Raw genomic sequence first — 60948 nt, forward strand, 5'->3', positions numbered from 1 at the left:
GGTGCTGGTCCCTCTTCCTGCATGGTGGGTCCAGCCAAGAGAGCTCTCCTGGAGCATCAGCAGAGCTCAGCACTTCCCTGCCAGCGCCTGCCACAGGCTGGGTGCCCCCAGGGTCCCGTCACGCAGCAGGGATGGTGGCCAGCAGGTATGTGCTTAGTTGACACCCCTCTGACTTTCAGTGCGACTGCAGCTGGTTCCTCTTCCTCTTCTGCGTCTTCCTCTTCACGCTGGTGTGGCTCTACTTCGCCATCGTCATCCTCAATGATTTCCACAACTTCAATGAGTGAGTAGCACCCCGGGTCCAGCCCTGCTCCCCCGCATCTCCTCTGCCCTGCTGACCATCCCCTTGGCTTTCTGCAGGTTCATCTTCAAGCAGAGGAAGCTGTGGCTCGACTGGTCCCTGCTCCTGCTCGTAGCCACGGCAGTGCTGATCACCTACTCGGCCGTGCTGCTGGTGAGCACAGGCTGGATGGGCACTGTCCTACACAGAGACAGTGTTCAACCTGCTGGAGCTCTGCCAGCTGGGCCAGAGGGTGGCCTGGGATCTCTCCTGTGGCAGGACGGGATGCAGACCCTCAGGCTGAGGTGTGGGGTGAAGCCCAGCTCTGACGTCCCGTTCTTCCTGCAGGTCCTTGCTTTGTGCTTGCAGCTCTGCGGGCAGCCCTTGAAGCTGCACTGGGTGCACAAGGTGAGAGGCTGGGAGTGCAGGGAGGTGCTGCCTGCCCTGCTTGTAGGTTTTAGGTCTCGGGGTTGCAGGGAGTACAGGAGGGAGGATTTGGGGGATGAGGCTCTGCCTGCCCCGCCAAGGAGAGCTGCAGTCAGTGCCCAGCTGGCCTGTATGCTGCCCCTGCGTCCCCCTAACTGCCTTGTGCCCCACAGAGCCTGCTGATTGTCACAGCGCTGGTGGTGGCTGCAGCCTTCACAGGCCTGGGAATAAAGTGGGCGGAGGAGTGGAGAAGCGCCCGCATCTCCTTGCAGGTGAGTCACCTCCATAGCAGAGCCTCCCGCGCCGCAGCCAGCGCCTGGCCTCTGGGGACAAGATGTGGGCTGGTGAGTGGGACCCTGGCGCAGCCGTGTGCTGTTGGGAGCTCACTCCTCACTGCAGCTGGGACCGGCCTCTGCCTGGCTGGGCAAGGTGCCCCTCTGACCCTGCTGCAGCTGGGGTGACAAACAGTGACTGGAGTGGAGTGGGGAGCCTCTTATCCCCTCCTGGGATCCAGTCCTTTTTGCCTGGTTCTGTGGCCTTTCTGCTGGCTCCTTAGCCGTGAGGCACCTGGATACTGGGGACGGGGTTGAGCTGACGCTGCCTTTGCCTCCCCAGGCCACGGGTCCCTTCCTGCACATCGGCATCGTGGGGGGAATGACGCTGCTGGCCTGGCCGCTGGCCAGCTTCACCTACCGCAGCCGCAGCGCAGGTACCTGCCACGTCCCCACCTCCCCTGCGCTGGGCACCCGGGCTCGTGCCACCCTGCCAGCACCGCGGTGTGCAGAGGGAACAGGGCCTGGGGCTCACAGCCTGGCAGCCGTGTCATCACACCTGCTCTTACTTGGTATTTCTCATGCCCAGCCCTTACTGTAGCTTCAGCCCTGGCTGCTTTGCAGCTGAAGGAGGTGTACAAATGGCAGACTGAGTCCTGCTGAAGCCCTGGGGTGGGTGCAAGGATACGGTGGGCCAAGAAGGAATCTGTGGTGCTTTTGATGCTGGGGATGCCCCCTGGTTAATGCCAAGGGAAGCAGCCCTGGCTTATTCTTAAGGGCTTGCATAATGCTTTCCCTGTGTGTCACCCCATCTCGTTTCTCCGTGTCTGCCCCCAGCTCTCAAAGTGTTCCTGCTGCTCATGTACAGCACGGTGATGGTTGCCCTGTACCTGTCTCCCCTCGTGATTACCTCCCCCTGCATCATGGAGGAGAACCAGCTGCCCCCCAAGCCAGCCCTGGTGGGCCACCGCGGGGCCCCCATGGTGAGTTGAGCAGCACCTGGTGCCTCGTGCTGCCATGGAGCAGCCTGGAGCAGCCAGGGCATCCGTCAGACCCTGCTGGTGCAGGCTGGAGGGCGCGTGGCCGAGGAGGGGGTGCAGCAGCCCTCAGGGTGGAGGGTCTTGCCAAGCTCTGCCCAACTCAGAGCGTGCAGTTCTCTGCAGAAAGCCTGGCTGCACCATGGGGGCTGGAAAACACGGGCTGCACAGCGGGGCTGTGTGCGGCAGCCCTGCCAACCCTCCCGGATCCCGCACGGCACCAGGGTCAGCCTAGTCTGGGGTGTTGTTGGTGTTGGGTGCTGTGTGCGGCTTGGCAGCATTAGCGCCTGCCTCCTGCCCCTTCCAGCCTGTGCCCTCTGTGCTGACACTGCTCTTTTTACAGCTGGCACCTGAGAACACCCTCATGTCCCTGCACAAGGCGGTGGGCTGCGATGTGCAGGTCTTCGAGACGGATGTCATGGTGAGGTAAGGGGGCAGCAGGGACCGGGGGGAAGCGGTGCCTGTATCCAAGGACATCACTACTCATGGGGTGCACCGGAACAAATCTGACAAACTAAGAGCCTGCATTTGGAGATAGCCCTGCTCACAGGGCTTTTCTATTCCCCCCTTTCCCCATAGGGCCTGGCTTCAGTCTGGTGCCCCAGTGACCTGTGGTAGGAGCTGGGTTTCTCCCCTCTCCACTGATGTGTTACATTCCAGTGCATCAGAAGAGAGGCATTGGGAGGGGAAAGACACTGCTGGGAGAGCAGACCCCGGGCTCTAACTCATTTCTTGCAATCTCACAACTGTTGCAGTGTGTGAGGAACTGCTTGGTTCATGGCTTAGCCCCCTCAGTGCTTTGTGCTTTGCAGACACTCAAATCCTTGCACAAAGGCCCAACAGGAGGCCAGGGGGGAGCGGCCTCCTCAAGATATTAGGACCTGGGGCAGGTTTAGGGAACAAGCAGCCTGCAACACGAGTGATCTGCTCCTCTGCTAGTGCCGATGGGGTCCCGTTCCTCATGCATGACGAGAAGCTCACCCGGACCACCAACGTGCAGGACGTGTTCCCCGAGAGGGCCTCACTCAACAGCACTGCCTTCAACTGGACAGACCTGCAGCAGCTGGATGCTGGCAGCTGGTTCCTGGAGGTCAGGATGCCCCTGGGGTGTCTGGTCAGGGATGGGTGCACTTGTGGGTGAAGTGGGATCCCTGGGGGATGTTCCCTCTGCAGCGCTGGTCCTGGCAAATACCTGGACAAGGTACAGAAACCCTTGCAGAGCTGCATGTGGGTATGGTTACACCCCAAAGCTGGCTGCTGGAGCTGGGATTTGTCCTGGCTCCTCGGCTGAGTTGCAGAAGAGGCAGGTTTGAGGGTGGCTCATGTGCTCGGCCAGGGTTTGCTCCGAGCAGCACAGCCTGCCTGGGCTTGGAGGAGGCTGGAGCAACTCAGCTCATAGAGGTGACTAATGAACTGCTGAGCTGCTCTGAATGCCCACGGGTGCTTGAACAGGGCTGGTAGAGCAGGGGAGATGTGCACTGGTATGCAGGGGAAGGAGCGCCGTGCTGCTTCGTGCTGGAAGGACAGAATAGGAGGTTGGGGACAAGGGTTAGGCACCAGTTTGGGAGCTGGAGGCTTGCAGGCTCTGCCTGTGCTGGCTAACTCTGCCTCACCCTCGCAGCGGAGGCCGTTTTCCACTGTGCAGAGTCTCTCTGCTGGCGACCGCAAGCAGGCGAGTAAGCAGAAGATCCCGTCCCTGGAAGAGGTGCTGGAGGCAGCCAAGCACAGCAACATGTCCATCATGTTTGACCTCCGGCCTGAGAACCACACCGATTACCAGAGCTTTGTCAATGCCACGCTGGACGCGATCCTGCAGTCGGGCATCCCACTGCAACAGGTAACCTGGCCACTGCCCCACCACTGCCGGGCCCTGTCCCAGTGGAGTCCTGCCTGCCAACCCTTCTAAGCATCCTTGGTACCCCAAATTCTGCACTTCTCATATGCTTCCTCATGGGCCTCCCTGGCACACAAGAGATTTTGCAACAGCTAGTTGCTGATCTCAGGCTTTGTAGCTTTGCAGCATCTCCTGTAAGGAGATGGTGGAGATATCTAGCTTAAAAAAAATAAAAATAAAAAAAAATTAAAAAAAAAACTCTATTAAGGGTTAATGCCTGAAGCTTCAAACCCTCCCAGTACTCTGGTTCCCCAGTGCTTGCCACCCCAATGTGTAAACAGTGACTCAATAGGGAGGGTTGCTAGTGAGAGCAGGAAACAAAGCTGGGGTTTCCACGTCTCTGCAGCAGCCGCCCTCCCTCCACCATCCCACACCTGGCCCTGCAGCTCCCTGCCTTTGGCTACGGCCTCCTGCCCTTCCTTGCGCTTCAGCCAAGCTCTGCAGCCAGGAGACTTGCTGCCCCGGGGGGATGAGTTAGCACCCAAAGCACTTTCCCTCTTGGCTCTTTGGAATTCCAGGCAGGAGGGGGTTATTGCCAAGGCTCGTGCCCTAGTGCTGATTCAAGGCGTGTTCTCACTGCAGGACTGGAGCCAAATGGATGCTTTTATAGATCCATGTAAGGACCCTGAAGGGATGTAACAGTCCTCCTGCAGCTTTCTTAGGCTGGGACTGTTTTTGCCCCAGAGTGGCATCTGTTGTGCTTATCTGTTGGCTGGGACAAGTCCTTAGACTGTCCTGGCTGAGATGGTTATGGAAGAGCTGAGCAGACACACGGAGAGGGGGCAGGAAGCAGCTGTCTGAGCAGACTGTGTGTTCCTAGCCTGTAAAGAAACATCTGAGCAACACAAACTTCTCTGAATAGTGTCTTCTCTGGCTCCTGCCTAGATCCTCTGGCTGCCAGATGGGTTCAGGGAGCAGGTCAAGCAGCAAGTCCCAGGCGTCCAGCAGGTTTATGGCCGGAAGAGACTCCAGGATGAGAAGGAGCCACTGCTGCATGTTAACCTGCCCTACCAGGACATGAGCTCCGAGGAGATCAGGTGAGAGCACTGCGTCTAGATCCTGTGAGCACGATCTCAGCTCTGTCCCAGTGTCCAGCAGAGGTGAGCAGCCAAGGCTGAGCACTGGAACAGGGGATACACCCCAGCCTAGTGGACAAGCATGCCTCATCAAGCAGGGCTGGTGTGAGGGATGGAGCTGGCTGCAGTCCTCAGCGCTGCCAGCAAATCTGCCCCGGATCTGGCTCTCCAACCGCTCCACGTGGCTGCAGGGGCTGGCTGGCGTCCCAGGCGGCCAGGCCGCTGCGAGCTGAGCGTGCTGGCACCCCGCTGTCTGCCGCGCTCACCGCCGCCGTCCCTCCGCAGGCAGTACCGCCAGGACAACATCTCCGTCAACCTGTACGTGGTCAATCAGCCCTGGCTCTTCTCGGTGCTGTGGTGTGCTGGGGTGAGCTCCGTCACCACCAACGCCTGCCAGGTGCTGAAGGAGATGAAACACCCCATCTGGCTGCTTGTAAGTGACCCCTGCATCCTTCACAGGCCCTGCTCTGTCACAGTCCTGTGCCCCAGGCTGCTGTGGTCTCCTCCTGCAGTGGCACCTCAGCAGCTGTCTGGAGGGAGGGTGGGTTTAACCCAGCGCTGTGCTGGGAGGGATGAGCCTGGGAAGGGGTGGCCCTGCACAGGACAGGCTGGCAGAGCAGTGCGGGCCGTGCCACCAGAGCTGGCTGGTGCTCATCGCCGCCTTGTTGCCCTGCAGCCCAGCAGCACCTACCTGATGATCTGGATCGTTGCGGACTGCGTCTCCTTCCTTATGATCCTGTGGGCCTTCCTCCTGGTGAAGTAAGTCTGGCCCTTTCGCCTCTCCTGGGGAGGCTGCAGTGTGGCCTGGTGCTTGGGGGGCACCCAGCCCAGCAGTACCAGCTGCTGCTGCCTGTTTCTGGATTCGCATCCTGGGAGTCCTCTCCTGTCTGGCTGTTAAGGGAGACAGAAGTGTATGGAGAGAGCTTTTATCACAAGGCTGCAGCCAGAAATCTGGCCTGGCCCCTCCTCGAGCTGCTGGATGCCTTAGGCTCCACTCACCAGCTTGCTCTGCACTGCAGGACTGGATGTGTTGGGGCGAGGGGGTGTGCTGGGCTGCGACCTGCTCCTTCACCAGTGCCACTAGGTACCGAGAGCAGCGCCCTGGGGGATGAGAGGGTCTGCAGGAGGCCGTGGGAGGGTGCAGTGTGACCCCCTATTCCAGACTGACATGGATCTTATTCTGTCTCCTAGGAAATGCTCCAAGAGAAGACGGGCAGCAGGTGAGGGTGCATGGATGTGAGCTGCCCCCTGCCTGCAGAGCCGGCCCTGGGGCACGGAGCAGCTCTCCAGCAGAACAGGACGGAGCTATTCGGGATGGCTGGGGATGTGGGAAGGGAATCCCAGCCCTGGGAACTCCTGTCCAGCCCCTCCTGTGGGACAGCGCTGGGGAATCCCACATACCCCTAGCCTCCTTGGACCTGCTTTTCAGGCTGCTCTGATGGCCGCTGCGGGAGAGCGGCTGCCTGCACTGACTGTTATCGTTCTCTCTGCTCCCCCCAGAGTCCGAGACGGACGTGCTGCTCACCAAGATCAACAGCCTGATGCAAGAGTGACCCTCCGGCCTGCACCCGCCCTGGGGAGGAGCAGCTGGAGCCGAGCCCAGCTCGAGGGGAAGCTCCTCAGACCAGCTCCAAGGCTCCTTCCCTTTGCAGACTCTCCCCAGTTTCCCCTTCCCTGCAGCTCTCTAGGTTCCTAGTGCACTGCAGAGCTAGCCAGGAGCTGCATTTTCTTGCTCCCTTAAGCGTGGATGGGGCAGGGCCTATGCAGGGATTTCCTGGGGAAGCTCAGGGCAGCTTTTCAGCAGAGCTGGGGCCAAGACCTGAGGCAGGGCTGCTGCTTGGGGGGGATCCTGAGCGCCGTTGTGGGCAGGGGCAGGGCAGTCAGTGCTGCTCAGTAGCAGTGGGGCAGCGGGGTGCAGGGTCTAGGGTGCCCTGGACCCCAGGAAACCTTGTTTTAGGTGCTGCCTGGGGGCCGTAGAAGGGAGCTGTGAGGGAGGGGGCTTTTTAGAAAACAGAGACAGGGCTGGAGAGGGGGCCCTAGGTGCTGCTGGGCCCAGGGGTGCTGCCCTCGTGCTTGTAGGATGAGGACCCCGCAGTGCCCCGGGAGCAGGGGCTGCAGCAGAGCGCGTCCCAGGCACCTCCTGGGCCCCGAGCGGCGTCACTCGCGCTCGGTCCCCTGTCGCGCGGGTCCGTGTCACTTGTCCTCGCTATTTATGTCAATAAAAGAAGGAGCCGCAGCGCCCGGAGCCGCAGCGGGAGCCGCCGCGGGCGGCGGGGCCGGGCGGGGCCGGCGGCGGGGGGCGGCCGCGGGGCGGAGCGGCGCGGAGCGGAGCGGAGCGGGGCGGCCGCGCGGAGCGATGATCCGCAGGGAAGGTAAGAGGCGCCCGCGGCTCCGCGCAACAAGTGGGGCGGCCGCCGTCCCCCCCCCTGCCCGCCTTCCCCGGCGCCCGCCGGGGAGCCCCGTCCGGGAGACCCCACTGGCCGCCCCGGGCACCGGGTGACTTCGCGCCCTGCCCGGGCCACCGGCCGCGTCGCTGCCGGAGCGCGGCGGCCCCGCGCGCGGAGTTTGCAGCGCCCTTGGGTGCTGTGGGGAGGGTGGCCGCGGGTGTGCGGGTGGCTCCTGTCACTGGGACACAGCCCTTCCCGGTGCCCTGGGTGTCCCACGCTCCTTCCCACTGGACAAGAGGGGTGCTGCAGGAAGGGGGCTCCTGTCCCCCTGCTCATGTTGGGAGTACGGCAGTTTCCCGGGTTTGGTGGTGCAGGGCCACCTTCCCCTGCTCACACCCGGTGTCACCCGGTGCCAGGTGGCGCAGGGTCAGCACCCAGCGCACTCCACCCTGCGCTGGGACGTTGTTGATCTCCGTGCACGCGTTGGCGATCTCCGTGTGTGCGTTGTTATCCCTGGGCACCTGGGCCTGGCAGCTCCGTGTCTCCTCCCGCTGCGTTAGCGGCTGCTGCTAAGGTCAGGGCTGACCCGGCGAAGATGACTCAACGCGGCTCGTGGGATGCCAGCGGCGGCTGGAGCCACTGTCTGCTCTTGTGCGAAAGGAAACCCTCTGCACCAGCCTGAGGATGCCCAGAATTCCCATGGAGCGGGTGCTCCGGGAGGTCCCCGCCTTTCCCGAGCTGCCGTGGAGCCCGGTGCCGAGCCGAGCCTGGCTCGGAGCATCCCTGTGTGCTGGGGCCGGTGGCACCTCCCCAGGCGCCTTTCCCTGCCCTGATCAGCGCAGGCCACTGCCACCCGCGGGACCCTTCCCCTTTTGGCCACAGAGGAGCAAGTGCCACCGCGGGGCTGAGCACTGGGACAGCAGGTGACACTCGCCCCGGCCCCAGCGCACACAGGCCCCCTTGTTCGGTGACCTGGATTCCCCGCCGTGAGCCTGGGACGAGCAAGGCCGTCCTTTTTGCATGAGTTCCCGGGGTAGGAGATGAGTCCCCGGCGCGGCCGGGACGCCTCCCCCGCCGCCTCGCACAGACGCCCTTTGTCTGCTGGCAACAAAGGGAAATATTCAGAGATGGGGCCGGGACGGGCCCAAGGTCCTTGGGAGCTCCCCTCCCGCCAGCGCCGGGTCACATCTGGCACTGGTCAAAGTCCACGGGGCTTTGCTCCTGTTTGAGAAATGGGCTGTATCTGGGGCTGCAATCGGCTTTTCCCATCTGCGGAGCTGCCCTGGCAGCTCCAGCCGTTTGCCCGGAGAAGGGTGGAGATCTCCTGGAGTTGCCAGGCCAGCAGTGGTCCCACAGCTACAGCCCTCCCGGCAACATCCCGAGCTTGATCCGAAGCACCGCTTCATCCCAGCTCTGCAGCCCGGCCAGCCTCCCTCCATCCTTCTTCCCGAAGACCTCACATCTCCCATGTTTTCCATAGCTGGAGGTACCCCCCGAGCAGCTCCTGCTGACCCAAGTCCTGCTCACTGCATGGAGCAATTCCCACGCTCCAGCCTATGGAAACGTGGGGTTTGCAAGTTGTGTGGGTTATTTGCAACACTTCGCATTAGGCGCACAGGGCAGGTGTCACCCGCTGCTGTCCCCTTCACTGCAGACCCTCGTGCAAGGGTAACCCTGTGCAATAGGTCCAGCTCCTATAGGGTTTCTGTGCCGGGGAGATGGCCGTTGTGCTCACGCTGCCGGGGGCTGTGGAGGGGGAGAGCTAAGTTAGCATGGGCCTGGCCTCGAGCAAAACCTCCTTCAAGCCCCTGTCCTGCTTTGCAGCAGGGCTGTTCTGCAGCCCATGGTGTGGCTGGCTGGGCTCACCGACGTCCCTGGGGTGCCTGGTAGTTCCCTGGAAGGGAAGACCAGTGTTAAGCTCTTCCAAGCAGGTGCTTTTGTCCCCATTTCTCTTAAAAATCTGGAGCTGGAAGGGAACTTGAGGTCAGCCCAAGGCTGCAGCTCCAAGGCAATGCCCCTAAGCCTGCCCTGGTGACGGGCATCTGGATTTTGGTGTTAACGTCTTGTTCCTCCTGTCTCATCCCCCAGACACCGAGCGGGCAGTGGAAATCCTGACCAGATACCAAAGCACCCTGAGGTCTCCGGAGGAGCAGGAGCTGAAAGCCTCCATCGGGAAGCTCTCGCACATCTTCCAAAGCGAGCTCTTCCAGGCGCTGCTGGGTGAGTCCCTTCCTTTGCTCCCTGCGCCGCCTCAACCTGCCGCTTTCCCCTTTGCTGGGAGCCCATGGAGCCGCCGGCCCCTCTCGCCTGGAGCCGCGAGCGCTCGGGATCGACCCAAGCAGCAGCTTCTCGCCCAGGGCACGGGCTGGCACTGGCCTTGTCTCGGGCTGGGGACCAGCCGAGGCCGTTCCGAGCCCGGTGTAGCCGTCGGTGCGGGAGCGGACAGCGCAGCCGGGGTCTCCCTGGATGGCAGAGCTCCGTGTGAAACACGTGGATGCCTTGCAGCAGGATGTCTTCTGAAAGGGCACCTCCTTTGTGAAGGATTAAAAACAAGCAAACACACAAGCAAAATCTGATGTTTTGGACTCGGAAGTCACTTGGCTCCGTTCCCTGCTGGAACCGGCCAGATCCCGGTCGTGCAGTTTCTCCTAGGGCACGTGTTTGGAAGATAATCCCAGGGAAGGGTTTCAGGATATCCAGCGTGCTGCGATTGCTCGCTGCTCCTCTCCTTAAGTGCTGCTTCCTGGAGCCCCAGGGGGACGGCGAGCGGAGCTCCAGGTCCCTCTTCCCAGATCTAGGAGAGGAAACCGCCGTTTCCTTCCCTCCCCGTGTGCACCCGCGAGGATGCACAACCCGAGGTCTGGGCCTGCACCCGCCTTGGTCCTTAGCACCCATAGAGGTTTTCAGCCCCAGCTCGTCTTGCCGCGAGCAGAGACACCGACCGGCTCCGCAGAGCACGATGCAGCACTCAGGGCCGCGCACTTTGCTGCGGTTGTGGCCCCTTAACCCCCAGGAACTAGCCCAGTGCCCGGCTGCGTTTGCTGCCTGTTCCCTGGGAGCCTCCAAAGGCAGCCGAAGCGCAGGGACGAGCGCGCGGGGACGAGAGCAGCGAGCCGGCCGCCAGCACGGCCGGGGCACCGTTACCAGCGCCCTTTCTTAACTGGTTTAACAGGATATTAATCCCCGCTGCTTTCTCCCCGCGTGTTTACTTAACAAGGAATTTGCATTAATTGCTTCCTCCCCCGCCGCGAGGAGCCTGTGCAAATTCCTCCGTCCCAGCGCGGGGACGCGGGACGCGCCGGCTGTGCCCGCCCGCGTCCGACGCGCGCCGGCTGCTCACGGCTCCGATGGGGACCTTGGCCGTGTGCAGGGAAAACTGGATTTGCTGCCTCCCGCCTGGTCTGATTTGTAGGGAAAGCCTGGGATTTGTAGGGAAACAGCCTGGGAAAGAGATGCTAGGCCAATTTGAATCTCTTTTACCCCGTATAACTCTTGAACTGCTCTTCCTTGTGGTGATTTTACACCATGATCAGGTAGAAATTAGGCTATGTGATATGATGTGCAGCATCAGCTTTTGCTGCCACGACATTCCAGCTGCAAAATTCCAAGGAAACTAAGAAAAAGAGGATATATTTAAATTAAGAGATGCATTTAAATAAACTTAAATTACACATGTGCCTGTGGCCATGTCACTGCAGTGCCCTTTGCTGCCCCTGGCCAGTGCTGCGTGTGGCAACCAGGGCGGAATTGTGCTCCTAAAATCCCGTTTGTGTTTTCCCGGAGTTTGGCGCATTCCGAGCAGAGCCGCGCGTAAGGAGCTCCCGGCATCCTGTTACGCAACGGCTCCTTTTTGTAAGCGGAGGGAGAGATGTTTTCTGCACCGAAACAAAGTCCCGCTTGTCCGGCTGCGTGACGACGGGTTGGGTCTCCGCCGGCTCCCGGCGGCCGCGACGCCGCTCCGGGCTCCTCGTGGCCCTTCCGAGCCGGATCTCGCAGCGCAGGCGGACGAGCGCTCGCTTTGCACCGGCTGCAATTTGATTTCTGCCTGTTTTTCTCATTTGGACACAACTTGGGCTCTTCAGGGGAAATCCGCTTGCTCGCAGCCGCCCCTGTCACCAGCAGCCACTTCCCTCCCTCTGCTCTTTGACATCCCCTGCATGGGCACCATGTGCTTGCGCACGTGTCTTTAAATACGCCATGGTCATGTGTGTCTTAATAAACCCCCAACCTCTGCTGCACCCCTAGACTGCCTCTCCGGCTGCCCACGTGTGCGTGGGCATCGCACCAGCCCCTGCCATTCCCGCAGCCGGGATGGGACGGGATGGGATGGGATGGGACAGAATGGGTCGGGACGGGATGGGATGGGGCGGCTGCCGGGCACCTCCCTGACGCTCTTTTGCAGATATCCACCAGTTCTACGAGCTGACGCTGCGCTCAGCCCCGGCGCAGCCGCCCGGCCCGGACACCGACCCCGACCCCAGCAGGCAGCAGCCCAGCTCCCCGGCCGAGCCCCCCGAGGTGAGTCCTGCTCGCCTTCCGACACGGCGCCCCGGCCCTTTTCCCTTTCCAGGATTTCCCCCCGCAACAGCCCTCCAATTCCCCTGGTTCCCCATCTTTGCATCCCCTTTAATTTAGGGAGCAGCCAAAGGAGCGTTGCCCCCGCGGGGGCTGCAGCTCCTGCAAGGTCCCCATCGATAAAGGCACTTAGCAAACGTGGGGACCAGCGGGGACGCTGCACGGGGCCGGCGGTGGCCGTGGCCACCATCCTGTGCTAGCCACCGCCGCGTCTCCTTGCAGGGCGCCGAGCAGCCGGCCGGGCCGCGGCTGGTGCGGGTGACGGCGCGGAGGACGGAGGCGCCGGCCAGCGTGTGCAACCTGCTGCTGGGCGCCCGCGCGGCGCTGCCCCAGGTGAGGCTCCCCGGCGGTGGCAGCGGTGGCAGCGCGGTCCCCTCCGCTTGGCACTGATCCGCGCATCCCGCCCGGCTGCATCCCCGTGTCGGGCCGCGCCGGGATACGGCGGCTCCCGCGCTCCGCTTGGCTCCGCCGACTCGTTCGCCGCCGTGTCGGGGGCGTCCACGCGGGCTCGGAATGATGTTTATGCTGTGGTCCTCCCTCCAAAAGAGGGGAAAGATCAAAGTTTCCCTGCTGCCGCGCTCTCCTTTTTAAACATTTCCCTTCTTGTTCTGCACTGCAATAAAATGGGCAACGTCTCCTCCATCCCTCTTTTTTCCTTGCTGCTTAATTTCTCCCTTTCTGTTTGCTTCTCTCTGTCTTCTTCCAAACTCTTTCCAAGTCTTTACGGATGATGGAAGGGCAGGATGGGGATTTTAGGGATGCAGTGGAAATATGCAAGCAGCTCATCTCAGCTTGGCCTGGCTGTGGGAGTAAGCAGGGCCGATGTGCTGGGAGAAGCAGAACCAGGCTCCTTATGCCCTTGACGAAAAAATTGCAACAAATTTCCAGTTGGTGGTGGTGAGTTCACAGGGGATGGGCAGGTATCATCCCCACCTGGATGTGCCTGGATTTCCTTTGCGGCAGCTCCCGGTCCACATCCAGGTTTCCCGTAGACGAGCTGAGCAGATCAGCATCTTCGCTCCCTCTGCATGAGGCAGGTCTACCCCAAAACCCTCCTCGTCGCTCTTCCTCCCCACTTGGCTCTTTCCAGCCTCCTTTGGTAGCCACCACGGAGGCTGGTGCCCACCAGGGCACCCATCGCATCCATTGCCGTAACCGGGTTTCCTGTTGTCCTGGCTTTGTCCTGCGGCTCCCGCGATGGCTGTGTCGGAGCTCGAGCCGCTCCGACCCGCGGGAGCCGGGCGGGTGCGTGGGACACCCGTGGGGAGCAGCCGCTCGCGCCTCCCGGAGCGGGAACGCGGTCACACAGACGGATCTCTGGCTGCTGCCCCGGGACACACAGCAACGCCTGCGATAACCCCACCGGGCTGGAGCCGAAAGTGTCCCTGCCCTTCCTGTGCCATGAGGAGACCATGGGCCAGCGCTCTCTGCTTCTCCTCCTCCTCCTCGAGTGCTTTTCCTGTTTCCCAAGTGTTTTTTCCTGATTCCCGATTTGCCCCCAGCCAAAGCAGAGCTGCCCCATCCCCAGGACGCTGCGGCTCGCGGGGTGTCAGCCCTGGCTGCGTCACTCAGCGATGTCACCTCCGAGGACATTTGGCGGCCAAGTCACCTCAGCTGTCCCAGTGGCTCCTGCCATTCCCGTTTATGTGGCCAACTGCAGACTCTGTTCCCAGCTCAACCTGCAGCGAAGGATGGAAAATTTGGTGGAGCCCCTGGGCTGTTAGTCCACATGGCCACCCACGCGTCCAGCATCTGTGGACTTTGTGTCCAAAACCAGTGGCAGAAAGAAGATGCTCGGTGGACTCCAAGGCTCCTTTGGCACTGCTCAGGAAAGCTGGCCCCTCGTCAGGCTGGTGACAAATCTCCTGGATTCAGCCAAACACATGGACTTTCATTCCCGTTTCTTAAAGGCGCGATCCCGGCTGGATGCGGAGCCGGGCAGGCTCCACTCTGAAAGGCAGGAGCCGGGGAAGTCACTGCATCCTAATAGCACCGGGCTGGAGCGCGACCAGGTTCCCGGTGCAGAGGCAGCTGCAGGGTTGGGAGAGCCAGAGCAGCCACAATGTGAAGATTTTGGCGCTTTGGGATCTGAAGGATCAGTCCGGAGCTGTGCTGAGAGCTGCATCACCCCGGGTGCTTGCCCATGGGCTGGGGCATCTCCTGCAGCGAGTGGGACAGGGAATGTGTGCGGCTCCGGGAAATGTCCCTCCCTTTTTATGGGAGCACCCGCTGCTCCTCTTGCTGGGGCTGAACCGGGGCCATTAGGGGTCCCTTTGCCCTCCTTTGTCCCCTTCCCCCTGCGGCCCAGCAGGGCAGAATCCCCTCCATCCCTGTGTCTGTGCAAACGCTCCTGTGCCGCTCCGTGTAGCCTCTCGCCAGTTGCTGTAGGTGTCTTCCTGATTCAGGGAGGATGCAGCTCCCAGGTGGCATTTTCAAGTCTTCCAAATGACTCGCGAGCCCAGGCTTGGTTTTGTTGCTGCCTCCTTATGGGCATGTCTTGAGACATCCCTCCCACTCGTTGTCTGGAGAGCACCCGTAGCTGTCCGCAGCACCTCGCAAGAGCTGCGTGGCGTTCCCAAGGGATTGCTCCGTGGTGTTCCCAAGGGATTGCTCCGAGCACTGAGACTAAAGGGAAGGACTTCTGCGGCCGGTGGCCGCGGTGGCGCGGTGGGCTGGTCCTGTAGCCTGCAGCAGCGCACGGGGCGGACACAGGCTGATCCAGGGGCACCGTTTCACCGCCGCAGCTGGGGCCAACTCAGCGGGCAGCTTCGCGAGCGCGGTGCCGTTCTGCTGTTGTGCTGACAGCTCCTCTCTCCCTTTGCGCGTGGCTGTTTCCCGTGCGTGTAGCGGTGGCGGTCCCAAGCTGAATCCCGTATGGAATTCTTGCAGGGGCATCTGTGCAAGCTTTGGTGTTCTGTTCCTCCAAGGGCTCAGCTACGTTGCACCGGGGCAGCTGTGTGACTGCTGTGGCTTGTGACAGCACAGCGCTCGGCTCCCTTCGGAATGAAACTGAATCCGACCAGGAGCTCCAGCTGCTGCTCCTTAGGGCTGGACCATCATGGTCCAGCTTGGACCTTGGAGCCCGGTTTGCGGCCCGGCAGCACAGCTTCCCACTCACGGCTCGTGCGGGCAGAACCGGCCGCCCGTCGCTGCGGGGACCCGCTGGGATGGAGCCGGGAACGGCGGCCAGGCCAGGCCCCGGGAAGGGGCTGCGGCGCCGCGGGTTTCCGCGCGCGGCGCCTTTAAGGGCGGCGAGGGAGCGGCCTCGCCATTGGCTGCGCGCCGGGGGGGCGCGGCGGGGGCGGGCGCCGCCATTCACAAAAATCCGAGCCGCGCCGTCTCCCTTAAAGGGGCCGCCTCAGGGGTTGGGATGGACGCTGGGGGCGGCCTCCGTCGCCGGGGGTCCCCCGGGCTCTGCTGTGCCCGGCTGTGTCCCCAGGGTCATCCCTCCTGACCATCGCTGGGACTTGGTCACGCATTGTCCTTTGGAGGGTCTTGGCCGCCTTGACTCCTGCTGTTCCCACGGCCACTCATGAGTGGGAGCTGGAGGCTGCCGGAGGCAGCGTGTTATCCTACAGCCCTTGGGCATGGATTAGAGCCTAGCAGGTCAGCATGGGATACCCTCCCTCAGAGCAGAGCATCCCTGACCCACTGGTCGCTGCAAGACCCGTGTGTAGCATCGAAGGGCAGCTTAGCCTGAGCGCTAAGTGATTCTGGGGTCCAGAGAGCTCCCCTTCTGCTCGCCCTGGATGTCTGGAATTGCCCCACAGGCCAAGGCTGCATTGCCCAGGGCAGCCCAGGGCACAGGGGCTCCCGTGGGGCCGGCAAGGAGGGCTGGGGCCTGGCGCTGCCCCCACGGCTCGCGCGGTCCCACGGTGCGTGGGCTCATGTGTGTGCCCGGGGCCAGCTCGGGACTAGGGGGAGATGTGAGGAGACTGGGAGTCGCTTCAGGCACTCTAAGCACAACCATCTGGAGAGCGGGGAACAGCACCAAAAAAAGATATCAACAGATTCTCTTAAAAACACAGGGCTTGAAAATAGCTCGCCTGCTTGCCTCTGAGTCGGGAAGTGGCACCCTGGCCACATTTGCAAACTTTCCCTCTGCTCCACTGGGCTTTCTTCTACAAATGGGCACCGAGGCGCCTGCGAGGAACAGACACCCCCAGCCCTCAAGCCCTCAAGCTGTGGCCGTGCTGCAATGCAGCAGCTGAGTTGTGTCAATGCTTAACCTGGGGTAAGGACCTTCCCTCTGCGCTTTATGAGCTGCTGGCTGGACCCTTCCTGCTTAAACCCCGTGGTTTTGCTCAGACACGTGTGACCCAGCACTGCCCCGCTGGCATGTGCTGCAGTTCCCCAAAAAACACAACCCGGAGCGTCCATCCTCGCAGTCCTGGGGGTTTCACATGGCTTCGGGCACCGGCAAGACCCGTCCAGGGAAAGGCACGTGTGGAAGGAGTGGGGTGACAGCGCTTGGGTCACTCTTCGCCACCTCTGGTCTCTGTCCTGTCCTCCAGCAGCATCTCAAGCTCTCCATCCTCAAACGTTCCTGCCCTGTTCCTAGGGAAGCTGCAACTGCAGGAGAGAGCCGGCGAGACAGCCGGGCTCCTTTGCTTCCCACTGGCCTTGGGAGGCTGCTAAGGACCACGGCCGCACCTCCGGCCTCTTCCTCACGCTTGCCTTCCTCTTCCCGCAGGACTTGGTGGGAGAGACGGCGATGCCGGCACCGCCAGATAAACCCTAGCTCCACGCTGCCCTCGGGCCGTGGGAATAGCTCCTTCTCCTGGGATTTCTTGACGCTTCGCTGAAATTAGCACCTGTAAAATGAGCAGCTGCCAAAGCTGAATTTAAACAGGACGGGCTGGCTGCTGGTAGGACGAGGATGGCAGCGGCGGATGCTTGGTGGCCTTGAAGTGCTCCTGTCTGAAAGCAGCTCGATGCCCAGCTAACCGGGAAGAAGCCCAAGTCTGCTGGAGGCAGCCAGACCTCCATCTGCCCCTCCGGTCCCGGGATGTACCAGCCTGGCCGCTTGCAGCACCGCTCCGCATGGCCGGAGGTGCCGATACCTGCGGGAGAAGCTCTGCCGTGCAGGATGCAGGATGCAGGATGCAGATGCATCATCCCGTCAACGCAGCCGCTCTCCTCCACACTGCGTCCCGAGGCACTCGTGGTGTCAGGGAGCATCACAAACCAGCAGCAACCGGGCTGTTTTCATCCTGACTGGGGCCACCTGCAGCTGACCATAAACACGAAGGAATTAAACGACTCTTGGGGCAGGGCCAGTGCTATAGAGCCAAAACGGGAGATGCAGGTTTTCCAGAAGGGAACTGCAAGCTGGTAGGAAGCTCAGGTGAAATCCGTAAGTGCTGCAGCACTTGAGGACAGGGGCTCTGTTTGCAGGTGCTGGTTAGACACCAACAAGTGCTAGCGGTGGGAGAAGGAGCCGGCGGTTGCAATGGTGGAGCCCTGCCGAGGCCAGGCACTGGCAGGGGTGAGGGCTGCGGTGCTGCACGCGCGGGAGGATGTGCTCCCATCTGCAGTGGGGAAAAAAGATCAAAATGCTTCACCTAAGTGTCCATTCAGCTCCTTATTAAAGCGCTTTTCCCGAACAGGTCTCACCCTTTGCTTTTGCCCAGCCAGGGCTACAAGGGTGGCACGTGCCAAGCGGCCCCTGGACTCACAGCGGGCAGCCAGGCTCTGCTCCGTGCAGTCCCTGCAGCTGGAAAGTGCCATTTTCTAGGGCCAAAACTGCTTTGGGAGGCAGTTTTGCAGCTCGGCCTGAGCAGTCATTAATTATCTGTGTGTTACAGACGTGGGCACCGCTGCTTTTGGGGATGATGAAGTGACTTGGGACTCGCAGCTGGCATGGGGTGGGAGGCGGTGGGCAGCTGAGATGGACTTTGTGTCCCTTGCCTCTCATGGCAGGGACACTGGCCTCCCACCTCTTCGGCAAACCTTGCGCCCTGCTTCGGTGGGGCAGCCGCCCCGGCAGCTCCATGAGTGTCCCCATCTGACTCCTGTCCCTGTGTCCGTCCTCACTGTGACAAGATGCCGCGGATGACATCCCCCACAGGGCCAAAGTGCTTTTGGAGGTGCCTTAAGAAGCCATAAACACATGGACAGGATGCCAGCTGCTTAAAGCTGGAAATATAAACTCCTCCATTAACCTCAATGCTACGAGCTCATCCCTCCCATACGGGACACCCGGTGTTGGGGCTTTGGTCGCGCTGCCCTCGCAGCCGTCCCCGAACGGGACTGTGCCACCTTAGCCTGCGCCTCGAGCAAGGCCACGCGTTTCAGGCCTGCAACTGCCCTGATTTTAAATACTCCATGTCCAGCCCACTGTTGTTCTGCAGATTTATGTGTCTTTTCCCAAGGAATTCTTCCCCCGCCCTAGTGTTTGCTACCTTCAAGCACTAGACGTCCAGGTTAGGCTTCTCCTGACCTGTCACATATGTTTTCTTGCCCGGGCCCCTCATCCCGCCTTGCACGGGCTCGGGTGACTTTCTGCCGTGGCCCCGTTTCCCCAGGGAGGTCTCTGCAGCCCCGGACAGCGGCAGATGGAGGGCCCGGGGGATGCCCCGCAGGCTGCTGCAGCCCCGGTGCCGGGGTGGCCGCGGAGCTGCCGCCGATGCCCTGTGGCCGATACCTCGCAAACTCATTCCGCATCCCGCGGCGGCTCCGCATCCCGCCGAGCTGCCAGGGAAACGGCCACGGGAACGGGCCCCGGGGGCGGCCGCGGGGGCGCGCGCAGGATCCGCGCTCCCGCCGGCGGGGGGCTGCGCAGCGGCGGCGGCGGCGCCCCGGGGCGCGCAGGGTTGCGCGCAGCCGGGGCCGCGCGCGGAGGGCGGCGCGCGGGGCGGTGCGCGGAGGCTGCGCGGGCGCGGATTGGCTTCGCGGAGCGGGGGGAGGCTGAGGCGGGGGATGCTCCGCGCGCCGCCGCGCAGGTGCCGCGCCGGGCAGCGGAGCGGAGCCGGTGGCGGCGGCGCGGGGCGCGGGGCCATGCGGAGGTAACGGCGACGCCGCCGCCCGCGGGGCCGGGCCGGGCGTGCGCGGGGCGGGGGCGGCTCCCGCCCCCCGCGCATCCCTCGCTCCCTCCCTCCCTTCCCTCGGCGCCCGCCTCCCGCCTCGCTGCCGGCTCCATGGTGTGAGGGCCGCGATGCACAAGCACCACCACTGCTGCAAGTGCCCCGAGTGCTACGAGGTGACGCGCATGGCGGCCCTGCGCCGCATGGAGCCCCCGGCGTACGGCGAGTGGCAGCAGCACGAGCAGTTCGGCTACGGCGGCTACGGCTCGCAGACGCTGCCGGCGCCGGGGGGGGCCGCGCCCGCCGCCCGCGGCAAGGCCAAGCTGGGGCCCCCGGCCCGCGACGCCGCCGCGAAGCCGCCGCCGCCGCCGCCGCCGGGGAAGAGCGCGCCCAAGGTGAACGGCAGCGGGCCGGGCTGGTGGCCCGAGTGCACGTGTTCGAGCCGCGACTGGTACGAGCAGGTACGGGCCAGCACCGGGGCGGGGGGAACCGCCGGGTCCCGCGCCGCGGGTGGGCGCGCGGCCGCGCCGGGGGAAGCGCCGTCGAGGCGGCCGCTGCCGCCGCCCGGTTCCGCAGCGCCCCCCCCCCCCCCCGCCCCGGGCCGCCGCTGTCGCCGCCGGGGACCCGCTCCCCTCCGCCGTTACGTAACGCCGGGGTGGGCGCGGGGCTGCGCATCCCGCCGCGCTGCCGCCCGCGCGCGCTCCCTCCATCCGCGCTCTCCCGCGGGAGCGATGCGCGCGCCGGGGCTCCGCGCGGAGGGACCGGCCTCGCCGGGAGCCCACGAGTCAGCTCAGAAAATGGTTGGAGCTGCTTGCAAAGCATTAAAATGGAGGCTAGCCCCTGCCTGGGATGCAATTTGCCCAGCTCGAGGGAGAGGCGTTTCAATTTGCTGCTTCTGCCTCCTCCGTTCATTATCTTCGAGCCTCGCATGATTTCTTATTGATCCTGCTAATTATTATTTCAAGATGCCGTGCGCAGGCAGATGCATGGGAATCAGCTGGAATTCTCCCCTCCTTTCCCCTCGCAAAACACAACCCTCCTCTTCCCTTCCCTGTATTTTTCTTCATTACTGTCTAAATCTGGGGCTCTTGTTGAATTAATCAGATTCCAAGCTGAAACGCTCAGATGATGTTTACAGAAATCACCCAAAAAAACCCAGGTACCTTCCTGTCAACCTGCTCCTGGCTCCTGCCTGTTTCTCTGCTGCTCCTTGCATCCAAATTGCTCTTGTCTCTCGCCTGCTGCCTCCTAGCAAGCGGTTTTCGTCTTTCCTATCTCCTTCCTTCGCTCCAGCCAGTGCATTGGGCTCTGAGTGCTGCATGGGAGCAGAGCCATTGGAGCGGGTCTGTCCCCTCTTGTCCCCTGCTGCTCATATGAAAGGGCGAGCGCGGGGCTCCTGGTAAGAGGCTTGTGAGCGGGATGGAGCGGGGGAAACGCCAACCGTGGTGCTGCCCTGGCAGCCTGGACAGCGGAGCCCTTGCAGCAGCGAAGGGAAATGTCCCTGTCTTTGTGGTGCTGCCTCGTGTTGCTCACGCCCATCTCTGCGCATCCATGGCCTCGCCGGAGGTGGCAAAAATCACCCCCGGCGCAGGCAGCTCCGGCGAGGCCGCCGGCCGCGCGCGGGGCTACGTGAGCGCAGCGGGCTCTGCATGGCGAGCGTGACGTGTGCGCTGCCCGTGCCGGAGCACACGGGCTCCCCGGCGCGCAGCAAACGTGTGCGGCGAGGAGAGCGTCGCAGCAAATGCCTCGGCAGAGCTGCCCTCCTGCTCCCCAGGTGCCAGAGCCTTCAGGCATCCATGTTCTTCACGGTCCCCGTGTGGGCAGAGGGACAAAAGGTGGCGGAACGGGAATGGCCACACGCGGCTGGCAGCTCGCCCCGGCGCTGTGGTGCTGGATGCTGCAGGTGCAAAGCTCGTCTTTCCTGCGGGAGAGGCAGAGGTAGCGCCGGCTCCTCGGCAGCGCTAGGAGGGCGATGAGGCTGCCATGATGCTTGGCTGCCCCTTTAAATGACAAACGTGTCCCTGGAAGAGCTCCCGACAATAGCGGCGCAACCGAATGCGCAGGCAGAGCGGGGAGGAGGAAGAGCAGCCAGGAGGCTTCCCGGAAACCCACGGAGCTGTTCCCCTCTCTGCGAGCTCCGTCTCCCCTCGGCGCCTTTTTCCGCCCTGTTTTGCAGCGAGCAGATGGGAACGTGCCCGGTGCCGGCTGCGCGGGCGCGATGGCGGAGCCCCATGCGCCCGGCCCTGGTGCCCTGCCTGCCCAGCGCCACCCGTCCCCATGGTGCATCCTCCCCTCCTGCATCCTGGCTCTTCTGTCCTCATCCCTCTTCCCTCCTCGAGGACACAAACCATTTTGCTCAGGCAGTGCCAGTAACTGAGACCCCTGAGCTTGGCCGTAGAGAAATGGGGAATTTCTGAGCGCAGGGGTTCTTGGTGCTTTTTGCGTTGCTTTCCCTCTCCCTTGCGCTTTCTCCCTTCCTAGATCACCCAATGCTTCTCTCTGATATCCCTATTTCTTAGCTCATTTCCCATGCGTTCGCTCTCCTCGCTATTCCCTGTGCCCCCGGTGCTCTCCGCGGTGCCCATGGCTGTGCCGGTGGGGCCGGGAGCCCTCCCGTGCCGCGCCGGGGTGCGGAGAGGCCTCCCCGCTCCGGGGGCGGAATGGCAGCGCCTTGCAGGGAAGCATCCCTGATCCGCAGCGGCGAGCGGAGCGGCTGCTGGAAACGCCTCCTCTCGCCTGCGCGGAGACGCCCACGGCTTCCCGGGAGAGCAGCCCGGCCGTTCCACGCAGGGCCGTTCCGGCTGCTCCCCGTGCAGGCCGAGCCGGGGGCAGCGGGTGCTTTGCCCTCCCGCGTCCCTGCGCTGGGGACGGGCACGGCCACGCGGTGACCGCGCCGGGGCTTGGGCGCTGTCCGGGTCGGATCGCGGTTAGGAAATGCCCCCGACCTGGGGCTTGGCCTGAAATGCCCTCGTGGAGCAGCGGCTGCAGCGCCGCTGTCCTCAGCCCCTTCCTCCCCGCGGGACATGGGCTGGGTTAGGGCAGCCTCAGGGTTAACCGGGACAGCTCCGTCGCTGCAAGTGCCCCAGGACCCTTAGGGGCACCCTTAGGGTGACGCTTTCCACGCACAGGAGCTGCTTGGTTTAGTCCCTGCCATGCCCTAGGGAATTACCCGGAGCAGGTGGGCATGGGCCGCATTCCCTGGGGAAACGCCAGCCTTTCCCAGAGCCTGCGGCTGGGCGCAGCAAGGTCGGGATTTGCAGCTCCTCCCGCTTGGGACATCCAGATGGGAAGAGCCTGGGGGGCTGCCCCCAGCCCCCGGAGCCTTTGGAGGATCCAAGGGGACGAGCGCACGGACAGGGGTCCCAAGGCGGGAGGCGAGCGCCAAGGCGGGCCGGGGGTCAGCGCCGGGGAAGGGGCTGCACCCCGGCTGTTCGGGGGGCCGCGCGCGGGCGGCGGGCGCGCGGGGTGCCGGGGACACGGAGGCAGTGGAGGTGGCGAGGTTGGCAGGGTGATGTTGCTATGGCTACTCGCGTGCTATTCATAGAAGAAATTAGCTAAATCTTTGCACTCCGAGGTGGAGGAGGAGAAAGGAGGAAGGCGGCCGCGCTGTTTGGAGGGAAGGAGGGGAGCCAAAACAGGGGGGCGCTCGGTTTTCCGCCGCTGCTCCGCACCTGCGACGCGCGTGGAGCCCTCGGCAAAGCGCCACGAGCAGAGCCCTGCGGGACTTTCCTTTCATTAAGGACATCCCGTTTGCGGGAGGTGTTTTGGGCCATCTCAATGTAGGTGCAGCCACTGCAAAACTCGCCACTTCGCTGCACGCGGTGCCTTTCAGTTCCTGCCACCTTCCTGCCTTGGCGTGGGATGCGCTGCCTTTCCCATGGGCTCCCCTCCATCTCTGGCATCGTCTCCAGTGGGTCCTCCCATCAGCCGGAGTCCCGGGAGGTTCTTCCCGCTTCTCCTTCTCGCGAGGGTTTCGCTGCCTTCCCACGGACCCGCTTGTCACCTCCGCGCTCGTGAGGTGTAAATCCACACGTCTGCTCCCAATGTGTCTCCTTGCATCTGAATTCACCCCTCGCCTCCCTTTTCGGGCACTTCCTGGTGATCCTGCCCTCGTGGGAGAGGAGCTGCAGGGCTCGGCTGGGCTCTGCCCCAGCTGGGTGCTCGGAGCCAAGGTGCCCAGCCCGTGGCATCGCTCCCCTTGGAGGTGACATCCTCGGGGATGGAGCCAGTTTCCTACCTGGCCCCGCAGGATAAACCTACGACCATTGGGAATTGCTGCTGGAAATGCAGCGCCTGCAGCCGCCCGGGTAGGAGACCCTCGCTCGGCTCTGGCCCTTGGCACAACATGGTCAGAGCAGAGGCACTTCCCTCCTCCCTTCCCTGCGGATGCTCCTTTAGACAGAGGAAGTCATTAAGACTCATCAAGCCTTAATGAGCTGCAGCCGCTCGGGGCTGGGTTGCAGCGTGTTCTTCCTCACGCTCCCGATGGTCGGTCGCTCCTCGTGGCTGGCATCCCGGCTAAGAGTGGATTGCTCCATGGATCAGGAAATTGGAGAGAGAAACCCTTAATGCAGCGCTGAGCAAGTTCAAAGCGCCAGTGCTCGAGCCGGGGTCAGTGTTGGGTCCACAGAGATGTGCGTGGTTGTGGTTATTGCTGGTGGACGTGGCCCTTCAGGGCACCCTGGCCCAGACCCCTGCGCTCCTTGTCCCCCTCGTAGCCACTGCAATTTATTCTGGGGCTCTGCTGGTGGATCTCGATTTGCTTTTGCAAAATGTTTCTTAATGACTTGCAGCTAGACGTGCCCTGGAAATTGGAGAGGAGAAGGAAAGAGGGTGTTTGAATCCCAAAGACCAAAGAAACCTTTATTTTAGTGCTGTCCCTATTCACTCTTTCTTTCTCTGTATGTATGTATTTGTCTAAGGGTGGGGGAAGAAAACATGCGAGTCTTTCAGATGATAATAACTCCTCGTGGAAAAAAGGGAATTGAGTCGATTTTGTTTGGCGCTGGCGGGTCAAAAGGAAGCTACTGGAGCCCAGCACCTCTGCAAATTGGGTCACTTATTTTAGTGGCCGGAGCCTGGGACAGGATGTCTAACTTTCAAGTATGAACACACTGGCCTTAATGGCTTCGAAATGGAAACGCAGAGTCCACAGAGCTTCTGTCGGGGAAGCTTTCTTCCTTCCCACTGAGTGAAGGCTTTTTCCACTCCCTATTTAAGCTTATTCTTTTTTTTAAAAAAAGCACCAAAACAAAGCTCCAACCCTCGGAAGCTGCTTGTGCTCTCAGGAGGCTTTGGGCGCTCGAGCAGCTTGGCCAGCGATCCCTGCGCCCGCAGCCCTCTAATTGCCATGAGTTCCAATCCCCCGAGCGGAGCGTGGGGAGGAGGGAGGGATGTGCCCAGAATGGGGAGGTGCCCGGATGGATGGATGGATGGATGGATGGACAGGGATGCCCCATGCAATGCAGGGATGGTGCTGGGGGAACAGGGCACTGCACTTGCAATATATTCCCTCTCCCCCGGCCCACAGGCCCAGCTGGGAGCCAGGCTCCCTTCCAGGAGGGATGTGTCCCATATTGTTCCTTAGTGCCGGCAAAGTGGCCGGAGGCACGTGGGTCCCGGGGGAGGCAATGAGCCCGGCATGGTCCTGGGGGTGCAGAGGGAGCATTTCCAAGAGGAAGATGCTCTGGGTGCTGCTTCAGCGCTTAGAGATGTGGAGGGACCTCCAAGTGGCGTTCGCGTCCCCCGAGAGCCGCAGGGAAGCAGCCAGCGGGATTTCTGCCCTGCCTCAAATTCGGCAGCGGCACCGGCCCCGCTGGGATCCCCGGTGCCATCAAACCCGCTCGGGAAGCGGACGTTTTTGGCAGCTCCGTGTCGGGGCGGCGCAGCCGGTATCCGCGCGGTGGGAAAGCCGCTGTCTGCGGAAGGGCAGGGACACCCGGCACCGCGGAGCCGTGGAGCGGGAGCGCTGCTGCGCGAGGCCCCGCGCGCCCCGGGGACACCGGGTCAGGCAGCGATGCCACCCTGCTCCGCTCGGCAGCGGGACACGGCGGGAAGGTCCCCATGCGCCGACCCCGCTGCTCCGCCGGAGCCGCCGCGCGCTACCTGGGTCCTGCCCCGCAGCAGCTGCTTTGAAAGCTGTAAAAACACCATTTTATCCATGATTTTACACCTTTTCCAAGCAGCTAAACAGGCGGCCTGGCCTGCCCCGATGCCTTCTGCTGAGCATCTCCCTGCTTGGCCGCTACGAGCTTTTATAAGGATGTAAAGGCTGAATTGCTCTTATCTCCAGAGCCATTTCCTTTTGAGCATTGCTGGTTATACCCGAGCTGGCACCACACAAAGGATGGTCAAAGACAGATGAGCTTCTCCCTCTAACCCAGCCTGGGAGCTTGCACAGATAGAGCAGGAGACCTGGAAGAGGTACGCGGGGTCCAACCTCTGCGGGCTGGCTGCTGTCCTGGAGGATCATAGAGGGATCCACGCAGCTTCGGGAGTTCTGTTCCAGAGGGAATATCCTGAAATTCCAGCTCAGGGTTTCCCCTCTTGGTTCCGGGGCTGGCAACCGCCCTTCGTGGCAACGCTGCGGTCAGGGCTCGCTCCCTCTGAAACAAGCCAACCGACCTCTCCGTTTTCATTTAATTGCAGTTTTTCTTTTGGTTGGAAATTTTGAAAAACCTTCGCGTTTTACCATCCTGCCTTTGTCGTGGCAGATGATAAGAGCAGAAATAAAAGGCGAGGGACCATAGGCTGCGAATAGATGGAGCGTGGCGGCTTGCAGGTGACTTGCGTTGTGACCCCGAGCTGCCAAGACCAGTCACTCATTCAAAACAGCCCAAACGGTAGCTGTCTCTCTCAGATGACTGCTCAAAGGTGATATCTGGCTGCATCCCAAGGTGTTTCCGAAGGGGCACGCGTCCCTGTCTCTCCCGCCCCACGCGCAGACCTGCAGCATCCTCCTGGCTTCAGCCTCGTGCCAGCTGCCGTGAGCCTGGCTCCGCGCTCTCCCTCTGCAGGAGCCTTGGGCCTGACCTTCAAACCTCTCCACCTTCAGCCTCCTGCTCCTTTCCGCATCCCTGGCTGCCCAGAGCTTCCCAACAGCTGTTCCCTGCCTCTCCGCCTTCACCCCTTCTTCCCTGGAGCCCACGTCGGGCTCTCTGCATATGTGGAAGGACTCTGCCCTTGCCCAGGGCCCTCCTTGAGCCATATCTTCCCTGTAACCTTCAGCAGGGAGCATGAGGATTTGGGCAGCCCCGTGCACCTCTGCCTGATGTAGGGTGTCCTGGGCACCTCTGTCGCCGCTGCTCTTGGGTGCAGGTTCTGCCACACGAGCACCCCAGCGACAGGGACCTCTTCTTCTTCCAGCCCCCAGCACAGAGCTGGGTAAATAACCACAGTGTGATGAAGCAGTTTAGATGGAAGAGATCTGACAGCCCCCATTGAATGTGACGTGAATGCCCAGCTCTGCTTCCTGCATGCAACAACCCCATGCTCCCGAGGGCAGGAATTACTTACTGTTCCCTATAGGGTTGAGGGCATGCTTAGTTCACCAGCACGTTCCTACTGTCTGCCAAAAAATAATAGTAATGTTCCTGCTCCTCCTCTGGCTGGCAGATGGCTTGGTGTACGTGGTGCCTCGTGGAGGAAGGCAGCAGCTTTGCATTTTCAGGGCCTCAGTTCATCTCCGAATCTTAGCTTGGTCTTGTCTGGCTCCGTGGAAGTAGAGGCAAGGTGCAAACATTGAGATCTTTGCAAGTGGAGGGCAGAGATAATGTCCAAACACCTTTCGTGTAGTAACTGGAATAGCTGGCCACGGGAGGGATTTCCTGCTCTGAATTCCTCCTGCCAACGTGCGACTTTGTTTTAAGCAGCCACTCGCATTCAGCATCTCCTGGGTCCCATCTGGAGCCTGAGTGGGAAATTGTGCTCCTAGCAGTATTTTGAGATGTAAAAATCACTAGTGTGGAATGACTGTGAAGGATGCTCAGTGCACAGTGAGCAGGCTAGACAAAATCTGTCCTTAGGGCTCGCCAGTGCGCGAGCGAGGCGGCGCGATGTGTGATTTGTGGGCTCTTAGTAATTCAGCAAAGCGGCTGCAATGGGGCTCGCAGGAGGACGCGGGCTGGAGCTGCGAGAGCCGCTCTGCCATAATCGTACGTAGCCCTTCTCCCTGGGAGGGATCCAAAGCATCATTTGTGGGGTTGAATTCATGTCATAAATCACGGGGCACGTGACAGGCTGCGCTCGCTTGGACTGCCTCTCCTGCATCCTTCCTGGAAACCCTTCTGATCAGAGCTGGCCTCTGGCATGCCATGGTTCAAACATCCACCATTTGTTAATTGCTGGCAGTAGAAGTGCTGCTTTCTTGCCTTGAAATGTGGAATCCCTTCCTAGAATCGCACTGGGGACTAATAAAAGCCAGTGCCAGGTTTAATATATGCTATCTCACAAATTATCTGGATTAAATACAAGGACTATGTACTGCCAGAGGAGGGATATTCCCAGCTTAAGTCTGCTTCTGGGCCATGGAGATCCCAAGACACCGGACCTGGAGGCTGTGATTCTCTTCCCTGTGTGGGAGGAGTTTGGCAGGAGCACTTGGAAGTGGTCATATTTGCCTGAGCTACAGAATTAATTGCCATAAAAACCATGGCTTTGTAACCAATAGTTACAGCTGCAGGAAAGATCAGGAAGCATCCGAATAAATCAAATTAAATATCTCCAGGTCCGTCCTTATGAGAGCAGGACCTTTCAGAGTAAGACAAAAACCACAGCCTTGTTGACCGCCTTCCACCGAAGATGCTACGAGAGTGAGAAGTCAGCTGAAACGGGGAGGTGGAGCCTGCGGTCTGTGGTGTTTGAGGAGATTCTCCTCTCCAGGGCTCAGGGGAGGGCTACAAACCCGGAGAAGTGAGGGGACAATTTGTTACTGCAAAAGCAGAGCAGTCTAGGAGGCCACCCAGCCACGCAGGGCAACGCTGGCCTTGTTGGACACACGGTGGTTCCTGTTGATGGCTACACATGCCCGTGCCTTTGCTTTGCTCCTGGCTCTGGATGTGATGGTTTCACTGCTCCGAGGCAGCAGATTCACCTCCCCCTGGGGAGCTTCCGCCTCTCAGTGTTCCCTACCCTTCCCCGGTTGCTCTTCTCCGTGCGTTCCTTGGCATCGCGCCGTGAATCCTGCGAAATTGCGGCCGTGTGTCCTGGTGAGAAATCACCTCGTACAAGGCTGGAGTGTCTCAGCTTCTGCCCCTGCTCCCTAACACTCTTGTGTGGAGGAAAAGTGCTCGGGATCCGCGTTCCTGGATTTCCCGGTCCTGGCGGTGCCTTCAGGAGGTTGCGGTGCTGGACAGCTCCAGTGCAGCGTGGCCTTCTCATCTTCCTCCTCCTCCTCCTCTTGGTCCTGCAGCTATAAAACCCTCTTGGCCCTTCAGAAACCCTCTCTTCCCCCGAAAGAGCCTCCCCCTCTCTCTAGGGCCTCCTGCCTGCCCTGTGTTTCTGCTGCTCCCACCCCAAGGCCATCAGCCGCCCCAAGGCCGGGGGTTGCCGTCTTGCTCCGACGGCCGCGGAGGCAGCTCGGCCTCCTTGGCCATCTCGCAGCGTCGGTGCTGACTCGATCAGACACGGGGCTGGAAACAAAGCGGAGCTGCAGGGGGACGGGAGAAGCTGCTGGTCTAAGCGGGGAGCAGCTCCCGGCGCTGAAGGGAGGCTGTAAAACACGCGCCAGGCAGCGCGGATGGGGGATGTGGGAGAAGGGCCTGGAGAGAGATTTATTACGGGGAGCCCTGGGGGAGACGGGGCGGCTCTGAGCAGGCGCGTGCGCGGCGGCCCCGCTCGGATGGCGACGGGCAAGGGGCAGCGGGCGCTGCTCCCCCAGGGCGATGGCTTCGTGCCCACGAGGGGCAGCAGCTGCTGCTCGGAGCGGCAGTGCCAGCTCCTGCCCTCGGCGCTGGGCCGCTGTGGTCTATCCCTCCCGCAGGACCTCCTTCCCCTGCGCTGCGATGGGCTCAGCCCGCATAAGGCGGATTTAAAGGACGTTACAGTGAAGGTGGCCTGAGGCTGGGAGAGCTTCCAGCCTCCCCAGGCTCCCTCCCAGCAGCTGGGGCCACAGGAGGCCAGAGGAGCCCTGTCCGTGCCGTGACAGCGTGCGTGTCCCTGTCCCTGGCCGCAGGGGCCCTTCCTGCCTTGCGCTCCTTGCCCTGCTCCCTGCGCCTGGCCCGGCCGCGCTGCGGAGGGCCGGCTCCGTGGCTCAGCTCCGTGACGTTCCGCTTTTGTCTCCTCACAGGCCAACCCTGCTCCCATAATCGTGAACACAGACTCGCTGGAACAAGGGCTCTCTGTAAGTCTCCTGGTTTTGTTTCCCTACTTTTGAGCTAACGCTTTGCTTCCCCTCCTCGGGGCTGAAGGAAGAGCTCAGGTGGCAGGGGAGCCCGGTCCTTGTCCCCACAGCATCCCCTGCCTGCAAGGGACCACTCGTGTCATGCCGAGTAGAGCCAGGAGCAGGGGGCAAGCGCTGTTGAGGCGGCCGTGCAGGAAGGGCGCAAGGCAGGAGACCCTGGTGCAGTGGGTGCCGAGGCCATTGCGGCGGTGCTTGGTGGCTCCGAGTGGTCACAGGTGCTGGGAGTTTGGCACTTTCGTGGCTTAGCGTAAAGCTAATCCTGCCAGGGCTGTGGCACAGAGGACTTGCGAGCTGCTGCATCCCTCGGCAGAGCGTTTGCAAATCAATTCCTGCAGGCAGCAGGAGGGAGCAGGGCAGGAAGCCGCCGGGCGGCTGCGTGGATTTCTGCAGCGCTGGCTCCGGACTCCGCACGTGCTCCTGCTTGTCCCCCGAAGGGAGCTCGGGTGACAGGTTGTCACCGTTGGGTGGTTTCCACCTGGTCACCTTGTGATGCAGCAGATCACAGGCACCTTCCACATTAATGACGGGGCAGCAGCGCTCGGTCACGGGGGTGACCCGCCGTGGGCCTGCCGGTCGCTTTCGTTGCACCTTGCTGCCGCCGGCTCTCGATGCGCTGCCTTGCAGGCTGCTTTCTGGACCAATTCCCGTCTGTTTGGTGCTCTCCTCCCCTGGGTGGATGTCGCTGGTCCCTCTCCCTGCTTGGCTCTTCCTCTCCGTGCCGTGTCCTCCTGCACGGAGCAAGCGCAGCGCAACCACCTTCATCCCTGCCCTTTCCAGGGCAGCGGGAGACGAGTGTCTGCCCAGGCTGTACCCACTCCGAGCCGGGCACAGCCCTGAAATCTCCTCCAGGGAACCCGGCTCCCGCTTTCCCAGGAAAACCAGTGCTCGAACCCCTCAGATTCGGCACGTTCTGCAGGGCAGAAAAGCAGCGGCAAGAGGGGCTTTATCCAGAAGGGAGCGCCAAAATGGCAACCCTGGAAGCACTTATTTCTTTTTAAAAAAACAAAAGCTGAAGCCTCTCGGTACAGTGTGTATTTGGAAGACTTAGTGTCACTTCTCCTAATCTTTAATTACTTAACTATTCAGTGTTTTACTTAATGATAAACAGATGGATGTAGCCTAGTTCCTTCCTGTTCTAGCTCCATTGAATTTGTTGGACTAGCTGCTGGGCTGAATTTGGCCCCGTCTGTTTACCAAGAAGCCTGCTCCACATCTCCAGCTCTCTGTCCACCCACCACTGTCCCCAACAGCACATGGCACTAGTGGAGTGGGACCCGCTCACCTGCATCCCGGCCCTGTGCCCGGCACCTCATGATATTCCAGCTGCATGGAAAGGATCCCTTGAAGAATAATCCTTGTGTTAGAGGTTTGCATGAGCCCATGTGTAAATGAGGATGCACTTTCTGTGCATCCCTGCTCCCCAGTGTCCTAATCCAAGGATCTGCTGCTCCCTTCCTAGGGAAGGGAGCCCATGGTCCCCTCGCAGAGTGGGATGTGTCCAGGCAGCTACAGTGTCCTTCCCGTGTCCCCACGGGACGTCTTGCTAAACCAGATGTGATGCACAACCCCTGCTAGGACTCTGTCCCCGAGCAGAAGTGTCCTCGCAGGCTGCAGAGGCCCTTGCGCAGGGTTCACCTGGGCTGATGCACCCAGTTACGCTCGTTTATTTTGCACGGCAGGTCCATGGAGGAGCGTGGTCCCCACTGCAGACCGTGGGCTCTGCGTTTGTGAGCCGACTCTCCAAGCCTGAGACTGTCACTTGCTGCCAAGGTGCCCGGAGGCTGCTGCCAAGCGAGCATGGAAGGTCCCTCCGGAGCCCTGTGCTCTTCTCTAGGAGCCGAGGGCTTTGGAGCCTGGTTCCCTGGAGCTCCCGCTCACTGCCCCGCTGCCTCCTCCTTCCCAGCTCCTCCGAAAGCCGGGTCGGAAGCTGGAAAGGCAGGAGGGTGCAATCCGAGCGTCCCCGCCGCGCGTCCCTGCGCGCGCGGCCGGCGTCACGGCGCCGGGGGAGCGGCGGGCAGCTCGGCGCGTGGGCCGCGCGGTGACGGCGACGGCTGTCAGCCGTGATTCACCCTCCTCCTCGGCGCCGCGCGCTCCAAACCGGCGCCCTTTGGCAAAGCCGCTCTGCAAGGAGGGGGGTTCACACACGGCGCCCCTTGACTCCGCGCGCAGCCCCGGGTGCAAAGCGCACGGCGGGCGCTGCTCCTGCTGCCCCTCTCTGCACACCCCTGAGCTGCATGGGCTTTTAAGAGACCCACTTGAAGCTTCTAAATTTGACTCTAAATTTGATTATTTTTTTTTTCCCCGGCCTCCCTAGCCCCGCGCGGCGCGGTCCACGTGCGGCGGCGCGGGGCTGGCCGGCGAGCCTGCAGACAGCTTGCAGCAGCTCTGGAAGGTGCGCGCGCTTCTGTTTATCGCATGAGTGTTAACTCTGCAGCCTTCTGTCGATGATTTAAATGTCACCGTTGCTAACTATTTCCCTGCTGCTGCAAGCACGAAAGAGAGGAGGAGGCCGGAGAGGGGCACCTCTTCCTGCGGCCCCAGGTGGGCTTGCTGTGTGGGCAGGGCTTGGAAAAAACACCGTTTCCTCCCTTTTTTTCCCCCTTCCAACCAGCTGTTGATGAGGCTCGGGAAGAGCTAATTAGCCTCGGTGCAGCCTGCAAATGCAACGCGGGGGAGAGGGGAGGAGGAGGGATGCTCGTGGGTGCCCGGGGGATGCTGGACCCCGCAATGTGTCCCCCTCCCGGAGCCCCGGGGACAGTGGCCGTCCTGGGGCGCAGCGCGGAGCGGCCCTGGCGTCGGACAGCGCCTGCGCTCGGCGCGGGGCGTTCGCTTTGCCGGCCCGTTTCCTTGGTGACGTGGTATATATTAAGTTCTCCATTTGGCTTCCTTATGCAATTAGCCGTCGTCTGTTGCCTGAGTTTTGGAAACGCAATGAAAGCTCCAACGTGGCGTGGGGCTGCTCCGGCGACGCGCGGCCGCTGCGTGCGAAGGGCTGCGGTGCCAAGGGCCGCTCGCATCGACAGTCACCGTCACCGAGAGCGGGGATGTCCCCGCGCTTCCCCGTGTTGCTCCTGTCGGAGATCTCCGTGGGGTTGGCGCCGGGGCCGGCTCCGTGTCCGTGGCAGCGCCGGGAGCTGCTGCTCTTTCGCTGGCTCCTTCCGCAGCTCACAGATTGCCCAAGTTTTCGGCACATCCCCATCCCGTAGGGATGGATGTGCTGTTCCTCTGCGCCCGTGGGTGTGCATATGGCTGCCTGTGTGGCAATAGCGTTTAATGCCAAAGCACAGGGGACAGCGTGTGTAGTAACGGAGGCTGCCAGCATTCCGCGTTGCTGGAAAGCTGTGGAGCAGCAAAGCCGGGAAGCGAGCGGGAGGCTCCCTGCTCCAAGGGCAGGGTGATCCCGGAGCCTGCAGCGAGAGGCCTTGCGAGGTGCCGACTCCCCTCTTCGATCCCGGGATTAGCCGGTGTGGTGGGATATGAGGAGGGAAGGGCCTGTGTCCTGTGGACATCACAGGGATTTCCCGCACCGGAGAGGACACATTTCCAGAGGTCTTGAGCAGGGGCTAACCCCACCATTCCCATGTGGAATCCAGGCATAAGGATTCTGTGCCCCCATATATTCATGGATAGAAGGAGAGATGGAGGGGAGGGCCCTCCCAGGGCTTGTTGGATGTCCTGATGTCTTGATGCCCTCCTAGTGGGGTGGCTTTGCCCAACTCTAGGCCACGTGTGGCTTTTCAAAGCTCTAGAAACCACGGCCACGCTGCCCAGGCCACCTCAGAGGTGTCCGGGTGGTGGGACCCGGTGGCCAGCAGTGCTCAGGGGGCACGAGAAGGACTGGGCACCAACCTGATTTATTCTGCAGCCTCTCTGACAGGTCATTGCCCTCCCTCCCATGGTTGGCGTTTGGCACACGTGCCAGGGGCGACGTATCCCCGGCTGAGATCCTGGGCTGCTGTTCCTCCCGTCGCCCGATTATTCCCACTTATCCATAGGGCTCTGCGGCTGCTTCACCGAGTTTCGTTCCATCGTGTCAGACGCCGTCTTTGGTGTAAATGATGTCCCTGGTGCCAATGACATTTGCTGTGCCCTTAGCCTGGCGGTCGGCGTTCCGGGTTGCGGGAGGCTCGTGCCGCAGCAGAGCTCCTGGTGCTCAGAGGAGCCATTCCCAGGAATCCCGCACAACGGGACGCGTGTCCCCGTGGAGCCGGGGTCTGCACCGCCTGCTGCTGCTGCGTCGTGCCGGCCGCGAGCCATCGATTAGCGACCGACGGGACGAGCCCTGTTGCAGAGCCCGGGGAAGGTTTGGAGGGAGCAGGACCCTGAGGACCCGGCTGCTTTTGGTCCCTTATCCCGGGATACTCTTGTCATCCGTGAGAATATTGCTGGCCTCACCAATCTTGCAAATTTTAGGCCTCAGCAGCAGCTTAGGTCCCACAATGTGAGGGTAAAAAGTGTTTCTGTTTGTTTTGAAGCTGCCACCTTTATTTTTCTGTGCGTTTTTGGCCATGGGGAAGCAGAACTTTTTGACCTGTGCATTTGTTGTTCTGGAGTCACATCCCTGCTGTTGCCATCTCCTTTCCGGTTCAGCATCCCTGTTTCCTTAGTCCTTTCCCAGCAAAGGGGTTGAAGTCCCTTATCCACACAGCTCCAAGAGCCCCGCTCGGACACAGTGAGCAGGGATTTAAATGCAGTGCCCTGCGGAATTGAGGCAGCCTGCTCTTTTTTATATATAAGGGCATCTCCATATGCTCTCTTGTTACTCTGTCCCCCTCTTTAGGCTCCTAACACCTTGTTCCCTTCATGACCAGCTAATTGAGTAGAATAAATTATTCTAAATTGCACTTCCAGCAAATCCTTGTTACTAAGAGCTTTAAAAGATACAGTCGCTAAGGGTATATATTATATTACTATGTAGAGACTTTCAGTGAACTGAGCTGCTTTCCTTCCTTCCTGCAGCAGTGAATCCTGGTGCAAAGATCAGGGTCTCAATTTGGGGATGTCCAAAGGGAAGGTGAACGCTCCTCCTGGGATGAGGCAACCGCGCGGGGCAGTAACGCGCTCTCTCCTCTTCCCCAGGTGAACGGCAGCGATGGGATGTTTAAATACGAGGAGATTGTGCTGGAAAGGGTAAGTGCTCGGCCACGCTCCCACTTGTGCGGCTCGTGCCAGGGCAACGGGAGCGCAGGATGGATGGGGCTTTCCCGGGAAGCGGCGTGTGGCCAATCCGTGCGGGAGGAGAGGAGGGATGCGGAGGGGCCGGCGGAGCGGGGGGCCGCGCTGTTGCAGGTGCCGTCATCACCCTCCTCCTCGTGGCTCCCGGGTGGGTGGCGGGTGAGCCGGGGCCGTCCCCGCAACGTGCCCGGTGCCGCCGTCCCGACGGCGCGGCCACGAGCGCGGCTGGGACGGGGAGCACCGGGAGCCTCTCCATGTACCCCGGCGAGTCCTCCCGGGCGTAGGAGAGAGCAGGAAGAGCAGCCCGGGATGGAGAGGATGCGACCGCATCGTGCGGGCACGCGGGGAGGTGACGAGCGTGGGCAGCGGGGCGCCCAGCCGCCCCTCTCCCGCAGCGGAGCCGGTGGGGCAGCCGCTGGCCACGTGTGGAGCTGGCAGCGACATCCCGGGTGCCGGGATGGGATGAACATGCCGAGGCTCCCACGTCCCGCCGGGGAGGCGGCGTGGGCCCGCCAGGAGGAGGAGGAGGAGGAGGATGAGGAGGAGGAGGATGAGCTGGCTCTGCCGCTCAGCGTCCCGGGTCCTCCTCCTGGGGAGCCGCCTGCGAGGGGAGGTTTCTGCCTCCAAGAACCTCCCTCTTTGGTCCCCGCCTGCCTCAGTCGCCCGGCGGAGCCGTCGTGGCCACCGCGGCTCCCGCCCGCGCGCGACCGCGCTCCCCTCTCCCGACAGGGCAACTCCGGCCTGGGCTTCAGCATCGCCGGAGGGATCGACAACCCCCACGTGCCCGATGACCCGGGCATCTTCATCACCAAGATCATCCCCGGCGGAGCGGCGGCCATGGACGGGCGTCTGGGGTGAGCGGGGCGCGGGGCGCGCGCGCGGGGCGGGCGCCGCGGGGCCGGGCGCTCAGGACCGCGCGGTGCCCCCGCAGGGTGAACGACTGCGTGCTGCGCGTCAACGAGGTGGACGTCTCCGAGGTGGTGCACAGCAAGGCCGTGGAGGCGCTCAAGGAAGCGGGGCCCGTGGTGCGGCTCGTGGTGCGCCGGCGGCAGCCCCCGCCCGAGACCGTCATGGAGGTCAACCTCATGAAGGGCCCCAAAGGTGAAGCCCGCGCCGGGGTCGGGGCGTCCATTGCTGTGGGTGCCGTGGGGTGCGGGTGGGATAGGTTGTGCGGCGCAGAATGGGCATGGTCCCCATTCCGTGCGGCATGGGATGTTGTGGGGGAGAGTGGGTGGGTGCTGTGGGGCACACAGTATCCAATGTCATGGGGTCAGCGTGCTGTGGAGCACTGGGTGTGGGGCAGCCCCATGGCGTGGGGTGCTGGGAATTACAAGGTTTGGAGTGCCGTGGGGCGCAGGGTGAGGGATGCCATGGGGCACAAGGCACGGGATGCTGTAGAGCACAAGGTTTGGGATGCTATGGGGTACAGGGTGAGGGATGCCATGGAGCACAAGGCACAGGATGCCATGGGGCATAAGGCACAGGATGCCATGGGGCACAAGGCATGGGGATGCCATGGGGCATGAGGCTTGGTGGGCTGTGGGGCACAAGACACAGGATGCTGTAGAGCACAAGGATGGGGTGCCATGGGGCACAGGTTGAGGGATGCTGTGGGGCACAAGGGATGGGGTGCCATGGGGCAGAAGACACGGGATGCCATGGGGCACAAGGCATAGGATGCCATAGGGCACAGGGTGAGGGATGCCATGGGGCACAAGGCATGGTATGCTGTGGGGCACAAGGCATGGTATGCTGTGGGGCACAAGGCATGGGATGCCGTAGGGCACAGGGTGAGGGATGCCATGGAGCACAAGACATGGGATGCTGTGGGGCACAAGGCACGGGATGCTGTAGAGCACAAGGTTTGGGGTGCCATGGGGCACAGGGTGAGGGATGCTGTGGGGTACAAGATGAGGGATGCCATGGGGCACAAGACATGGGATGCTGCAGGGCACAGGGCCTAGGGCTCTGTCCAGCCGCCTCTCGCCCCTCTCCTCCCCTCCACGCACCCTCAGGCCTGGGCTTCAGCATCGCCGGGGGGATCGGGAACCAGCACATCCCCGGGGACAACAGCATCTACATCACCAAGATCATCGAGGGCGGCGCGGCGCAGAAGGACGGGCGCCTGCAGATCGGCGACCGGCTGCTCGCGGTGAGCGGGGGGACCCGGGGGGACCGCGTGGGCGCGCGGCCGCCCCGGCGCTCACGCGGCCCCGTCCCCGGCGCAGGTGAACAACACGAACCTGCAGGACGTGCGGCACGAGGAAGCGGTGGCCGCCCTGAAAAACACGTCCGACATGGTCTACCTGAAGGTGGCCAAGCCCGGCAACATCCACCTCAACGACATGTACGCGCCCCCCGACTACGCCAGCAGTACGTACGGCAGCGGCCCCGCGGGGGACAGCGGCGGTGACCGGGGGCCAGGCGGAGGGGAGGGACGTGCGGTGACACGAGTGCTGATCCCCGTCTCCTCCTCCTCCTCGCAGCGTTTTCAGCCTTGCCCGACAACCACATAAGCCATAACTCCAGCCTGGGCTACCTGGGCAGCGTGGAGAGCAAGCCCCCCTACCCCGTCGCGCCGCAGGTGACTCCGTCCAGGTACTCGCCCATCCCTCGACACATGCTCGGGGACGAGGACTTCACCAGGTGAGTAGCGGCCGTGGGCAGCGATGCTCTCGCCCCATTCCCTCTTCTCCCTTTCCCGCTCCTCTCTGAACGTTCCTGCCGTCGGATACGCCTGCGCTTGGTCCCTTCCCTTCTTTTAGCCGTTCACAGTACAAATACAAGTTGTTCTGCTCTTTTGGTGAAATCTGGCGCCAGCAGCACCGTGGGCTCCTGTGCCAAGCGGAGTTTTAAACATAAGGAACAAAAGGCAGATGCTGCTCTTTGTTTTGTCAAGAGAAACAACTAGATGTAAAACTTTCTGCTCCTCCTAAGGATGCAGGGGAGACCCCATCCTTCCCGCTCCACTCGCTGGCTTTCCTCATGCTGAGCACTTTTCCCCAGTTCTGAGCCCGCTCTGGGGTCCATATCCTCTGGTTTAGGACTCAGGCTGTGCCCTTGGGCCTGAGAGCCAAGTCAGGATTAGGATTTGCTCTGCGGTTACGGCTGAGGTTGCGGGCCGGTTTTAGGCTTGCGGTTGCAGTGAAAGATGTCCCAGTTTGGGCTGGGATTGTCCGTTTCTCTCCCAGATGGGAGAGGAGGAGCCTCTAAGGTGTCCCCCAGCATCGGTGCTGCCCGGGGCTGTGTCCCAGAAGCCACATTCCCTCGCATGGGGAGGCTCTGTCCGTGTGCGGGGGTGGCACCGTGGTGACAGCAGCGGGCGAGCTGTCCTCTATGGAGAACATCGGAGATCACATCCAGGGTATTGATTTCTAGCTGCGCTCCGCAACCTCCGCGGCACTTGCCGCGTGTCCCGCCGTGGTGGCGGTGGCCGAGGTGCCACCTCCGTGTCTGTTCCCTGTATTAATTCCCCTTTGTGGCACTCGCCTCTGCCTGCGTGTCCCGCCGTGGTGGCGGTGGCCGAGGTGCCACCTCCGTGTCTGTTCCCTGTATTAATTCCCCTTTGTGGCACTCGCCTCTGCCTGCGTATCCTGCTGTGGTGGCGGTGGCCGAGGTGCCACCTCTGTGTCTGTTCCCTATATTAATTCCCCTCTGCATGTAGCAGTCGTGGTGCTGGCAGGGCACTGAGGGCAGCTAATGCCATCCTGCAGGATTTAGGCTTTTTCCTGATCCCCACTGCTGTGAAAATGCCCCATCTGCCCCTCTGCCAGAGCCCCAGCCCCCCGAGCCCGTCCTGGTGGTATTTGAGGTGCCGGGAGCAGCCTCGGAGCCGAGCTGGATGCTCCCCGTGCAGCACGTGCCGGCAGCCGCTAGAGGATGGTGCTGCCTTGCAGAGCGGCCGCGGCGCTCAGAGCCGCCCGCGCCGGCCCCAGCCCCTGCTCTCCGGGTGGCATTTCCAGCTGGTCGCGGGGCTCTCCCGGTGGCATTTCCAGCTGGTCGCTGGCGCTGCCGTGCCGGGAGCGCGGGGAGAGCGGTCGAGTGCAGCACTTGGGTCGGCATCGCTGCCGGGGTCCCCCCGGATTGTGCATCAGCTGGAGGATCCGCAAGGATCATATCCTGCCTCCCTGCATGGGAACTGGTGAGCGGAGTCTGGATCACGACTGAGACCTGGGAAGAGGGACTTACCCACCCGGGGCTTTGTCTCCTCTCCCGCTTGGTTCTTGTGGTGTCTCCCTACCTTCACTGAGCTCTCTGGTGCCCATCGGTGCTGGTGGCTGGTTCCTAGGCTGCCTGGAGCGAGGTGGAGCTCCTGTGCTTTGCTTGGGAGGCAGCAAAAAGCAGGTTCATCACCATGCCTGGGGGTAGGCAAGGCTGGCAGACCCAGAAATCTGACCTATTTCTTCCCCTATAAGCACTGTAGCCCCAGGCTGGGGCTTAGAGCAGACGGACTAGGAGCTGCAGTGCTCCCCATGCCCTCCGACCGGCCTCGGACACCTCCGTTGCCCCACGGCCTCTCCCAGGATTGCTGCTGAACTGGGATTTGGTGAGACCAGGAGATTTTCCCTGCTGACAGCCTCGTGGCACAGGGCTCAGGGTGGCTCCTGGCTCTGCAGACCAGTTCGGTCCCTCTGTGGCCACTTGGCCTGGGAGATCCCACTCCCAGGCAAAAGCAAAACCAGTTTTTACCTCCAAAGCTGGTGAGCAGGGACAGGACACAAGTGCTGCACAGGGGCAGTATCTGCCCAGGGCTCCTTCTATTTAAACCTGCTCTGTGCCTCAGTTTCCTGCCCTGCGGAAGCGTTTTGGTGATAGCAGCAGGTCTAGGGCACCTCACCTGCGTGCTCATGGGTCTCTCTAGGACTTGGTATTGAGCCTCATTTGGACCAAATGGCCCCACTTTTGGGGTCTGGCATTAGGAAACATGCCCCGTGCTGCTGGAAAGACCACAAAAGGTCCTAGTAGAGCCCAGCAGAGAAGTGTAGGCAGCTTAGACCAAAGTTATGACTCTTCTGTACCTCTGGATTTGCAGGAAAGGTGCTTGAGCAACGCGCGGTGGGTCTGCAGAGCTCCAGGCATGGAGAGCTGGGCTCTGGGAGCATCTGGGAATATCGCACTGTGGATTTCCCTGGCTTCTGCCCTGCCTGCAAAGGCAGGAAGGGGTTAAGTCCGTAAGGTCTAGTGGAATTAAGTGAGTGTTGAAGCCTTTGTCCTTTCTGAGCTTCCATAAAAAACCCCGGCGCGTGGGTCTGGGAAGCGGCGCGTCCCGCAGCAGCCGCGGGAGCGAGCGGGCAGATAAAGAGCGCGCGGAGCCGGGCGCGTTCAGAACATTCCTGCCCGGCGCGTGCGCCCCGCGGGGTGCGGGCAGGGCCGCGCGTGCCCACGGCCATGTTCACCGTCAACGTCTCCTCGTCCATGTCGTACCGGGGGCGGCCGGCCGTGTCCCCCCCGAGAGGACAGCGAGGCCACCGGAGTGGATGTGGCCGCAGGTACCACGCCGGGATGCTGCTCTGCCGGAGCCGCGGCATCCGCGGGGCAGCGAGAGGAGCAGCTCGGGGAGCCGGGGGGATCTCGGGCAGGCAGGGCAACAGGGGCAGCGCTGGGGCTGGCTGGAAAGCTCCGGTGTCCGGGTTTTTAGATCCTCCCCCTGCAAACTCCGTGCATTTCTGGGCAGCTCAAGGGCAGAGGTGCCCTGTACTCGCAGGGGACAAGTTGTTGCTTCCCCAGCTGCTACTGGGTCCTGCCAGCGTGGACCTGGGGCGAGGAGGCACCGTGCAGGGTGGAAAAAGATGGATTTGGGGGGGAGTTGGAGCACGGGTGGGAAAAAGCCAGCAGTGAACTTGTTGCTCTGATACAGCCTTTCCCAAGGGCGTGTGTCCGACTGTCCCCCTGAAGAGCCAGCAGGACAGAGCGGCTCCCAGGCTCCAAGTGGCACGAGCCGGGTCCAGAGCCGCAGGCTGGCTCCCTGCAAGGGGCCCACGCGCCCCGGCCGGGCCGACGGGCTCTTGCGGAGGGCTCGGGAGGAAACCGGGGCAGCTGCTGCGGCCATGTCCGCAGCAGGGCTGTCCCCACGTTCCGGCAGCTAAATCCTGTAGTGTGGCCTGTGTCAGGCTCTGCCTTCATTCCTCGTGTGTCCCAGCAAGCTCCAGCTTCTCCCTGGCTGACTTTAGCTGGATGGGCTTGCAGAGCGCCCTGGCAAACTCTCCACTCGCGGTACCTGCTAGACCCTCAGTGCTTGGCCCCATTGCAGCCGATGTGAACGCGGCGAGCAGATGCCGACCATCGCTGCTGGCCCGAGCGTTTTTGCACACTGAGCAACAGGCACCTTTTTTATCTTGTTTTCATGCAGCGCTAGAGCCGGGGAGCTGCCCGCTGTGGCTCCCACGGGACTTGTTTGCTCGCAGCGCGGAGCAGAGCCTGGATGTTTGCGATGCCAGGCGGTCCCTGCGCCTTGGCCTGCCTATTGTTTGAGCCGGAGCCGGGTTAAGTCAGCATGAAAAAATGCAGAACTCGCCGCGTGCCGCTGGCACGGCCGGCGTGTGGCCTCCGCGGCGGGGTCGGGGGCAGCACGTGAGCCCCTGCTATCCCCGTGGGGCCGGCGATGCCTCCGCACGGCTGCATCCCAGCAGGGGCCCTCGGAAGCTCCCGCAAAACCGGTACAGGGGGACGGAGCGGTGCCACGTCCCTGCTGGGCCACCGAGAACCTCCGTGGCCTCCGGCTCGGCCTCAGCGCCCGCCGCCCTCCTGTCCCCTCCACAGGGAGCCGCGGAAGATTGTGCTGCACAAGGGCTCCACCGGGCTGGGCTTCAACATCGTGGGCGGCGAGGACGGCGAGGGCATCTTCGTCTCCTTCATCCTGGCCGGCGGCCCGGCCGACCTGAGCGGCGAGCTGCGCCGCGGCGACCGCATCCTCTCGGTGAGCGCGCGGCGGCGGCGGCGGCGGTGGCGACGGCGGTGGGGACGAGCCGGGCGGCGCGGGGACCCGGTGTGACGGGCCGCCCTGTGCCGCAGGTGAACGGCGTGAACCTGCGCAACGCGAGCCACGAGCAGGCGGCGGCCGCGCTCAAGCGCGCGGGCCAGGCGGTCACCATCGTGGCGCAGTACCGGCCCGAAGGTAGGCGGGGTGCACGCAAATGAGATGGGCGCGGTTATGCAAACGAGGGGGCGGGCCTTTGCATGCGAATGAGGAGGGAGGGTGGGGCTGTGCATGATGGAGGGGGTGGGGATCCATGTGCAGATGAGGAGGGAGGGTGGGGCTCGCATACAGAGAGGGAGAGGGGTGTGGCTCCATATGCAAATAAGCACATGTGGGGCGGAGCGTCGCATGCAGATAACGAAAGGGGGTGTCTTCACGTGCAGAGGAGGGAGGGGCGTGGCTCCGTATGCAGATGAGCGTTTGTGGGGCGGGGCGTCGCATGCAGATAAGGCAAAGGCGTTTCCCCGCGCGCGGATGAGGGGGGAGGGGCGTGGCTCCGCATGCAGATGAGCGGCGGTGGGCGTGTCCCCGCGCGCCGATGCCGGGGGCGGCGCCCGGCGCGCGCGCGCGCGGGGGCGGGCCCCGGCGGCAGGCGCGGGCGCTGATTGGCCGGCGGCGGGCGCGGGGGGCGTGGCGGCGGCCTCCCGCCCGCGGTGCCTGCGCGGCTTTGTGTGTGTGTGTGTGCGCGGGCGCGCGCGCGCTGCGGGCCCGCCGCCTCCCGCCGCGCCGCAGGTGAGCGCGGGGCCGCCCGTCGCCGTGTCGCGGTGTCGCCGACATGGCGGGACGGGTGCGGGGGAGGAAGGGCCCGCGCCTCGCGAGCGCCCGGCGGCCGGGCCGCGCCCTCGGGCCTCGCCGGGGGCCCCGCCGCGGGGACGGGGAGGGATCGCCCGCGGCGAGGGGCCCTGCGCGGGGTTCTGGGCCCTCCCCGTGGGCTCTCGCTGTGGGGGCCGGGGGCCCTGGCGCTGCCCCCGTGGACCGGGCTGCGCTGCTGTGGGGCCTCGCCTGTGCCCTTGGGGGGCCTCGCCGGGGCCCCACGGGTCCTGGCTGTGCCCTTGGGGGGCCTCGCTGAGAGACCCCCCATGGGTCTGCACAGGGCACTGCCAGGGAGCCCCAATCCCGCCTGGCGAGCGTGTGACCGCTCCTTCTTTCCGGGATCATCCGGATCCAGCGGGGAGCTCCCCCCTGTCCGGGCTGCCGCGGTGCTTGCCGGACCCCTTCACAGGCCTGGGGGGCACACCGGGACCGTCCCCAGCCTTGGCGGGCAGGGGACGGGGGCTGTAGTCCCCCTGCTCCATGAGAGCATCCAGCTCCCTAGTGCTCCTCGCTGCAGATGGAGCCCCGGGATTCATCCCGCGTGGAGGAGCGCGGGCTCCGGTGGTCCCGGACACGCAGCCGTCCCGTTTTGCCTTCCCGTGACGCGCCGGCTCCTCGCTCCGGGACGGAGGGTCCCTGGCGCGGGGCAGGGGGTGTTCCTGATGCACAGAGCGGTTCTGCCCTTGCAAGTTGTTAGCGCGAGACCCGGCACCTTCCAGGTGCGCTCACAGGTACCTCCTCGGCTGCATTACCATAACAACAGCGCTTAATTAGCACCGTCGTCTTCCCTGCGCTTCCTAAAGGTGTTGGCTGCCAGTTGGCGCTGCCTGCGTCAGGCTCTGGCAGAGCTTTTCACCCCAGCACCTTATCCTACAGGTCCTGCTCGGCGCCTTATCCGATGTGTCCCGCTCCGCGGCCTCCGTGCGCCGGGGAATTTGCCTGCTCCTGCCCTTCATTATCCAGCGAGATGTTCCTTAGGGACACAAGGTCCGAGTATTGACCCCTGGGAGGCCTGAGAGCTGCTGCGGTACCGCATGTGCAGCCGGAGGACCCAGGATCTCCAAGGGCCGAGACTCCTCTTGGCCATGCAGAGACCTGCTGTGATGTTAGACTGCTCCCCTTGCTTATTTTCATCTCTTTATGTCTTAACGACCCTCTATTCTAGCATCCCGAGGGATGCTCCCTCGTTTTCCAACAACGTGCATCCAGCGTCTTCCTTCAAATAGTGAAGCTGTAGGGTTAGGGTCTGTGGTGCGTGGGACAACCCAAGCCATCCGTGCAGCGTGTGGCCACCCCTCGTGTCTCTGCCCTTCCTTGGACCTTTCCCTTCCTTCTACCGCTCCCATACGTGACATTTGGTGGGAAGCGCCCTGCAGTCACTGCTCCTTGTCACTTCTCCGCGGGGACGCAGAGGCTGTTTGGGAGCAGGGCCCTTAGTGCGTCTTAGGGCTTTGCTGGGGCTGTGGGGCTCTTTTGCCTTATATTTTTTCCAGGAAGTACTTAGTGTTCTAGTTTTTCTGGCTCCATTTGCCACTTGACATTTGGCAAAGGAGCCGCTGAAGAGTGGACTGGGAGGTTTCTCAACGTCAGAGAGGGCAGATTGTTTTTAAAGCCCTTTAGACTCCGGCTGAGATGTCGATGTTTTGTTGCTCCCGGCTTTCCTGCGTCCCACGGTGCATCCCGCTGCCGCAGCCCGTGTGTGCACTAACATCCAGCACAAGGGCCGGAGCTCTTGGGGAGGCAGGGGATCCCTCTGGATCCGGGAATGCCCGGAGAAGGAGAGGTGAGTTAGTGGAAGTGTTTTGTGCGAGACTTTCCTGCAGCAAATCCAGCGGAATCCCGAGAGCAGGAGGCACCCGTTCCAACCGAACCTGGATACGGGGACCCCTCGGGCAGGGCTGCATCCGTGGCAGGCACGGAGCGCCTTTGTGCAGGATACCGGATAAGTGCCCGTGTGCTCCCTACTTGTTCCCAGCTTGAGCATCTGAACTCGGAAGCGTTGACGGGGCGGTGAAACCAGCTGCGCTCCTGGTTAGGTTCCCTTCCCGGGATCCTGGGAGGTGCATGGGCTCCTCCCGGTTGAGGAGTGGGAAAAACCAGGGACAAAACCACGGCGGGATGGAAGGAGAAGTCGCAGCTCTCCCTTCTCTCCAAGTACCTGGTGCAAAAGCTCCTGCCTTGCAAGGGAGCCACTTCCGAGCTGCAAGGCTGTAAAGTCCCTCTCCTTGAACTACTTCTCCCTAGGAACTTTGTCTGCTGTTATCACAAACGTTGGGTGAGCGTAATTCCCTCCCCGTGGAGCAAAGCCCGGCTTTTTCGCTGCTCTAAAGCACAAAAACGCGAGCGGCGGCTTCTGCTTTCGGAACCGGCTCCCGAGAGGAAGCCGTGGAGGCCGCGCAGGGGCCGCAAAGCTTTGTGCTCGCAGGCACACGGGGCCGGGAGGCGCCTGTACTTTAACCCCGCGGTTCAAAGCCCTGGGGAATCGGGGCAATAAAACGCTTTGTTCGGGAGGAGAGCGGGAATCGCCTGCGGGTTTCGCACGTGAGCGCGGAGGGAATGGAGGTGTCTCCTGCGTGGAGCCGGCGTCCGCAGGGACCCTGGGAGCTGCTTTGAGCAGGCCTGGGAAAACGGGGCACGTGCGTGGAGCTCTTGGGTGCTCGGGAATCGCTTCCCTCTCCAGCGGCGCTTTCCGATGGGGCTTCCGCGTGTCCAGGGAGCAGTTGCAGACGCCCTTCGTGCCTGCGGAGGGGCCTGGGGGAACGAAGAGCAGATGCCGGGGCCCGGGCGAGCTCCGTGCGTCGCCCTCGGGAAGCCTTTGGGAAGCAGATGTGCGCGAGCAGGGAGCCGGGGACCGGGATGTCCCTGCTGCCCAAGGGAGCAGGGCATCCCAGCCCGGATTCCATGGAGCTCGGCGGGCCACAGTGCTCAGCAGCCCTTGGGGCCGCTCCGTGGCCGTCCGGCTGCGTTGCCGTGCGCTGCCTCCATTTGCCGGGCTCGTTCGCCATAGAAACAAGGGATCTGCCGGGAAGCGAGCCCGGCAGCCAGCGTCAGGATCCCGTGTGGAATTGCAGGCAGTGCCTTTAAGCAGCGGGCTGTGTTATCCCGCCCTGGGAGGCAGGGAGAGGAGCGGACAATGGCCCCATGGATCCCTAATCCCCCGGCTTTGGAACCTGTGCAGTCCAAATCCCCCGGGCTTTTTCCTGAAGGAATGCGGGCCTGGAGGCTCCGCTAAGGCAGGGATGGGGAGGGGGAAAGGCCGGGCCCCGGAGCAGCCACTCGGTGCTCCCAAGCTCCAGCGTGAATCCCGGAGCACCTGCATGAGCTTCCTCGTGGAGGAGGATCCGTGGCGAGAGGGGGATGTGCAGCCTTATCGCCTTGCAGGGCGGCCGGAACGCACCGCCCCGCGCCGGGTTTCGCGTTGCAGCTCCCAGGGCCGAGCAGCCGCTGCTGAAACAAGAGGCAAGTTGCCCCGTTTCCTTATCCCCGCTCCCAGTAACCGCAGCCGGAGCGGGACGCGTTTCCCGCGGGAGCAGCGGGCAGTGCTGACCGTGTCCTTGCAGGACGCGGAGGGAAGGAGGACGCGGGGCCGGCGAGCGGAGGCAGCCGCGCTGCTCCCTCGGGGTTATCTGCGGCCTCCGGATACGAGGGGCCGGGAGGCAGCGCCCCACGCTCGCTCCCAGGCCGTGCCCGGATAACGGCGGCTCCGGGGAAGCTCCATAGCCGGCCCTTCCTCCGTCCCGGGCCGCTCCCGCGCTCCGGTTCCCTGCGTCCCGCCTCCGTGGCGCCGGGCCGCCCTGCCGCGGCCTCCGTGTCCTTAGCGGAGCCTCTGCTCGTTGTGCGGCGTCGCGGGGCCGGCCGGGGCCGTGGGAGGAGCCGGGTGCGCGCGGTGACACCGCGACGGGAGCCCCGGTGTGAAGGCGCCTGGCGCTGCCGCCGTTCCCTGCGCCCTCTCCGTGCCGCCGTGCTGAGCCCGCGCTCCGAGCTCCGGGAGAGCCTTCCGAGGACCGGAGCGGCCCGATGGTGCTGGGGATGAAGCCAGGGCAACCCGCTGGCCTCCCTGTCCCCGCGCCCGGCTCGCGCGGCGCTTCCAGCGGGCGAGTTCTCATTCCAGGTAACTTCTCCCCATCCCTCCGAGCCCCGGGGGGTCTCCCATTGAAACGGGCATCGCAGCGAAAGCGGATACGGGGTGCGGATACGAAGGGAACCCCGTCCGCACCCTCCGCGCGAGCGTCTCGTGCCCGGCAACGTCGCGTGTACGCCGAGCGGGGCCGAGGCGAGCGGCTCCTCGTGGGGCCACCGAGGCCATCGTGCCCCCTGCGCGCTCGTCACCACCGCCAAGGAGGGGATCGTGCCCCCCGCGCGCTCCCACTCGTTGTCACCGCGGGATTTGGGGTTTCTGCCCGGCACGCCGAGCGTCAGAGGCCCCTGCGAGGCTCCTTTGGGCAGCTCTGGGGTTATCGGGGCGTTGGGGGCTGTTTGTGCCTCTGCTTTTCTTTCTTTTAATCTTGTTTTGAGTGAAAACGCTGCTCTGGCTCCCGGGCACAGGAAGGAGACCCCGAGGCTGGTCGGGCAGCCCCGGGGATCGCCCGGGATCTCGGGGGGTTGTTTTAGAGGGCAGTAAAGCAGCCGGGAGCTGCAGCAGGGCCCTCTGCTCCCCAGCAAGACCGTGTGGCCCCGCAGGGAGCTCTTCCCTCCCGGCAGCGCCCGGTCCCTTCCCGGTGCCGGCAGCCATGGAGGCAGCTCCCGGCCGGGCACGGGCCGGGGCGGGATCAGCGCTCGCATCCCGGCCGCGCTCCCGGCCTCCGGGCTGCCTGGCACCCGGCGCCGGCGCCTGTGCCAAGGCAGCGCTTGGCCGCCCGCTCCGGATCCGCCGCGGGAGGGAAGCGCGCTCCCGCTTCGGCAGGAACACTCGTGCCGGCAGGGCTTTCGCAACGCTTGGGAATGGCAAAATATTCCTGAGGCCGGGAAGGCCCTGGCAGCCCACGGAGCGCCCGCTCAGCCGGAGCGGGGCTTCCCGCGCGGATCCGTGTGCGTATCCCGGTGCGGCAGGGGCCGCGGCGCGAACGTGTCCCGACCCGCGCCGGATCAGCCGGAGCGGCGCCTCCGCCCTGGCCTCGCGCGCCGACCTTTACACCCAGGCGAAGGTCGCGCCGTGGGGCCGCGCCGGCGAGGGCTGCGTTCCCCCTCTGCCCCTTCCCGTGTGCGTCCGGGAGCGATTCCAACGCGCCGTGTGCCCCAGCGAGCCGGGACAGCGCGAGGGACCGAGGTGACACTGGCTCCACGCTGACCTTGTCCCTCTCCCGGCCGTCCCTTCTCCCCGCGGCGCGCTCAGGGTGAGGGTCTCCGGTGCCGGCGGGGGATGCACGAGTAGGGGACGGTCCCTCTGCTCCGCGCGCGCCGGCGCTGACGCTGCCCCTCTCCGCAGAGTACAGCCGCTTCGAGTCCAAGATCCACGACCTGCGGGAGCAGATGATGAACAGCAGCATGAGCTCCGGCTCCGGCTCGCTCCGCACCAGCGAGAAGAGATCCCTCTACGTCCGGTAAGGCTCTCGCGCCCCGCGGTGCAGGAATGCGCTGCCCGCGTCCCCCGTGTCCCTGCGCCAGGCCACCCGGCGTGGACACGTGGCGGATGGGATGGGGCATCGTCCTGCAGCTTCCCCCATGGGACTGTGGGCATGGGAGGTAGGAGAGCTCCACGCTCACCTCCGTCTCCTGATTTTGGGAGTGATCTGGTGACCGCATTGCCAATTTTGCACTGAGGAGGAGGATGATGAGACCCTTCCTCCCAAGGGGGTAATTCTGCGTGTCTCGCTGTTCCGAGCTTGCAGTGCGGTTCGACGCCAGCGCTGGCCGGGAAGCCACGTGCAAGGGCTGTGCTGGCCGCGGAGCAGCAGGCGCTTCCCGGGAGCTGTCCTGGTGGCTGCACGTGTGCCTGGCCGGGGGGACACGGAAGCGGGATGTGTCCGTGCCGCCCTCGCCACGAGCACCTTGTCCCTGCGGTCGGGATCCCGTGTCACAGCAGACACCGGATCCTCTGTGCAGAACCGGGCCGCGCCGCGGCCGTGCAGCCACTTCCCAGTGCAGGGAACGATTGGATCTGCTGGGAGACACTCGGCACTGGCGGGAGGAATTGCTGGGAGTCGCAGTGCCCGTGCCCTGGGCAGCGCCGTGCGCCCGTGCCGCGAACACGGACCTCGGAGCAGCTCCCCCGAGCGGAGCTCGCAGCCGTCCTCGGCTCTCCCTGTGCAGTAGCAGCCCCACACGGTGCCGTTCCTGCCCCACACGGTGCCGTTCCTGCCCCACACGTCCCGCTCGGCAGGGAGGGAGCCCCGGCGTCTCGGGACGAGCGCGCAGGGCGCTCTCCGTAACCGCTTCCCACTAACTGGCTGCTCTCCATCTCCTCCGCTGCTGTTCCCGTGGCGGGATCTGGCTGCAGGGGAGATGAGCTCTTAGGAAGATTATTGCTTTGATCCCTACATGTGCTGCTGGCGCGGGGCCAGGCTCGGAGCAGCCGGGGGTTAAGCAGCAGCCCCGGGCCCGCGCGATGCTCCGGCACCGCTCTCCCGGCCTGCCGCGGCGCCTCCGCTCCCGATAAGAATCGGCGTAGCGATGGCGCACGACTAATTTTAACTTGTTAATTAAAATAATCCCATAAATCCTTGCCCTGCACAGCCGCGTTGGCAGCAGCAAGGGACGCTATGCACGGAGAGCCCTGGACCGAGGGTGACGAGCTCCAGTGCCACCTCGCTCGGGTCCTTGTCAACGCGGTGACATCGTTCCGGCTGCGACCGGGCTGACGCGAGCGTGCAAGCGCCCCGTTCCCTGCTCGCTAGCCCTGCATGGATTGGGATTGCATTCCTGCAAACCCCAGGGCTCCTCCGCTGTCCGGCCACCTCCAGGCTGCTCTCGGTGCCGATGGGATACACGGATGGGATACACGGATGGGATACACGGATGGGATACACGGGTGGGCGCGGGGCGGCCCCGCTGGCCGCCCTTCCCCGGCGCGGCCGGGCCGGCTCCGAGGCGGAAGCGCCGCTTGCAGCGCTGCTGGGCGGGGTAGTTTCGGGCACGGTTTGCCTGAAACCGGCTGCGCCGCCGCTGCGGATTGGGCAGCAATTACCGGAGTCGCTGGCGAGGCGCTTGCGTCAGCGCCGCGAGGCTGCCGCGTCCCCGCGCGCGGAGCAGCCCGGCGGCCCCGGCGCGCCGCCGATGGGCACGCATGGGGCCCTGGCTGCTGGCGCGGCGCTCGCCTGCCCCGCGGCCGGGCCATCTGCTCCACGGTCCGTTTGCAGCAAGGGGCATGTGCCGCAACCGGCCGGGCACGGAGCGGAGCGCGGACGCCGTGGGCCCGTCACCCACCCGCCAGCACCGTGACCGTTGCCGGAGCATTTAGCTCCTTGGTGCTGGACCATCGCGCAGACCAAGCGAGTGCAAGACTAAGGTCCCTTTCCAGGCGTGCGGAGGAGCTGGCCCTGCTCCCAGTTGCTCCGGCCCCATCCCTGAGCCAGCAGCATGAGCTGGACAGACTCCACCTTGGAGGCCGCGCTTGGGAAGGCCGCGTGCTGCCCCACGTTGACTTGGGGTTTATTTTGGAACCTGCCCGACCGGTTCCCTGGGGCTCTCGCCCCGGCTGCTCCCGCAGGGCTGTGCCGGGTGCGCGCGGCGCCCTTATCTCTTGGCACGGAGCGGGCGCCGCGAGGGCTGTTCCCCGCTCTAGCCGAAGGGCCCACACGGGGTTTCTGCTCTCCTGCAGCTGCACCCGCTCCACGAGGGACCCGCGGCTCAGCCGGGCCGTGCAAGGGGCTCCGCAGCCCTGCGGGAATCGCGCTTCCCCTCCGGTGCCCGGCTCGCTCGGAGCCGCGGGATCGCTCGCGCGCCCTCCGCGGAGCAGAGGGATCTTGTTGCATGCAGCGGGGAAGCAGTTTGAGAGGGATCCAGGGAGCAGCTCTGCAAGAGGCTGCGGCACCACGCACCCGGTGCCTTTACTATTATTTGAGCCGCAGTTAAAGGGACTCGGCTTAAACTCGGTGCCACTTGCGCTGTGTCACTTGAGGACCCCGAGAGCCGCTCGTGCTGGAGCGGGTGGCGAGCGGGACAGGGGGGCTGCTGCTTGTGATTCCTTCCTCTCTTCCAAGGCAGCCCCTTCTGTCTCAACGCAGGTGATTCCTGCTCTGCGTGCTCGGTTTCTCCTGCTCTCCGGGCGGGAATCTCTCGGCAACGCGGCAGAAAAGAAAGGGAATGAGATTGTGACAGCTCGATCGGGAGCGGGAGCACTGAGCTGCTTGTCCCTTGCAAGGCTGGTGCTGGAGCCCGATTCCAACCTGGTGCAGATGAGGCAAGCAGTGGAGAATTGGGGATTTTTGAGAAATTTCCTGAGATTGGAATGGAGAATTGGGGATTTCTGAGAAGTCTCCTGGTATCACGGGAAGCAGCTTCCCACGGAATGGCCACCCGTGCAGCCTTGGGTCTAAAGCTTCGTGTCGCATCGGAGGAATATTACTGTTTAAAAACACCAGCAGAAGATCAGCAGTGCCTGCTCTGCGGCTCGGCGTCTCTCGGGACACACAGTTGTATTTCTGTTGTCCTGGCGGCCGGCGGGGAGGGAAACGCTCCTGCAGCCGTGCCGAGAGCGGGACAGGACCCGGGAGGGCTCCTTGGAGCCGGGATGCTCTTTGGAGGTGCCCCCGCACGTGCTCTGTGTGTTCGTGACATGCAGAGCTCTGCGGGAGCTTGGAGCGCGTGAGTGTCACCCTGCTTTGTCACCGCGGGGTTTTGCGGCCCGCGGTACCGCACGGCTACGTGTGTGGGTCGGGGACGGGTGTTTCTGCATCGGGCGCCTCTGGGTTTGTGCTGGGCGCTCCAGCCTGCGCAAGGGCTGTCAGCTGAGCACAGCAGGCGGTTTTCCAAGGATGTTTTTAATCCTTGGGGATCCCAGGGTGACAGCGCTGGCATGTTGCCCTCACCTGCTTTGCCCGCTGCTCACGCAGGCAGGGAAGGCTTCACTCCTCTCTCTGCTCCTTTGCAGAGCCCTGTTCGACTATGACAGGACCCGGGACAGTTGCTTGCCCAGCCAGGGGCTCAGCTTCTCCTATGGGGACATCCTCCACGTCATCAACGCCTCCGACGACGAGTGGTGGCAGGCGAGGCTGGTGACGCCGCACGGCGAGAGCGAGCAGATCGGGGTCATCCCCAGCAAGAAGAGGTGAGCGCCCGTGGGCAGGAGCCACCACGCGGTGCCCCGGCCCTGCTCGTGGTGGCCCGGGGGCCCTCGGTGCTGCCCGAGGTGGTGCCAATGGCAGGAGTGTCCCTGTGGTTTCAGTGCGCAGAGCCCATCTGTGCCGCTGCCGCGGTGCGAAGGGCACTGGGGTTGCGCGCGGGTCTCCTCGGGCCGCAGCAGAACCGAACCTGACTCCGGGTCGGGACGGGAACCCTCAGCCGCATGATGGGCATGCGGTGCCCATGGGGAGGGAGAAGCGGCACCAGCCAATTCCAGGCTCCGCTTGAGAGCAAAGTCACGGCAGCGGCACGAGCACGAGGCCGTTCTTGCAGCCCGGGGCGGTCTGTCCCGCGCAGGGAGCTCTCTGCCCACCTCCCGCAGGTCTCCAGCCTCTGCGGGCCCCGGGTCCAGCCCCGTCCTGGCGGGTCGGGCAGGCGCTGTCCCTCGGAGGTGGCTGTCCCCATGTCCCCTGCCTGCAGCTTGCGCAGCTCCTCGAGCACAGCACCCATCCCCTCCGCTGCAGCAGCCGGCGCTGACGTGTCCTTTGGCAGAGCCCAGCTCGGGGACACGGGAGCAGGGTTTGAGCAGAGCCCTGTTCCCGTTCCCGCCGCCCGGCTTCTCCAAAGCACACGCTCATCCTTGCTGTGCATCCTTGCTCCCGGAGCCGAGGGGGAGCCCCTCACACGCATGTGTGCCCCATCTCCATTCATCCTCCATCCCTCCCAGGAAGGCTGAGGTTCCCTCTCCCGCTCCTGCAGACCTGGAGGGTGGTTTTCAGTCTCCCGGGGTCCTGGTCCGAGCCAGGACAGGCTGCCACTTCGGTCCATCCCAGGAGAGGAGCCCTCCTTCGCAGCGGGGACCGTCCCCAAGGATGCTCCCACCTGCCTGGGCGGCTGAGCTGCCCCATGGGCCTGGCAGGAGGAGCACCATGTGCACAGGACTAGCAGATCTTTCTCCCTTTTAACTTCCAATCAGGGTGGAAAAGAAGGAGAGAGCGCGGTTGAAAACAGTGAAGTTCCACGCCAGGACTGGCATGATAGAGTCCAACAGGGTAAGTGCTCGAGGTGGGACGCAGCAGCTCGTCCTGAGCCTGTAGCTAGCGGGGCAGGATGAATCCAAGCGGACAGTGCAGCATTCCCAGCTCAGGTGGCAGCTGGAGCGGTTCCCAACCAAAGAGCAGCACAACTGGACTTCTCCCTGCGTGTGCCTTGAGCATGCAGGGCTCGGAGCAGGAGGGGATGCGAAGGACACGCGGGTCCCCAGCCGTGTCCCCGTGCAGGGGCGCAGGGAGCAGAGCACGTGGCCCCGCGGCCCATGCGCAGCAGCGGGGATTGGAGCTGACTGCAGGCGACCCACGCGGACGAGCGTGACCTCCCTGGGAGCTGGAGCTGAGAGATGAGGAAGGGACACACGGCCTTGCTCCTGCCAAACCGCTCATTTGTCTAGTCAGCTTCCCAACATCCCTAAAAACACATTTTCCTTTACACTTAATTTTTCTCCTGCATTACAGTTTTCATGTAATCTTCATGATTTCATTTAAAAGGTAACTGCCCTGACACAGCTCCTCATTTTCTCTTCATTTTTAATTTTTCTTGCATGCGTTAAACACCATTGTTTTTTCTGTCCTCCCTTCCATCTCCATGTTCTTCACAGTCGATCAAAACGAAACGTAAAAAGAGTTTCCGCCTCTCTCGAAAGTTTCCATTTTACAAGAGCAAAGAGAACCTGGCCCAGGAGAGCAGCGGACAGGAACGTAAGTAGCAGCTGGCCAGAGAGGGCAACGTGCAACCCCCCGCCTCCGAGCGGGAGCGCTCAGCACGTTTACTCGCAGCCAAGGGTTTCCTAGGAATAACCAGGCACAGAGGTGACCCTAGGAGCAGCTTCTCTCCCTTGGGAGCCGTGGGGAGGAGGCAGCTTCCCTGCCCTGCTCAACGCCGGACCTTGTCCTGCCTCCCCCTCGGTGGCTGGTTCAGCTCCGGGCTTCTCGCTCCCGGCTTTGGCTAGGGAGGGAATGGAGCTAGAAATGCAAGCGGCCCCTCCTGCAGCGCGTGGGGCCGGTGCCACCGAGGTGAGGGGACCTCGTCGCTTGTTCTCGTCCCTTTGCACCCACCGAGCTCCCAGCGGGGGACGTGGCAGGCCCTGATGGCCACCATGGTCCGGCTGCCTCCGGCCACAGCGTTGCCCTCCTCTGCGTGCGCGGGTTCTCCCGCTCTCTCTGTCTCTCATGTTTGGTGTTTTCATCCTTTCACAAGTTTGCACTCGCCTCAACCTCCGCTCTGCCTCCCGCTGCTCTCCCTGCTGCGCTGCGGGCTCTGCTCCCTCCGTTCCCCGCTCCGAGCAAGGGGCAGGCCGAGTTGCTCCAAGATGCTCCCGTGGTTGCAAGGGCCGGAGGGGCTGGGGGCTCCCGGCTGCGCCCGCTGCCTCCCATGGAAGGAAGAGTCTCCGAGCTGCATCTCCCTGGCCAGCTTGGCCATTCCCATGGGTGACACGTCGCGGGCACGAGGGAACCCTGCCCTGCCGTGCATGGGCTCTGCCCGTGCGCAGGGATGGAGACCTGGCTCTGCTTGCCGGCTCCGGACCCTCGGGAGCGCCCAGCGCTCCCGGCCAGCGGCTCCCTCGGGCTCCCAGCGCAGGTTCATCCCGCTCCATGCGGGATGTTCCCTTCTCCCATCCCTCCTGCCAGGGCTTACGCAGGCTCTTCCCACGTGTTAAAGGAGGGTGGGAGAGAAGGAGGGCACGCAGGGACAGCTCCAGGCTTAAGAATTGCCCTCTCCTTCCCTGGGCGATGCAGCTTGTCGCTCCACATCCTTGAATCAGCCGGAGGCTGGAGCAGCCTCTTCCCTCGGGGAAAGCCAGGAGCTAGGAAGCAGCTGAGGAGGAGCCAGGCCAGGGCCGCGTTCGCCGTGGGGGCGACGCGCGTCTGCGCGGGGCTGATTCCCCCGTGCGCGCCGGGCACAGCTGCTCCCCTCCAGCCTCCTCTTCCCGACACCCCTTTGCACCCGCTGCTCCAGCCGGTGCCCGGGGCAGAGCCGAGGCCCCGCGGTAACGCGGAGAGGCAGGAGGGCAAAGCCGGGAACCGCCCGGCACGGACACGGCGCCGTCGCGGAGCGCTGCAGGCAGCTCCGTGCGCGGCCGCCGCTCCCCGCACTGCCGCCTGCTCCCTCCCGCGTCCTCACGGCCCGGGCGAGCGCGGGGGCAGCCCGAGCAGCCCCCGGGGGGAAGAGGAACCTCCCTGCCCCGCGCAGGGATCAGCGTTGGGGCGAGCGCAGGAGAGAGCAGAGCTGCTGCAGCCACGACCCGGCCACGCTCGACGCGCTTCGTGCAGGCGCCCCGGGTCCCTCCGGATGCTCCGGGGGCGCAGGGGGTGCTCAGCTCGGTTCGTCAGTGCAGGGTGGGATGCGGCTGTCGGATGGCTCCGTCCTCTTGGAAAACGTTTCCTAACCTCACTTGCAGTTGCAGCTCGGGGCCGTTGTGCACTCTGGTCACTAATGCTCACCTGGCTCTGTCTTCTTCCTCCCCTCTCTCTCTGCCTCCCCCTCTCCCGCGCTCTCTTTTCTCCCCCTCTCCTCCTCCTTCTCGCTGTCTGTGAAATCAGGACTTCCCTGGGTTAAGTGACGATTATTATGGAGCAAAGAACCTGAGTAAGTCGCATCTCGGCGCGCATCGCTCCCTGGGCATGGCTGCTGCCCCCGGCCGGGTGCTGGGGCCCAGGACCCCGGCCCGCTCCGGTGGCGGCTCCGGGACGTGTGCGGGATGGGACACGGTGGCTCTGCCGTGCCCTGAGCGCACGCGACTGCCCGCGGGAGCCGGCGCGAGCGGGGCCTCCTCCCGCTCGGAGGCTGGAGCTGTTGGAGCGTTGGCACCGCCGGGGTGGCCACGAGCAAGAGCCGGGTCCCCGGAGGCCTCCCCGGTGCTCCAGAGGCAGCTGGAAGCGCTTCCATGTGCTCCAGGGCTGGGGCCAGGCAGTGCCCAGCGCTGGCATCGGCCTGAACGAGCAAAATCCCCGGCTCTGTCCCATCCTTGTGCCTGGAGGTGCCACCCCGAGCAGACGCAGCGGCCGTGGCCTTGCGTTGTCCCCTGTCCCCGTGTGCCTGCTGTGCCTGCTCCCTCCCCGGCACCCTTCCCTCCGCTTCGGGACCCCAAGGCCCTGGCGGCTCTGTCCCACGGACACTGGCCTTGAGACCCCTCGTGGCACGTGCAGCGTCTCGTGGATGCAGAACGGCCCAGCAGGAGCTTCCCGGTGCAGAGCCCCGGTGCTTCCCGCGGCGCTGGCCCCGTCGCACCCTCCTCGCCCTGCTCCGCGGTCCCCAGCGCGGGCGCTGCTTCCCTGGCCCGTGGCCAGGGCCAGCTCTGAACGGCCTCTCTCCGCTTGCCTTGCAGAGGGCGTCACGTCCAACACCAGCGACAGCGAGAGCAGCTCCAGTAAGTGCCGCCCGCGCGTCCCCCGCACCTCCGTGTCCTCCCGGTGCCGTTGGGGTTCGAGGCTGGCGCTTCCTCAGGCCACCTGTGATGGAGCAGGGCTGGGGGTTGCAGCGGGGTCCGGCTCGTGGCGCGGCGCCCACGGGCTCTGTGCGAGGCCGGCGCGGGCCGCAGGCTGCAGCGCGCTCACCCGCCGCTCCCCGGCTCTGTTTCAGAAGGACAAGAGGACGCGATTCTGTCGTACGAGCCGGTGACGCGGCAGGAAAGTAAGTGCTGGCACCGAGCTGCCCCCTCGCCCGGCGCTGCCCGCGGGCACCGCTCCGCGCTCCCTGCTCCGTGCTCCCTGCTCCGCTCCACGCTCCCTGTCCCGCTCCGCGCTCCCTGCCCCGCTCCGCGCTCCCTGTCCCGCTCCCTGCTCCGCGCTCCCTGCTCCACTCCGGCGGGTGCCACTCCACACTCCCTGTCCCGCTCCGCGCTCCCTGTCCCGCTCCGTGCTCCCTGCCCCGCTCCCTGCTCCGCGCTCCCTGCTCCGTGCTCCCTGCTCCGCTCCACGCTCCCTGTCCCGCTCCGCGCTCCCTGCCCCGCTCCCTGCCGTCCTCCCGGCTCCGCCGGACCCGGCAGCCGTGCCCGTGGCCGAGGCTTTGCCCAGCCCGTGGCAGAGGGTCCTGCTGCTTAAATGGGGAAGGCGTTTTCAGAGCTCCCGTGTGATCCTGCAGCGTCTGGCTCCAAGTGAGAAGCTGGTGCTTCTTCGCTCTCTCCTAGCGCTGATTTTTGTCCGACCCTTGTTAAACCCCTGCTCCCCATCGCCCCTTTCCCAGGCTAAGCAGCCTCCTGGGCCGAAGCCCAAGCAGCTCCGTGCCGGCCCGTTACCCTGTCCTGGAAGGCACCAGGAGGAGCTGGCGCTGGTGCTGGGCAGCCCTGGGCTGCCACATCCCGCGGGGCCACGTCCTGGGCACAGAGCTGGGCTCGGTGGCCTCCGAGCCTGGTGACCAGCCTGACCAGGGAGCAGGGCAGCCCCTCGCGCCCGCGGGGCGGCTGCACCCCTGGGTGCCCCAGCGGGAGCTGCGGGATGGGCTGAGCGTCCCCTGGGCACCGGGCCGGGCTCAGGCTGGGTCCTGCTTCGCAGTTCACTACGCGAGGCCGGTGATCATCCTGGGGCCGACGAAGGACCGCGTCAACGACGACCTCATCTCCGAGTTCCCGCACAAGTTCGGCTCCTGCGTGCCGCGTAAGGCCGCCGGCGGGGACAGCGAGCGGGGGGACGAGTAATGGGGACAGCGAGCAGCGGGGACAGAGAGCAGGGGGACAGCGAGCGGTGGGAGCGAGCAATGGGGACAGCGAGCTGAGGGACAGCAAGTGGCGGGGACAGCAAGTGGCAGGGACAGCAAGCGGCGGGGACAACGAGCGACGGGGGACAGCAAGTGATGGGGACGGTGAGCGACGGGGACGGCAAGTGGTGGGGACAGCAATGGGGACAGCAAGCGGCGGGGACAGTGAGCAGTGGGGACAACGAGCGGTGGGGACAGCGAGCAGGGGGGACAGCGAGTGGCGGGGACAGCAAGCAGGAGGGACAGCGAGCGGTGGGGACAGCAAGTGATGGGGACAGCGAGCGGCGGGGACAGCAAGTGGTGGGGACGGCGAGCAATGGGGACAGCGAGCGGCGGGGACAGCCGGGCATGGCAGGCCCATGGCTCCGCGCTGTGACGCTGCCTCTCTCCCGCAGACACCACCCGGCCGCGGCGCGACAACGAGGTGGACGGGCAGGACTACCACTTCGTCGTGTCCCGGGAGCAGATGGAGAAGGATATCCAGGACAATAAGTTCATAGAGGCCGGGCAGTTCAACGACAACCTTTACGGGACCAGCATCCAGTCGGTGCGGGCGGTTGCGGAGAGGGTGAGTGCCCGGCCGCGCTGGCGCTGCGTTTGCCTGCGCGGTTAGCGAAGGGCTGGGACCGCGTTGAGCGGGTCCCGCCGAGCCGCGCGGCCGCTTCCCGCCGCCGTGTCGCTCCGCCTGCCTCTCCTGCCCCCTCTGCCCAAACCCCTGGCACCGGCCTCGCGTTTGGGCGGTCACGGGGCAAAGGTGCCCGGTGGTGGTTGGAGTGGCAGCGGTGCTGTCCGTGCAGATGTGCCCGTAAAGGATGTTTGGGACAAGGAGCCGCTCCGTGCGCTGCGGCTCCCTGCCCTACGCGGCCGGGACGCGAGGCCGTCGGGAGGCAGCTCGTGCCCAGGGCCCGTTTCACCTCCCCTCTTGCTGACGAGTCCGTAGGAGGAATCTGCGCTTCGCACGGAGCAGCCTGGGCGGGTAGCGCTGATCCCGCTCCTCTCCTTTGCAGGGCAAGCACTGCATCCTGGATGTATCTGGCAATGCTATCAAGAGGTTGCAACAAGCACAACTTTATCCCATTGCCATTTTCATCAAACCAAAATCTATCGAAGCTCTCATGTAAGTGCAACGTGTGTTCTCAGCCGCTCCGGGGCAGTTAGCTCTGGACGTCTGGGGGCTCCTGTTTCTGCTGGCTCTTAGGAAGCTCCTTAGCAAGCAGCAGAGACGCTGCTGAACGTGTCCTTGTTAGGAGCAGCTCTGTTACTGCCCCTGGTCACCTTCTGTATCCACAGCAGGCCTGATGCCACCGTGCGTCCTGTCCCCATGTCCAGCTTGGGCTTCAAGCCCTTCATTTGCCCTGGAGAGGGCAGGAGATGTTGGCGTGTTTACAGATGCAGCTGGCTCCCCTGCTCCCTGGATGCAGCCAGGAGAGCTGCCCAAGGTCCACGGTGTAGGGCCACAGTGGGGACAGCCCTGGGGACCGCAGAGGGGACAGGGCTCCTGTGTGCCCAGGGGAGACCGTCTGCTTGTCCTGCTATTCCCAGCCCCAGGAACACAGAGCAGAGGGGCTGGGAGAGCAGAGCTTGCAGCTCCCCAGAGCAGCAACGGAGACTGTTATCCATAGGGAATGTCTGGGGATAGAGGGAGGCTCTGAAGATGCCGGATTCTGCTGGCACCAAAGAGACAGGGAAAACCACTTCTTAACCCCTGCAGAATTGCTTATTTTTGGTATTGTAAAAACCCAAGGGAATCTAGGCAAGGAGGGTGGTAACACACTCTGGAAAAGCAGACAGATTTCCACAGTGGTCGTGCAAAGGCAGAGGGTTTTGGTCCATGTCTGTGTTAAGGTGAAATGAAAAGAAAGTGGCAATAAAAGGAACTTCAGCTGAGCTACCAGGGCAGCAAAAGAGCCCGTGGGGTTGGGAATTGCAGGCACCCTTGGTCTGTCAGGGCTATTTTTGCTTTTGCTTTTGTTCCTGGCTAAGAAAAAGAGCTGAATTTCTACTTTTTGTGCATGGCAGGGAGATGAACCGGAGGCAGACGTACGAACAGGCGAACAAGGTCTTCGACAAAGCCATGAAACTCGAGCAAGAGTTCGGAGAGTATTTTACAGGTGGGGCAGCCTGGTGGCTTTTTCCCTTTGTTTCAAAGGCAGCAGCTGTGACCTCTTTAGCAGCCCTGCCCTGCTGCTGGGTCATGGGAAAATGTCCAGCTTCACCAAAGCGAAAAGAAAGGGCCCTCTGCCAACGTGGCCCTGCAAAGGGGATCAGTGGATAAGAGTAAACCTGCCCTAGAGAAGGAGGCGAGTTGTCAGGCAGCGTTTTCTGAGTTGGTGAAAGCCTATCACCATCTTTTATTAAAAAGAAAAAAAAAGGCAGAAGCAGAGCATATATCCATGGTGCTCCACAGCTCCAGGAAATAAGTCCCTTTGTCCTGGGGAATGGGAGCATATTCAAAAAAAGCTCACTTGAAAGCAGAAAGATAAGAAGTGACCTAAATGATGAAGACTTGTCCCGGGTTATTACAAAACATCTCCCAAAAAAAGACTGGAAATTTGGCTGACTTCCTAAGCAGCCTTTGCTGAAGAGTCAGTCTGGGGCTGCCTGGCAATTTGTGCCTGCAGAAACGAGCAGCTCATGGCACAGGCATCCTTGTGTACTGAGGAATTCGTGTTTGCAACATGATTAATGCTGGAAAATCACGAGCGGGCAGAGGGGCAGAGCTGCTCCTCTTCCATCCAGTGCGTGGTAACTGTTTCCTCTAAAGCAAGGAGCAATTATCCCGGCCCAAACCGCTGCATCCCGGAAAAGCAGCGAGGCTGTTGCTGGGATGGGGACAGCGTTGGTGCCCTGCAGAGCCGCGCTGGTGTGACACAAAGCTGCTTAGCAGCCCGGCCGGCACCTCGTCCCCGCGAGTGGCTCTGCCAGGGTGGGATCAGCCTGAGCTCCCGCTAATCCTCTTGGACACGCTGGTTGAATCCCTGTGTCACCGCGTGCCGGTTGGAGCCGCGGTGACGGAGCTCCCGGCTCAGCGTGTCGCTTGTTCTCTCCTCTTGCAGCCATCGTACAAGGAGACTCTCTCGAAGAAATCTACAGCAAAATCAAACAGATCATCGAGGACCAGTCCGGGCACTACATCTGGGTCCCGTCCCTCGAGAAACTCTGAAGATGTCCCGCATCTGCTTCCCCATGAGCAGAAGATCTCCGAAGTCCCACCCCACCCAAGCCCTCTGCCCCAAGGGGGGGATGTGAAAACTATTCCTGCCCCCTTTTTTAGATCGTCGCAAAATTGAGTTTTCTAGTCCTGTTTCTTTTGTTGGGATGAACTGATCTCATTCATCACGTGACTGTTCCCACCATTCCTGCATGGACCTTCCCATTGCTCCATTAGAGACAGATGAGAACCCATTCAAGAGTCGTTTTTTATTATTATTATTATTATTATTATTAACTAAACCAAGAATCAAGATGGGAGGAGGCGGCTAAGGACTAATGTAAGACACAAGTGACGCAGTGGACTCTGAGAACACGAGCTAGTCCCAGAGCTCCAGGGGCAATTTTCCAAGCGTGACTGTCTAGCAGCTCTGAACAGCGCGACAGAAAGGCAGCAGAAAGCATTTTATTTATCTGTATATGTAATTTATATATA

General features: G+C 63.2%; 2 protein-coding genes across 4 annotated transcripts in view; both read left to right on the top strand.

Annotated features, from left to right (window-relative positions):
• Positions 1-6624, top strand: part of GDPD2 (glycerophosphodiester phosphodiesterase domain containing 2) — a 7414-nt gene extending 790 nt beyond the window's left edge. The window contains exons 2-15 of the mRNA XM_088538498.1: positions 180-283; positions 361-454; positions 629-688; positions 880-978; positions 1322-1415; positions 1816-1961; positions 2359-2441; positions 2955-3105; positions 3637-3852; positions 4795-4946; positions 5271-5418; positions 5662-5744; positions 6177-6205; positions 6486-6624. Of these exons, the coding sequence (XP_088394624.1) occupies positions 180-283; positions 361-454; positions 629-688; positions 880-978; positions 1322-1415; positions 1816-1961; positions 2359-2441; positions 2955-3105; positions 3637-3852; positions 4795-4946; positions 5271-5418; positions 5662-5744; positions 6177-6205; positions 6486-6538 (1512 nt within the window). The 3' untranslated portion in view covers positions 6539-6624. The remainder of the gene's footprint in view (positions 1-179; positions 284-360; positions 455-628; positions 689-879; positions 979-1321; positions 1416-1815; positions 1962-2358; positions 2442-2954; positions 3106-3636; positions 3853-4794; positions 4947-5270; positions 5419-5661; positions 5745-6176; positions 6206-6485) is intronic.
• A 12384-nt stretch (positions 6625-19008) lies between these two features.
• DLG3 (discs large MAGUK scaffold protein 3) lies at positions 19009-60712 on the top strand. Of its 3 annotated transcripts, none has more exons than XM_088538497.1 (21): positions 19009-19433; positions 29258-29311; positions 34451-34501; positions 35276-35400; positions 35478-35647; positions 36562-36698; positions 36775-36919; positions 37033-37192; positions 41306-41462; positions 41558-41660; positions 47761-47875; positions 51364-51540; positions 52531-52606; positions 53209-53308; positions 55936-55977; positions 56190-56240; positions 57101-57202; positions 57698-57870; positions 58310-58419; positions 59322-59413; positions 60359-60712. In XM_088538497.1, the coding sequence occupies exons 1-21, from the start codon at positions 19104-19106 to the stop codon at positions 60463-60465; spliced, it is 2577 nt and encodes an 858-aa protein (XP_088394623.1). In that variant the 5' UTR covers positions 19009-19103; the 3' UTR covers positions 60466-60712. The 3 variants fall into 3 exon arrangements, with proteins under 3 accessions (XP_088394623.1, XP_088394621.1, XP_088394622.1); XM_088538495.1 differs by lacking the exon at positions 53209-53308 and adding an exon at positions 55151-55196 and having other exon boundaries at positions 19011-19433; XM_088538496.1 differs by lacking the exons at positions 29258-29311; positions 53209-53308; positions 55936-55977 and adding an exon at positions 55151-55196 and having other exon boundaries at positions 19011-19433.
• The last annotated feature ends 236 nt before the right edge of the window (positions 60713-60948 follow it).

This window comes from Tinamus guttatus, unplaced genomic scaffold (assembly GCF_059628265.1).
Source record: "Tinamus guttatus ecotype Peru unplaced genomic scaffold, ASM5962826v1 Tinamus_guttatus_pri_ptg001087l, whole genome shotgun sequence".
NCBI lineage: Eukaryota > Metazoa > Chordata > Aves > Tinamiformes > Tinamidae > Tinamus > Tinamus guttatus.

Excerpts from the sequence above, each read along its gene's own strand:
- DLG3 (XM_088538497.1), top strand. The coding sequence starts at position 19,104 with ATGCACAAGCACCACCACTGCTGCAAGTGCCCCGAGTGCTACGAGGTG. Across the intron at positions 41,463-41,557 it reads GCGGCGACCGCATCCTCTCG|GTGAACGGCGTGAACCTGCG; the intron begins GTGAGCGCGCGG and ends CCTGTGCCGCAG. Across the intron at positions 51,541-52,530 it reads GTCATCCCCAGCAAGAAGAG|GGTGGAAAAGAAGGAGAGAG; the intron begins GTGAGCGCCCGT and ends ACTTCCAATCAG.